The following is a 72,089-nucleotide window of genomic DNA, read 5'->3' as shown; positions in this document are numbered from 1 at the left end:
TAATAATGGGAAGGGTGAGTTTTGTCATTGTACAAGATGGTGTATTCAGATAACGCCAAACATGAAACAACGAAGGGTCTTAAGGGCATGTTTGCCTCCACCCCTAAATCAGGGGGTTCGTGTTCGTGTTTGTGTTTGTCAACACGCGTCACTGCATGACCCACACAAATCTGCCACGTCATCAACATCGAAAGGTCACTCTCTCTCTTTCGCCTCGCGGATCGCGGCATCTTTATTCTTTTTCAGGTATTATTTCTGGTTTTGGATCTATTCAATCCACACCACCACAAAAATAAATTTAAATCCACTTTGCTTTATCCATTTCATGTGGCACACGAATTTCCCTACTCTGCCTAACAAAAATTTTAAGATCAAATATTCTAAATATATCCACCAAAAATTTAATATTTAATATCTCATGTGTTTCTGAAACTGTTTATCCTACACTTTAATCAATTTTATAGTTTATTAATTATTCCTCCAATATCTGACCAGTGTTTCTCCTATAAAGCCACTATTTTTGGATTCAAATCACAATATAATCGACTTTTTAATGTGATAAGCAACTAACATCATAATTTCATCACATATATAAATTACACACGCATTATAACATTTTAATATAAATAACATAATATCAACTTTCGAAATAAGTGTCTCATCAAGAAAATCCTATTAAAATTTTTTTTTTGATTATTTTACGATGATAATCCTTACAAAAATTAATATATAAGAAAATTTACTAATTTTTGTCAGACTTAACTTTCTCTCATATGAAAGATAAGAAAATTATTACAACTCGCATGAAGAGATCAATTTCAAACTCCATCATCTATTATATTGAAAATTATAAAAATTGCAAAATTTTACCTAATGTTGATAACTTGATCTTTGCTCACTAAAAAAGTCATAACTTGAATTTTAGACCTCCTTTTTAGGTGATTCCAAAGTTGTTAAAAAGTTAACATCTAAGGATACAATTCTCATGAAGTCCACAAAGCCTAATTCAATCATCTACTATTCGTTGAGCAAATATTATCTCATTGAGCGAGTTAAACTTTCTAGAACTTCTCATTAGGCAAATCGATTTCTAGCTAAGTGAGTTGGGCTCTTTGGAACTCCTCGTTGAACAATCAATTTCTAGTTGAGTGGATTAAACTCTTTGGAACTCCCATTAAGCAACCAAAACTCATCATTGAGCAAAATTATGAAGATTGTGTTGATGTTCTTTATTTGTGCATGAACGATGAACAACCATACACTTATAACTGAGCGAGAATGCAATGTTCCTCCCTGAAAGTCACCTTCCCTCAACAAAATTTAGCTCCCCACATCATATACACATGAAATCTATGATTCTTCTTTCCCACGCCTCATACAACTCAAAACACCTTAAAAACATCACACGCAACCACTACTAAACTCAAGATTGTCAACCTCTCTTCAACCTTTAAAAGCCCCAAAGCCCCACAATACGAACTTCATGCATTCTCAACATAGATGTCACCAATGGGTCAAACAACATATCAATCAGCACAAATAAATCAATTTACAAACTTCCTTTACCTTAGATTGCTTGAAACAAGAATGGGAAGAAGGAACAACAAAGAATGAAGCTCCAAAGAAGTTTGCCATACCACAACCTCGTCTTTGGATTCTCAGCCTCCTAGCCTCGAATCTTCAATCCAACATCATTACTCAGCTAAGGGAAGAATCTATATTTCTCCCACATAATCAAAAAGAAAAAGAAGAACAAAATTTTTCTGGCTTTAGAGTGTTACCATTTGATTTCATGCGGTTGATTTTGCTTGAATCTCTTTTGAGTTTGCATAGCATATGTTGTTTAGAGATGATCAAGGCAATTCTTATTGTAAATTTGAGCCACTTGACCAAAAAGCCAACCTAACAAAAAAAAAGTGAATCCATTGCACCCTATTTTGAGCCAAACAAGAATTCATTGAAAACCTTGAAGCCCTTAATAAAAACAAAATTCTCTCACACCTTAGGAATAGGAGAGCAGTCAAATTGATCATAAGGGGAGAAAAGTCTTAAGTTTGGGGTATTGTGGGGTGATCATTGTTGCTGAGCATATTGATGAATGTACATGTTATGGTTGTACCACTATGGCCATTAGTCAAGTGTTATTCAAATCAAAAAGTTTTAAAAAAAAATTAAAAAAAAAAAGAAGAAAAAAATTCAAAAGAAAAACAAAACAAAAGAAAAAAAAAATCAAACATCAAAAAGTGATTAAATTGTGTGAATAAGCGTGTTGTATGATCTATATGCTTTGGGTGAAGGTAGTATCTTGGGACTTCTGGGAATAGAGAAAGGAAGAGGAATTATACATGGTGATCATTAAGACTTGCTCTTCTACTCTTATGGTGTCATTTGTTTACCCAGAAAAACCAATTTCTTTTGTTAGCCCAGCCACATTACAACCCATGAAAGACCTTGTGATCTATGCATGATTATGTGACTGTTTGAATTTGATTGAGATGAAAAGCAAAGTTGATTTGTGTGATTCAATTGTGTAAATTTTGAGAGATTCCCTGTAACGACCCGCCCTAGGCCGTCACATCAATAACCAACCAATATAAAATGTTATAAAATAAAGAAAATATAATAACAATGTCATGAAAACATTAAAATAAGACACCCTAGGTGCTGGTCAAGCTCTAAACCTTGCTACTACTCAAAGTAGCTATCAGAAGACTTCTTGCTATCCCAAGCCTCACACCTGATCTGCTCCCCCACAAAGTGAGATCATCACAGTCCAAACCACATGGAAAACATGCAAGGGTTAGCACATATAAAACCAACCATAGTACATGATAAAATATCATTAAACAGATATTTATCCATAATATATATATATCCGCACCAAGGAAATAAACCTTATAAATAGTTATTTCCATGCCAAATATAAATCAAATCTAAAATCCAATGCATACAATCCACACCATTTGTATACATATTCCACATCTAGAAACAAAGTCACACCACTGTATAATTATTCCATGATCTCACACCAACATATACTCACAATGTTGGCCTCAACACCATCCACCAAGTGTTGACACGCACGCTGAAACATATCAGCAACACAGGAATCACACCTGACCTCTCATGGAAAATATACAGCTGGAATTACGTCGTCACGTAACCCTGGTGATCATGGCCACTTCATCCATCGGTATGACTCGGCCTGGCCCCCATACCGGTAGCAAATAGAATACTTAAAGGAGTACTTCAGAATCCACCTAACATCTGAAGTGGTTTATCATATAACCTTTGGAAAAGTTCCACATTGGAATCCTCACCATGGGATTCCCAATTTCATATTTTTCCAAAGATTATATCCTGATCTCACCAAGAGATCTCCCATCCATAACCTTACTCCTCTCAGTCCTATTTACTTTTCCAAACCACATACACATAGCATACTTCATAATTATATATATAAATATAATCATAACCATGCCAAATTAAATATCCAAAACAACCACCAACTTGAATAAATAACAACCATCAATTTAAATAAATAACAACCTTCATACAAACAAAATAGCATATTAAAAGTTATACTACTCCTATCATGCTCATGTATACTAGATTAAGTCTTATAAGTACTACCCATACTAGATTAATTTTATAAATGCCACCCTTACTTGTATAAACCTGAACTGAAACTCGGGCAGAACCTCCACCTCTCTCCTTAAACAGGAACCGAAACTCGGGCAGAATCTCCTCTACTGGATTCTCCTTCCTTTCTCTCCTCTTTCCTCTCTCTTTCTCCCTTTCTCTCTCTAGGAATTTTCTCTCTCAAGGCATACATTTCCAACACCCCAAGGCCCCTATTTATAGCAAATTTTCGCCACCTAACCAGAACGGCCCGTTCCGGAAACGGAACGCCCGTTCTGAACCCTTCAGAACAACGTAAAATTTTCAACTGGAACGGCCCCGGAACGGCCCGTTTCGAAACCCAGCAGAACGGCCCGTTCTCCTTTCGGAACGGCCCGTTCTGCAAGGAGAACGCCCTGTTCTCCAAGCAGAACGGCCCGTTCTGCAAGGGGAACGCCCCGTTCTCCAAGCAGAACGGCCCGTTCTCCTTTGGAGAACGGCCCGTTCCGGCCCTGTACTGCACAAACCCAGTACACACATTTTTCTCTTTTGGAACGGCCCGTTCCGCTTTTGGAACAGCCCGTTCCAAAATCCGAAAATGCCCCAAAAATTTTAATAAAAATTACGAAAATGCCACCGATAATTACCAAAATGCCATCCAATAATAAGATTACAAAAATACCCCTATGCCTTTGAAAATTTACGAAAATGCCATTGATAATGGGTATTACAATTCTCTCCAACAACAAAAATTTTCGTCCTCGAAAATTGACTTACTCTAAAAGAGATATGGGTATTGATCCTTCATCCTTTCCTCCAACTCCCAAGTAGCTTCATTAGTAATCGCATCCCAAATAACTTTCACCAAATTGATAGATTTACCTCGCAACTGTTTAACTTTCTTATCTGCCACTGAAACTGGCTGTTTCTCAAAAGTTAAATTTTCCTTAACTTGTACTGCCTCTGATTCCAAGACATGACTTGGATCGTGAATATATTTCCTCAGTTGTGAAACATGGAACACATCATGTAGATTAGAAAGGAATGGAGGTAATGCAATCTGATATGCCACTGGTCCAATCCTCTTGAGAATTTGATACGGTCCAATAAACTTAGGATTCAACTTCTTAGCTTTGATAGCTCTTCCCACACCTGTGGTAGGAGTTACTTTCAAAAACACATGTTCTCCTTCTGAAAACTCCAAAGGTTTCCTTCTTTTGTCTGCATAAGACTTTTGCCGACTCTGAGCAGCTCTCATTCTTTCCTGAATTTGTTTCACCTTTTCAGTAGTCTGTAAGATGATCTCTGGCCCCACCATCACTGATTCTCCCTCTTTAAACCAACACAAAGGTGTTCGACATTTCCTCCCATACAGAGCCTCAAACGGTGCCATTCCTATACTTGCATGAAAACTGTTATTATAAGTGAACTCGACAAAAGGCAACATCTCTTCCCAATTCCCTAGATGATCCAAAATACAAGCCCTCAACAAGTCCTCCAAAGATTGGATAGTCCTCTCAGACTGCCCATCAGTTTGTGGGTGATAAGCAGAACTGAGCCTCAACTTAGTCCCTGACGCTTGATGCAAACTTTGCCAAAATCGGGATGTAAAACGAGGATCCCTATCAGAGATGATACTGGAGGGCACACCATGTAATCTAACAATCTCCTTAATATACAATTGAGTTAACCTTTCTAAGGACCACTTTATATTCACCGGAAGAAAATGAGCACACTTAGTTAATCTATCCACGATCACCCAAATAGAATTACAATTCTTAGCAGACCTTGATAATCCAACAACAAAATCCATGGTTATACTATCCCATTTCCATTCTGGCACTTCCATCATTTGTAACAAACCTCCTGGTTTTTGATGTTCTACTTTAGCTTTTTGACACACAATGCAAGATGCAACATACTCAGCTATTTCCCTTTTCATCCCATTCCACCAGAACATTTTCTTCAAATCTTGATACATTTTTGTCATACCTGGATGTACACTTAACTTACTTTTATGACCTTCCTCAAGTATCAACTTCTTCAACTCCTCATCTTGTGGAATACAAATTCTACCCTTATACCTCAAGATTCCATCCATATCTTGTTTAAATCCTTCAGCTTTCCCAGAACTCATCAACTCCTTAACCTTGTTCAAACTCGCATCCTGAACTTGTTTTTGTTTCACCATCTCTAAGAAATCACTAGTAATGGTAGTCATACCACAACTAATAAAATCTGAGGCAATCACAACATTAAGATTCATATCCCTGAATTTCTCTACCAACTCCATCTCTTTAACCATCATGTAAGACATATGAAGTGATTTTCTACTCAAAGCATCTGCCACCACATTTGCTTTACCTGGATGGTACATTAACTGAAAATCATAATCTTTCAAAAACTCAATCCACCTCCTTTGCCTCATATTTAACTCTTTCTGATCAAACAAATATTTCAAACTCTTATGATCACTGAACACATCAAACTTTGCTCCATAGAGATAATGTCTCCAAATCTTCAAAGCAAAAACTACCACAGCCAACTCTAGATCATGCGTAGGATAATTTCGTTCATGAGTCTTTAACTGCCTAGATGCATAGGCCACAACCTGTCTATCTTGCATAAGAACACATCCTAAACCTTGATGAGATGCATCACAATAAACCTCAAAAGATTTATTAGGATCTGGCAGAATCAATACTGGAGACGAAGTCAACTTTTCCTTTAACTCTTGAAAACTCCTTTCACACTCCTCCGTCCATATAAAAGGATGATCCTTCCTGGTCAGCTGTGTCAAAGGCATAACTATTTTAGAAAATCCTTCTATAAATCTTCTATAATAGCCAGCCAATCCCACAAAACCTCTAATTTCAGTAACTGATTTTGGACGCTCCCACCTCAAAATCGCTTCCACCTTAGTAGGATCAACTGCAATTCCTTGTGCAGAAATCACATGACCCAAGAACTTAACTTCAGATAACCAAAACTCACATTTTGACAACTTTGCAAATAACTGTTTCTCCTTCAATACCTGCAAAACTATCCTCAGATGTTCTCTATGTTCTTCCATAGATCTAGAATAAATCAAAATGTCATCAATGAACACCACCACAAACTTATCCAGAAAGGGTCTGAAAATCCTGTTCATATAATCCATGAAAATAGCTGGAGCATTCGTCACTCCAAAAGGCATGACAACATACTCATAATGACCATACCGAGTCCTGAAAGCAGTCTTTGGTATGTCCTCTTCCTTTACCCGAATCTGGTGATACCCAGATCTCAAATCAATCTTGGAGAAAACAGAAGCTCCCCTCAATTGGTCCATCAAATCATTTATCCTTGGCAAAGGATACTTATTCTTGATTGTCAATTTATTTAACTGCCTGTAATCCACACATAACCTCACACCACCATCCTTCTTCTTTACCAATAACACTGGTGCTCCCCACGGAGAGACACTTGGTCTGATCATCTGCTTTTCCAAAAGCTCCTCAACCTGCTTTTTCAATTCAAACAACTCCGCTGGTGCCATTCTATAAGGAGAAATGGACACTGGTCCCGCCCCTGGTATAAGATCAATATTAAACTCTAACTCTCGCTTTGGTGGTAATCCCGGAACATCATCCGGAAAAACCTCTGGAAATTCTCTAACAACATCAATACTATTCAACAACTTTTCATTCTCTATACTAATAAAAGATAAGATCATAAACCCAAGAGCTCCATTTTTCAACAACCCATCCACCTGTCTATTAGAAATAAATCTCTCCTGTTCATCAGTAGGAAAGATTAATTTCTTCTCTGAACAATCTATCAAAATCCTATTGGCAGAAAGCCAATCCATCCCTAAAATCACATCCAAATCGGATAGAGGTAAACAAAACAAGTTCACCTTATAATTACGCCCTTCTACCTCCACTGGACATCTCAAACAAACTTCAGAAGTCAAAACAGACCCTGAAGCTGGGGTAGAAACAACTAGATCCACACACAAGGAACTCACAACCAAATTTAACCTTCTCACACATTCATAAGAAATAAAAGAATGTGAAGCACCAGAATCAAATAAAATAGAAATATCATTACCATCAGCTTTGCCCTTTCCTTTTACCAGCTCAGATGTCGTTTCAGCTTCAGCACCTGTTAAAGCAAAGACACGACCTGCTGCAGTAGGCCGATCCACTTTCTGGTTCTCTCTAGCTGGAATATTTTTGACATTGCAATCTTTAGCCATGTGACCCACCTTGCCACATTTAAAACACGTATAGTTCTTTGTAGGACAATCCCTTATCATATGTGGGCCTCCACATCTATAACATCTAACAGCTCCTGTAGTAGTCCCCATTGGTTTCTTATTAGCATTCCCAATTTGAAACTGAGATGGTCTCTTTTGAGGATGTTTCCCCCTACCAAATCCAGATGATCCCTCTGGACCCTTTGCCATTTTATTTCCTCCTTCAAATCTTTCCACTGTTTTTGCCTTTTCAACTAGAATTGGGAACTCCATAATTTCCATAGGGACAATAGTCTTTTTCAGCTCAAATCTTAGACCCTCACTAAACTTCCTGCATCTCCAGGCTTCAGTGATAGCTTGAGAATAATACCTAGCCAAGTGTTCAAACTTGACCACATACTCTTGTACTGACATATTCCCTTGTTGCAGTCTCAAAAATTCAGCTTCTTTAGCATACCTAGCACTATCTGGAAAATATTTCTCCAGAAACACCTTTTTAAAGTTATCCCAATTTACCGCTTCACCTCTAGCCTCCATCATAGCTTGAGCACCCTTCCACCAGAAGCTAGCCTCACCCACCAACATATAAACAGCATAAACTAGCTTCCTCTCCTCGGGACACTGCATCACCATGAAAATTTTCTCCATCTCCTCAATCCATTGATCAGCAACTTCAGGTCCATTAACACCTGTAAATTGAGGAGGATTCCCTTTTCTGAATTCTGACAAGCCCCTATATTCATCAGGTACTTCAGTCCTAGCTGCTTCAGCTGCAGCCCGGTTAGTCTCCATCTGAGCCAACAAGGTATTCTGTTGTCCAATAGCAGCAGCAATTAACTCCATAGCTTGAGCAATTTGCCGCCCATCCATGCTTGAAGAAGAATTAGAATGATTTCCCCTACCAGCCATCCTAAAAAGGTCAAAGAACTTTATGAGTTTACACGAAACTCAATAAGAAATTCCTAATCAAGATTAAGAAACTCATGAGTTACTCATGAAGTTCCTTTCATTTCCACACAACGGAAATGCAACAAGACCATTCCCCACAAACCCTAAAGAGACTCGACCAGCTCTGATACCAAAATTGTAACGACCCGCCCTAGGCCGTCACATCAATAACCAACCAATATAAAATGTTATAAAATAAAGAAAATATAATAACAATGTCATGAAAACATTAAAATAAGACACCCTAGGTGCTGGTCAAGCTCTAAACCTTGCTACTACTCAAAGTAGCTATCAGAAGACTTCTTGCTATCCCAAGCCTCACACCTGATCTGCTCCCCCACAAAGTGAGATCATCACAGTCCAAACCACATGGAAAACATGCAAGGGTTAGCACATATAAAACCAACCATAGTACATGATAAAATATCATTAAACAGATATTTATCCATAATATATATATATCCGCACCAAGGAAATAAACCTTATAAATAGTTATTTCCATGCCAAATATAAATCAAATCTAAAATCCAATGCATACAATCCACACCATTTGTATACATATTCCACATCTAGAAACAAAGTCACACCACTGTATAATTATTCCATGATCTCACACCAACATATACTCACAATGTTGGCCTCAACACCATCCACCAAGTGTTGACACGCACGCTGAAACATATCAGCAACACAGGAATCACACCTGACCTCTCATGGAAAATATACAGCTGGAATTACGTCGTCACGTAACCCTGGTGATCATGGCCACTTCATCCATCGGTATGACTCGGCCTGGCCCCCATACCGGTAGCAAATAGAATACTTAAAGGAGTACTTCAGAATCCACCTAACATCTGAAGTGGTTTATCATATAACCTTTGGAAAAGTTCCACATTGGAATCCTCACCATGGGATTCCCAATTTCATATTTTTCCAAAGATTATATCCTGATCTCACCAAGAGATCTCCCATCCATAACCTTACTCCTCTCAGTCCTATTTACTTTTCCAAACCACATACACATAGCATACTTCATAATTATATATATAAATATAATCATAACCATGCCAAATTAAATATCCAAAACAACCACCAACTTGAATAAATAACAACCATCAATTTAAATAAATAACAACCTTCATACAAACAAAATAGCATATTAAAAGTTATACTACTCCTATCATGCTCATGTATACTAGATTAAGTCTTATAAGTACTACCCATACTAGATTAATTTTATAAATGCCACCCTTACTTGTATAAACCTGAACTGAAACTCGGGCAGAACCTCCACCTCTCTCCTTAAACAGGAACCGAAACTCGGGCAGAATCTCCTCTACTGGATTCTCCTTCCTTTCTCTCCTCTTTCCTCTCTCTTTCTCCCTTTCTCTCTCTAGGAATTTTCTCTCTCAAGGCATACATTTCCAACACCCCAAGGCCCCTATTTATAGCAAATTTTCGCCACCTAACCAGAACGGCCCGTTCCGGAAACGGAACGCCCGTTCTGAACCCTTCAGAACAACGTAAAATTTTCAACTGGAACGGCCCCGGAACGGCCCGTTTCGAAACCCAGCAGAACGGCCCGTTCTCCTTTCGGAACGGCCCGTTCTGCAAGGAGAACGCCCTGTTCTCCAAGCAGAACGGCCCGTTCTGCAAGGGGAACGCCCCGTTCTCCAAGCAGAACGGCCCGTTCTCCTTTGGAGAACGGCCCGTTCCGGCCCTGTACTGCACAAACCCAGTACACACATTTTTCTCTTTTGGAACGGCCCGTTCCGCTTTTGGAACAGCCCGTTCCAAAATCCGAAAATGCCCCAAAAATTTTAATAAAAATTACGAAAATGCCACCGATAATTACCAAAATGCCATCCAATAATAAGATTACAAAAATACCCCTATGCCTTTGAAAATTTACGAAAATGCCATTGATAATGGGTATTACATTCCCACCTAAATACACTTGTGTGATGAGAGAAACACTGATCTTGGTGAGGAAGAGGTTGTTCACTAATTTTCATTAGTATCCTTGCCATGCTTGTTAATCCTTTGGGAACTGTTGCAATGCACTTCTGATATCAAATGGTGTGGGCACCACATTAATTGGTTGATCAAGTGTAAACATTTTTGGTGTTCAACTATTGGAAGACATGTATGGCTGTTTTGTGTGATTACCAATTTTCAAATCGTGTTCAATTAGGAGATTAGGTTGTGTGTTAACTTAGTTGCTTTATTTTTCTTTGCATGAGGACAAGCAAGATCTTAAGTTTGGGGTATTGATAAGTGCTATGATTTCATTAAGTTTATGGCCTAGTTTGAAGCACTTATATCAATTTTCCTTGCTTTAGACCTTGTTTTTAACTCAAAACATATTTAAATTATTAGGTGATCATATTTTGTCTTTGAATCATGTTTTTAGGTAACTTACAAGTATTTGGTTGTTGTTTTGTAGTTTTGGAGAAAGCTAGGAAAGAAGGAAGGAAGTCAAGCACAAAGTGGTGAATTTGAAGTTGACGGAATTTGTGGTTTAAGTCCCCAGGCTAAGCCCCAGATCTAGGCTTAGCCTCAGCTTGGCAGAGAGTCCCTGGAACAAAAATTCAATCCTCACGCTGAGGGTGGAACTGAGGCTGAGCGTGGGAGTCTTAGAACCTCATTTCACTCCAGACCTATTCTCAAGCTTAGCGTGGCTTCTCACGCTTAGCGTGAATTGTGCTGACATGTCATTATTCACATAAGACAAAAGCTTTTATGACCTAAAAGTGGGATTTTCGAGGAGGGAAGCAAGGAGGATCATTCTTGGAGTGTGTGTGGCGGCTGGAGAGCTCTGGAACCTTCAAGATCAAGCTTCTTCCTATCTTCATCATTTTGTAGAGTTCTACATGTCTCTGTGTAGCTAAACTCACCCTTGTTTGGGTTTGATGTAACTAAACCCATTCTCATGTGTAAACTCTAAGCTATCAATCTAAGTTGTTATTCAGTTTTATTGCTCTTTTTCTATGCATAATGCTTGTTATGCCTTGATCACCCTTAACTTGAACTTAAGGTTTTTAAGAGATTGAGAAATGATTTTAAACCTTTGACTTGAAATAGAGCAGCTAATGGTGCTTATTACTAGAGATAGAGTAAATGCCATTGGTCTTTCTTAAGCTCTTATTTTTAAAGCTGGTTTCTTGGTTAAACTATGCAAGAGATTGATAGTTTAAGTTAGAAACTTAGATTCCAACTTGTAAAAGATTAGGGTTGGTTACTTTTGAGAGTGATTGATAAATTTTGAATAATAACTATATTGTGAACTTAGTGATAAGCATGAGAGGAAGATTTAGCGAAGTCAAACCCTAACAATTTATTAATATTGCATTAGAATCAAGTTTTGCACTCTAAGTGTTTACCAAAATACCAAAAAGAATTGTTATTGCTTGTTTACATTATTTACTGCAGCAAATCAAACTCTTATTGCTTTTTGGTAGCTTAGTTAGTATAACAAGTGAAATTGCAAAGTGTTGCGCAAGTCCCTTGGGAGATGATACTCATACTTTCATTGAACTACTTATACGATTTGGTACACTTGTCAAACGACATAACAATGTGCGTTTCAAAGAGTTATGTGCGAGTGAGTGTGTGCTTCATCATAACAAAGTAACATATAACTATACCCCGTTAAATATATATATATATATATATATATATATATATAGAGAGAGAGAGAGAGAGAGAGAGAGAGAGGAGGGATCCATTTACTTCAAGAGTAGATCTACCTGTACTTACTTCGTTCAATAACTCATGTTCTACATCAACTTTCAATTATCCAACCGTTGAATTTAAAGTTCTTAATACATAGATCAAGTCTGCAAATTTTTTAAAAATTTGAAAATCATTTGATACTTCATTTCATCAATTCAAATTAACAGATAATCATAAAATCATTTTATACATTAATTTGAATTAATGAAACGAAGTATCGAATGATTTTCAATTTTTTTTAAAATTTGTAGATTTGATATATACATTAAGAATTTTAAATTCGATGATTGGATCGTTGAAATTTGATGTAGAATATGAGTTATTAATAAGTCTAGGTAGACTTACTCCTAGAATAAATGGATCCCTCCTCATATATATATATATATATATATATATATATATATATGAGTTAATCACCTATACACTGCTAGTATAAAATTTGTTTACACTGGCAACCAATTATATCTCTTAATTGTGTCATGTCACTGTTAAAAATAAATGTGTTTACCGTGACATGACACAATTAAGAGATATAATTGGTTGTCAATGTAAAAATACTTTATACTGACAGTGTATAAGTGATTAATTATATATATATATATATATTAATTCACATGTTAAAACTTGGTGAGACATGTGAAACTTTGGTAGAGATGATTTGAATCCAATATTTCTTGCTTTTACTTTTCGTTTTCATACAGAGCACATGTAGTTATTATTATATGATTAAAATATATATTTAAATATTTAATTACAACTTACATTGCTACTTTATATATATATATATATATATATATATATATATATATATATATATATATATATAAGTGTAACGTATGGTGAAACTGTTAACTAAGATTCGCGAATGTAAATTTAGTTACCACAGAATTATGTAAAATAAAAAATAAAAAATCTTTCATATATATATTTAGTTAAAGGTGTAGCTTATAATACATACATTTGACAAATATATAAAGATAATATCCTATTTATTAACTTTGTTTTGACCTCTATGTTTTATTAGACATATTTATTATTAAAATGAAAATTATTCTCTCTCATTAGATGATAGAGATGCAACTATTGATAAAGATAAATACATATAATAAAACTACATTTATGAATACCAAATAAATCATACAAAAGAATTTCACATAACTTTAATTCAACATTTAAAACATTAAATTAATAAGTTTTTTCATATTTATTTTCATTCATAAATTATTTCAACAAGCCTAACTTTTTCTGAAACTCTATTTGACAACAAACAAATTCAAAAACTCTTTGAATTTTTCAATGTGTTCCATACAATTTTTATTTTCATGTCATTTAAATAATCACTACAATGAAATGAATTTTTAATGATAATAAAAAAATGGCTATAAAATATTTTACTAACATTTTCACATTAGTCATTATATACAATGTCGAAAAAATGTATAAATATTTTTATTAACATTAAATATTTTTTACTATTATTACTAAAAGTTTAAAAATTATGAGTAATTTGATATCATTTTAGAATAGTGAATTATGAGTCTAATTCAATCCTACAAATTTACTTGTAAGGTGAAGATTATTCTTTATTTATATACTCTTTAATTATCTTATTTCTACTCAATATAAAACTTAAGATTTTTTCAATAAAATAAATTAAAATTTATTTTTATTTTTACTAATCATTTTTAATAATTACTCTTCTAAATATATTTTTAATGACTATTATTTATTAGCTATTAATATTTTTATAAAATAATAAAATAAAAATGATTAATTTATTATAATTAAATAATTATCATTAATAATAAATTTTGATATAATATAAATATTTTTTTATAGTAATTATTACTGGTTAACTATTAATATTTTTATCATATAATAAAATAAAAATAATTTAATTTATTATTGTTAAATAATTATCATTAATAATAAATTTTAGTATAATATTTTAATAATAAATTAATCTCGGTATTTTTTCTTTCATAAGCATCTTCTTCTGAAATCATTCTTCATAAAAAAGAAAATATTCATTCTACGAGAAAAATAACTTTTTATTCCACTCTACTTTTTTTAAAGTAAACATATATTAAGACACCAAATATTTTTTCCAAAATAAATATAGAAAGAGAGAGTGGTTTTATCTTTCCAATCATTCGGATAATAAATTGGTTTTGGAAAATTAAAATTATGATTAAGTAGTGCTATATCGTCCATTGTAAGCAAAGGTGCACCAATAAGATAAATTGTCCATGTGCATCTTAGATAATCGTGAATTATCAAAATTATAATTGCGTCCTACTTTCCCAACAATCACATCTTTATACGCCACGTCATTCACATGATTAAGATCTCATTATTTTTTTTATATAATGCCTACTTTGTCAATTTCTTTGTTTTGAATCTTTGGATCCATATACACATAAAAAAAAACTTCGGATATATTGCTGTTATTTATGTAACCCAACATAAAGTTAGTTTTTCATTGTACCTAACATGGTCCCACCCCCGCCCCCCCTCCAATTAGTATCAATATTTTCGAAACTAAATTAAGATAGACATTGCTTTAAGATTTAATAATTTAATCATAATTAAATTGATATTAATAAAATAATAATAATTATTATTATTAATATAAAAAAATATTAAATAAATCTAATATTATAATTTTTAATATTAAATATAAATTTAAATATTATTTATAAATTTTTAACATTTAAAATAATATATTATTTAAATTCTGGATAAAATATAATATAATATTTAAATCTAAATTTTAATAAAATATAATAATAATCGTTAATAATAATAAATTTACATTTAAAATAAAGAGTATAAAATTAATATAATATAAATTTAAGTTATTATATGTGTTTATATATATATATATAAGATATGTTGATGTATGATGTTGAATCTTTATATATTAGTGTAATATAATGTATATAGATGATTAAATGGTTGATAGTTGTAAGTTAAAATGTGTGTTGAGAATGCTTAAGGCATGAAGTTGTATTATACTATAAGGGCGTATTATTTGGAGAAATCCAAGTTGTTATATTCTGATAGGAATATTAGACTTCTTAGTTTAAGTGAAAAAATTCAAGAAATCCTGTTATTATAGATTTTATTCAAATTGATTGTTGCTCTAACTAGATTAAAAAGATCAGATTGTTGGTTTGATAGGATCAAATCACTTAAATTGTTCACCTGTATTGTAGGAGATCTTCGTAATTGAATATGTAACGACACGTGTAGTTATTTTTGTGCATGTGCATTTGATTGTTGTGCCTTTTTAGTCGAGTTGTATGAATTTATTTCTCTATTGCTAAGAGTTGGATTGTTAAGTGCAGTGACTTAAAAAGTTGTTACAAAAATCAAAAGAAAAATAATTTATAGAGACTAAAATAAAAATTTACTCATTTTACAAAGACCAAAAATATTTTACAAAGATAAAAGATAGTGTTTATAGATTTTAAAAGATACAAAGCAAAGAAAGAACCAATCGAAACTAGCTTAATTTACAGAAATTAAAAATATATTTAAGTTTAATAATAAAAATAATTTTTTTTACTTCTTCCAAATAGAAGATTGTTCACTCTAGTAATTATTTTTTATAATAAAAGAATTAAATTGAGACAATTATTCTGAACGATAAAAATCACACTTGACATATTTAAAAAAGGAGGAATCAAAATAAGAAAATTTATTTTTCAGAGGCTAAAGATAAAAAAATTACCCAATTAAAGACAAATAAGTTATTTAACTTTTAATGATTTGATTTGTTATAAAGAAAAAAGTCTTTTGATGATATTGTTAAAAATCCATATCACCTAAAAATAAGATTATAATAATGTATATAAATAGCGAATAACTATTATCTCACAAGACAATTTTGTAAGTTTGAATTAAGATGATATTATAGCATATAAGAATTTATCCTAGCGAGTGTTGTTGGACTTATTAGGTCATTCGCTATTGGGCCATTATCAGACCACTTACAAGTGTTCAGTCTTGCAAACTTCACATTCGAGATGTCCAATCCTCAATGATGTAAGGTGATGATTGCTTTTATATGCTTGGGTACCATCTTAAGAAAGTGTGTTAAGAACCTAATTCAACCTTACATAACTAGTTTATAAGGTGATAATTGCTCCTCACTTTTATATATTATAATTTAGCCATACCACTAGTTGATATGGGTCTTCAACACATGGGGATGACAAGTAAATCTGTACTCGTGGGAAATACTCGAACACATCTCAATTTTAATAGAAAATATCAAATTATTAGACTAGATAAGGATACGAGTATGGGTAATACCCGATTTATTAAATCGAGTACGAGGATGAGGATGAATATACACATACTCGCCCCATATCCATACCCGCTTTAAATTTCTAGAAACTTAATTTATTTATTTTTTTAAAAATTACTTGAAATTTATATAATTCTTACTCTATTTTAAATTCATGTCAAATGAAGACTTGATATTAATATAATTCTGTAATTGTTACTCTATGTTGAATTTTTTTAACATTCTTTTAAAAGTTTGTAGAATTGAATATCTGTGAGTAGTCCAAAAGCAATCTAATAGACTTAACAATAACTATAATATAAACTTTGATATGTTCTTATATCATCTTAAGAAAATGAATTAAAAGTTTAACTCAAATTTATAAAATATTTGATTTATAAAGTGAAAATAATTTTTCACTTATGTATACTAATTTAAATATTATATCACTAATAGATGTGAGATCTCCCACCAATATGATTCACAATAATAATAATGTTTTGGTTGATATAAAAACATATATTTTCAATATATAATGTATATCCATTACTAGAATTTCTTTTATTACATGCGACTTTTAAAGAAAACTTGTTTCTGCAAAATTTTTTGCGAAATTTTATTTGCAGGTAATACCTTCGTGGATAATATATTTTTGCGAATTTTAAAATTCGCAGGAAATTTTCGTGCGAAATTTCTTGGGAAAAAATTTTGCAAGAAAGTTTCCTGCAAAAAAAAAATTGCAATAAAGTTTCCTGCAAAAAAAAATTTCGCACGAAAGTTTCTTGCAAATTTTTTCGCAATAAATTCTGTAGGAATATTTTTTACGAAAAATTAAAAAAATTACTATAAATTGTATCAATAATTTTTCAACTTTCAAATGTTCACAATGAATTCATCCGAAACATTTGTTTTCATGCCTTCAACATGTGATACATAATCTTTTAAATTCTAAGATTGTAGATTATAAGTCTAACACTCAACCATACAAATCAACTTGTAAGCTAAGTGTTGTCCCAACTTATATATTCTTTAATTGTTTTATTTTCAATTGATGTGGAACTTGAAGTTTTTTTAGAATATTAAACTTATATAAATTTAAATATTTTTTTTTGTGAATTAAAATTTGCAGGAAAATCCACCGGAAAAATTACCTACAAAATTTTTATACCATTTAGTAAACATTACTTGCAAATTTATTTTTGTAAGAAAATCTACAAGAAACAAAATAAATTTTTTACAATATTTTTTGCAAATTTTTACCATGAAAAAAATTTCTATGATTATTAAAATTGTAGAAAAATTTGTAAGAAATATTTATAAATTATTTTTCGCAAATAAATTCGCAAAAAATTTCTGCGAATACTTTTTTTAGGAAAATTTGCAAAAAATTTCTACGAATATTTTTTTCAGGAAAATTCGCAGAAAATGAGACTTTTCTAGTAGTGATCATCAAGAATTGTATTAACAACTTAACATTTATTAAATAAAAATTATATCAACTGCAACAACTATAGTGTCAAACAATTTCTTTTTGTTAGAGAGAGAGAATGTGCGAGTCTGCAGTATAAACTATAAAGCTAACAAAGTAACAAGGTTATAATATTTCAGGTAGTCATGTTCCATACCAGAAAATACAAATCATTTTTTATAAAATAAAAACTAGAGTATGTACCTTTCGGTGCAGCACAAACTGGTTAAGTCAAAAGTTAATGCCCGCGTTGTTTGCACTATTATAAGCATATTAAGATAATGCAATACCAGTTTGGGATATCCGTATAGTTCATGCACTTAGCAGTTTGCACTTTATATGTATAAAGGCAAATGATTTGATTAGAGATTATAAGGGATGATCTTACTCAATTACGTGAAGATGATTGGATTTGATGAAGTTTAACCACTTGACAATTAAAAAAATTGCCTAGTTAAAGTTGTATCGAGATTCAAAGCAGCAACAAATTAACTTTTAAGCCTTTAAGCTAATTCAACAATGAAGCATACTTCAAAGTTAAGACAATTCTTTCGTTGTTATTCTTAATAAATATTACGTCTTCATTCAGTATTCTAAAGATGATGTATTTTAATATGAATAAATTTGACCTTGTATCTCCTAAACACTTTTTTTTATTCAACATTCTTCATCAATTCATCCAAACCTTCTTGGTTTAAGGCTTTTCAAGACAAGATTTTTTTTTTTTATTGGTTTATTATCGATCAAGACTGAAATAGTGAGCCAACGAAGTTGCTTCTAACGGAAGTGACTAGTCTCTTGTTAGAAGAGGTATCCACATACCATATCTCAAATTGGATTATATCAAAACAAAAAAAAATGTGAAAAACTAAAAGAAAATAAAAACACTAAGACAGTTGTAGATAAGGGACATTCGTGATTCAACTCCTACACTTCTTGCAGAAGTCAGTTTAAACATCGTAAAAGTTGAATAACACCGATTTATGAAGTTAAATGTCTTTGAAGTTGATTCGAAAATGACACATGAGTTGCACTTCCTTCTTGCTTCATCAAGAATCTCATTCAAAATAAGCACATCACCCAAAATAAGTCTTTCCTTAAAAAATGGATTAGTTAGCCAAGATGATATATATTTCATGACCTTTTTTAGTCTTTCTACAAGTATTTTAGACAAATTTTCATAAACTACAAACCAGGGAGATTGACATGTAATTTGTTGAGGAAATTTCCTTTTGGGAATCAGACAAATTAGAAAATTTTGAATGGGAAGTCTATTCTTTAGTCAAGCACTCTAAATGTGTCATCCACTTTTTTATTCTAAAGAGTGTTTGTAAAATCTTTTTGTAGCATTATATATCCACCCCTTATTGATTAGAAGGAGAGTTCAAAGTTCTATCTAGTAAACAAAATAAAGAGAAGAAACTTGGAAGATCAATTAGGGGATTGATACTTATGGAGTGAGTTTGTGACCACAAATGAGACATTTATGAGTTGATACAAGGGTTATATTGTAAGTTTAAGTCTAAAGAGACTAGTAAAATAATAATTGAATTGTGAGAACCTGTGTAAAGGTGAGAATACTAGTTTTTAGAGGCTTGTGAAAAAATATTGGAGTCTTGTGAGAACCTATAAAGGTGATAAGAAAAATGTTACATTATAAATAAGAAAGATAAAAATATATTATTTCATTTCATTCAAATAAAAAAAATGTTAACAAATATCATTAAATTGTAAAAATAAAATAAATTTTGATAATATTATTATAATTAACAAGATCAAAAAATAATAAGATATAAGAAAGAGAGATAGAGATATGAGAGGGATGGATTGAGGGGGGAGAGAGTAAGAGAGGGAGAGTGAGAATGACATAGAGAGAGAAAAAGAAATAAAAAGAAACCAAGAGAGAAAAAGAGAAAAAGAAAGAGAAATAGGAAGAAAGGAAGTAAGATTTTTTTTTTTATTTTAAAAAAATGATATTATGATCTTTTTATATACATAAATTTTTTTCCTTAATTCGAGAAAATTGAATTCTCACTTCCAAAAATATTTTTGTGGAAAAATAGAATAAAAATGATTCCTAAAACAATTATATTCATGTGATTTTTTTTAAATAACTATCAAAGATGAGAAACTAAAAGAAGTTTGTGACTTTTAATATATATATATATATATGAGAACGAATTTACTTATATTAAAAGTAAGTTTATGTAAATGTATTTCACTCAATAACTCATATTTTACACAAGATTTTAATGATCCAATCATTGGATTAAAAAATTTTAATGCATGGATCAAAGCTGCAAATTTAAAAAAAAAATTAAAATTATTTGATACTTTTTTTCATTAATTCAAATTAATTTATAAAATATTTTTATGATTATTCATTAATTTGAATTAATGAAATAGAGAATTAAATATTTTTATTTTTTAATTTTTTTTACAGTTTTAATTTATGCATTAAAAATTTTTAAGTTTAACAAATAAATTATTAAAATTTGATGTAAAATATAAATTATTGAGTGAAATAAATTTATTCTTAAACAAATATATATATATATATATATATATATATATATATATATATAAAATAAAGTGCTATTAAACTTTTCTTGTAAATTAAAAACCCTAAATATATGTTATATATTGCAGCTATAAACATTTAGCACTCAAAGAAAAGTCAACCAATATATATGAAACATATATTTAAGGTTTTTAATTTATAAGAAAAGTTTAATAACACTTTATCTCTTTGTAGAATAATTGTTAATCTCTTACTATAAGAAAAATATTTAACATACATTATTTCATTATCTCTTCCATCTCATTTTTCTTCCTTTTTTTCCCTCTTTATCTCTCTCTCAACATTTATCATATATATATTTTTTTTCTCTTTATCTCTTTTTTCCCCTCCCATTCACTTTCTGTTTGGAATGTATGAATATTATAATTCTTAATTAAGAAGATACATTCATTTTTTTTATTTATCTCTTTTTTTTTTTCCTTCTTTCTTTTACATTCATATCTTTACTTCAAATCTCATCATTTGTAATATTTTTTTTCTTCTCTTTGTTATTTATTTATTTAATTTCCTTTTCTTTCCATCACTGGTTTATTGAATGGGTGGAAAGAAGAGAGACATAGAGAGTATGCATAAAATTGGTCAAAATGATATATTGTAAAATTGTAGTAGCTAACTAGAAGAAAAGATAGAACTGTATGAAGCTCGTGTATGGTATATATATATATATATACTTATGCATATTTGTTATGGTAGTGAAGAAAAAACAATTAGGGCGAAAAGGAGGCAACAATTTCTACAATGTGGGTGCATTGATGGTGGGGTAGTCATAACACATCATTTATTCCTGACATGTGAAACATATAAGATAATTCCAACTCATAAGCCAGGTCATTCCCCTACTCTCTTAATTTGTAAGCCATCATATGCATTCTAGTTTGTGGTACTCTATTCCTTGCTTATATCCCAAGTTAAATGATTGATTCTACATGTGGATCGATCGAGCTGATCAATATGTAAAATGGTACTAGTACAACAAAATTAATGGATGTCAAAGATGCAGACAGATGGAAAACATTAACTCTTAAAAATTAAGAAGGTTCCCTTGGTAGGGCTAGAATTAAGAAGAATGGTTTTGGTGGGGAATGCATGATCATTGTATTTATATATCATCAATATTAAGTATAGCTTGATTGGATTGGGTCCATATATCTAAATGCAAAACTCGTCTTATATACATGAAAAGCGCAGGAGATGGGAAAATTGTCCTAAGTTAATTCAGTTTCTCTCAACTCTTAAGTAAAATAATTAATAATATATATAGATATTACCATTATATATATATATATATATATATATATATATATATATATATATATATATATATATCGAAATACAGTTGGTTAATTAATTTTCACAATAAGACACCTGGATTAAAATGTCTAATGTTAAAATGTGTGTAAGAAAAAATGATGTTGGAAAATATTAATTTGGTCCACTGAAATATGATGGTAATTGAAAGGCCATCTGAAAAGGGTCATACTAATTGAGTGGTGCAAATGTATACATCGTTTTCTCCAACTGTCAGACAAGTATGTATTTGATAATAAGATAAGTATGATTTAACTTTGCTCAACATTGGCATGGGACTCAAGCATTGAACCCTCGCTCTTGCTCTTTCGGCGGAAAAAGCACAATTTAAAAATGACATTGAAGTTGATAGATATGGTGTATATGCATGGTGACTATACCACTGGCGCCAGAACACAATTCCCACTGATGTGCATGTTTTTGTTCATATATGTGGCTCAAATTAAACACTTCTTTTACTATTTATATCAAATTAATATTTTTGCACTCTTACAATTTGAGTTTTTTTACTTTAATTGAATTTTAGAATACTTATTAATTCATGAAGCAAGAGTTTCTCACTTTACCATATAATAATTAGTTATGGTAAGATATCTTACACGTGCTTTTTTGAGTGTAAAATTTACATGGTAAAACATTTATAGATGATTCAATAACTAATGACTCAATAGTCCCAATAAAAAAGTTATTAGGGTTAAATATAATATTAATGTTAGTTTTGGTCAATTTTTATTACTATATCAACTTGTTGGTCAATGAGAAGGTGAATTTATACCACTAAGTTAATTTAGAGATTGATTTACATCTATAATATTGAAATTTGACATGGATGATCAATATTGTGTCCATCATTGTTCTCACATAAAAAACATATTTCATAAAAAACATATTTCATTGTAAATATTAGATTTAAAATTTTATCATAAAAATCATTTCATGAGATGAAAATAACTTTATCATAAGAATTATTTCATGAGATGAAAGTTGTCTTCCTTTTAAACATTGTTTTGACCTTATTAATAATTAATATATGATGTTAAATACTCTTAACAAATACATTTTTAATAGAAAAATATTATTTGTTCATTGTAAATACTATATTAACATTTATTATTTTTTAGTTTTTTTATTCAGTCTTGGATTAAAAAATATAATTGCAAAATTACTTGTATCAATAGCTTTTCATAACATGCTAATTATATATAATGGTTTTTGATGGAATGATATTTAAAAAGTACATAAATTATTTATATAAAAAAACCCATATATATCATGATCAATTAAAAGTACGATTTAGAAGTCCATGGGTTTCTTTTTCTTTGGCCAATCAAAATCGGTGATAGATATCCATACAAAGAACAATGTCATGGCTCATGGACTCTCCCTCTGATGCCAATTCATGTAAAATACGGCAATTCATGTGAGATTTGATCATCAATCCTAATAATAAAGCCCATTTTTGCGTCTACATTTTTCTTTGTCATTTTATTTCTATAATTATTTCTAAATTATTTTTCTTTTTATTATTTCTTTTATTTAATTCTCTCTCCCTATATTTTATTCTCCAAATCTCTTGCACTATCCGACTAACCACTTAATCCATTATCTACAATTTTTTACAAAAAATTTCATAGGCACGGCCTCTTTTCCTCAAGTTTATAGTAACATCAAAATTTGTGGCAGTTAAGCGGTTGTTCACATGCTTCACATTACACACAGTTCTGGAAGACATTTTATATATTGCAAAACTGAAAATTCTAAATAAAATATATGTTGAATCCATATTAAATATGAATATGGTAACGTGGACTACAAGTTTATGTACATTTTACTAATTAATCCATACCTAGATCAAATACTAAATTAACCTAGAAATATATTTCTATATCATTTTCTTAAATCTCTGTCTATTAATTGTCTATATAGTATGGCACAGAACTGTCGAAGATAATTATTACTCGAAGCAAGTATATTAAAGCAAATGTCTCGATCAGAGTATTTATGTTCATCTGACAAGCAGCTACCATATTGTATTCACTTCTAACAATAGTTTTAATATTTTTGTATTATCCGTTGATCAAAATATAAATATCATAAATTCATAATTATGTTACTGTGTAAAAGCTTGTGTCTGAATGAATATGGTGATGGTGGTTCTAGGCTCTTAGGGTAGTGAATGGAGCATTATGAAAAAGGCCCAATTCATTGAAGGCCCATTGTCAAGGGCCTGGGGAGAATTTCAGTGCATAAATTTTGAGCAAAATCATCGGATTGGAAAAAAGGAGGCACCACTCTTGGGGCAACCTCAAACACATTTACTTTTGATTATTATTCTATTTTAATTTGGTTTATAAATTATAATTACAATATAAAATTGGTCATTTAGGTGCTCGTTTGGTTATTTTTATTTATTAAATCGGGTACACTCATACTTTGAGGTGATAATATGATTTATTTATTTATAATAAATCGCATGTACTTATTATTATTTATCTGATGTATTTAGATCGGTGATACATATGAACTCCTAAAATCTTCTTAATACAATATGTTTGGTTGATGAAATAGTGAAAGAATTAATACAATATGTTTGCTTATTATTAACATGAGAAAGTGTAATAACTTTATAATTAGTTATGAATAAAAGTTTATGCCTACTTACTCTCATGTTTTATCCCATCCAAGGGCATTCAATTCCTATAATTTCTTTATAATTGTCAAATAACACTTGTACTCCTCACATCTTCCATATAATAAAAGAAGGTTTGGATGATCCACGGGAAAAAAATTTCCCGCTCAAACCAAATCCAGTTTTTTTATTTTTTATTTATTTATTTATTTTTTTAAATTAAGATTCTAACAACCAAAAAGAAATTATTAATTAAAAAATATCATAAATAAATTTTATAAAACAAGGTTTGGATGACCACGTGTCACTTGGCTGAAAAAAAATTTCCCACCCAAACCAAATCTATTTTTTTTTCATTTTTTAAAGATTCTAATAAAAAATTATTATTAATTAATAAAAAATAATATCATAAAATTTTATCTTATTGTTGGTTTTATTTATTCCAAAAATGTTTAAAGACAATAATAATAATATTTAAAATAAAAAAAAATTTCAAACGTGTGGTTCAGCAGCAGGTCACGCTAGCTTAAGCAAGGTCAGGGGTTCGAATCCTGTCTTGTGTATGCAGCTGCATTAAATTTTGGGGCCAACTATCACATCCTTTAAGGTGTCTCCGACGTAGCGAGGAGATTAGTCACTGCTATCGGCGGTAAATACTCTAAGGACGAACAAAAAGAAAATAAAAGAATAATAATAATAATATTTATTTTAATTATAAATGTTATTATATATTTTTATTAATATTATAAATACCTTTACAATATTCTTTTATTTCAATTAAGATAGGACAGGAAATGAATTATTTTGTCACTCTCACTTCAAATAGCTTTTTGTTAATTCACAATAAGTAATCAAAATATTGTTTATAAAATTATAAATATTATAAATGTAATGAATTTTTTGTATAATATAGTTGTAAAATAATTAAATATATTTATCATTTCACATTTTAAAATGACTAAATATTTAAATATAAGATAAGTTAATTTTTAAAGTTTTAAAATAATTTTTTCGTGCTATAAAAAAACTCACATTTTTATAAATATTTTAAGTAAAATAAGAAATATATATAAGATTATATCGAACTTGAATATTTGTAGTCTTTCTATATATTTTTTAAAAAAGTCAAATAATTAACATATTATCTCAATAATAAAAAATTAAGAGAGCGTTTGTTTCACGTTATGAACTTCTATTCTCGGAAATAATATTCCCTGGAATATAATGATGGGAATGACATTTCTAAGTATATTAAAATAATGTGTTTGGTTAGATATATGAATGTTTTAATGAAAATGGATACGAAAGAAGTTAAAATGAATAAAAATAAAATCTTTAATTCGCACATCATAAGAATCAACTTAACCACCTCCTTGAGAATAAAATCAATATGGGAATATGGGAGTTATTTAATTCTCAAGAATGATTTATATCCTTGAATAAAATTTATAACCTTGTAACAAACATGGAAAAACACATTTCCTATTCATATATTTCCAAAAATATTCATAAGATAATTTGAAATAAACACCTCCTAAATAAAATATATTGTTAACAAACGTAAAAACGAGAGAGACCTGTGCAAATGCACGAGTATGGTTCTAGTTTCGATAAAAACAAGAAGATAAAAAATGTATTCCATTCGGTCAGTAAGGGGTTGGTCCGCTTTTTTTATTTAAAAAATCAAAAAAAAAATATCTTGAATATAAGCATAGACTATAGTGATATTAAATGTGTTATTAAATTTTATTCAAAATCAATATTAAAGTTATGTGTGAGAGTCGGTTAGATGGATTTATACTTATATATAGTAACACTTTTTCCATATTATGTAATATTTATTGTAATGAATATCGATAACAATTTACTTTAAAGAGTGTTTGCTAGAAAAAGTTTTCTCATACCTAGTAATATGATTCTATGAAATTACCAATCATGAGAATCATGATTCTTATTAATAATTAAAATTTGTTTAATTACTTACAAAAGTTCCTAGGAATCTTTATCTAGGATTCCTGAGAATTAAAATTTTTCATATTTTACAACAGTATATCCCTGAATATATAAATATTTTTTACAAAAATATTGTTTATTAAAATAAACTGATTAAATATATTAACTTACTCAAATCCTGTCACAAATATAACATTAAAATATTTTAAAAATTTGAAAACTTATAGTTAATATTATTTAAATACATAATTTAACAAAAGAAATAAATAAAGAAAAATTACACAATAATTAAGAGGGATAAAAATATATTATTTTATTTCATTCAAATAAAAAAGGTGTTAACAAATGCCATCAAACTATAAAAATAAAATAAACTTTAATAACATTATTAAAATTGACAAGGTAATGAGATACAAGAGAGATATGGACATAGAAGGGAAAGAGTGAGAGATAAATGAAAAGATAGGGGGAGAAAGAAAAATAGTAGGAGAGAGAGAGAAGGAGAGAGAGAAATAGAAATAGAAGGAGAGTGAGAGAGAGAGAGAGAAAGAAAGAGTAAGGGAGGGAGGGGGAGAGAGGGGGAGTGAGAGTGAAAGAGAAAGAGATACAGAGGGAGAGAGAGGAAGAGAAGTAGAGTGCAAGTGAGAGAGAGGTTTTCTATTTTAAAAAAAGATATTGTAATTTTTTAATATATATAAATTTTTTTTCTCTAACTTTGAAAAATTGAATTCTCACTCCCATGAAAATGTTTTTGTGAAAAATAAAAATAAAAATGATTTAAAAAAATTATATTTCTGATTTTTTTTAAATAATTAAATTAAGATTTCCCATTTAAAATTCTCAAGAAAGTAAAAACTTTCTACCTACCAAACTCCTTCTAAAAAATATCAAACTAATATACATTTAAAAACTAATATACTTTTATAAAATAATACTTGTTGCTTATTAGTGTTTTCCCAACTGAGAACTTGGGCCGGACCCGAATAGTCCAAGTGATGAAGAAATTATGACAACACAACTCAATTGACTATCTTAATTAAGGATCGAAAAACAAAAAATGATTATATTAGCATGTGATTTTAGTTATTAGAAATTATTTTGACATATTTAAGTTTTAAGATTTAGAATTATCATATTTTACGAATAAATTTGCTTTATATTTTATTTTATTTCTTAATTTAGCTTAGTTTTTCATGTTTTTTTTAACACTTATATATTAATAATATTTTTTTATTACAACTTAATAAACAATATTTTACTTAGTAAAAAATTTCAAAACAAAAAGGTAATTATAATGTGATAGAAAAAGTTGTAAAATTTAATTTTTATGAATTATCTTACGTTGTCAACTAATAAAAAATTATTATCACATATGATTTTGTTATATGTAATGATGTTATCTGAATTTATATATATGTAAAAAATAGTGTTATTTAAGAGGAAAATGTAAAATTATATTTCGTGATTACTGATGGAGACACTTCAACTACTGCTGCATTGGAAACCTCGAAGTCCTCAAGAAGAAAGAAACTATGGTTGCATTAAAAATGAGAGGTTTAAAGTTGCATGTTGGGTCCCCATTCTTTTCTTCAACTTGCTCACTAGCCTTCTCTTTTTCTTTGATTCCTTTTGCCTATTCTCTTCCTCTTTGTCTCACTGTGGGGACAGTTCACCTCCATATTTACATTGTTTGTGTAAAGTAGTGTGGAAATCGATCACCCTATTAACACTAATAAATTCATAATTGTTTTCATTTTTTTTTAAAATATGATTGGAAGACGGTGTTAAACTTTTTACTCTATCAATATATAACCAATAAATCTTTCAGAAAACATATAAGATGTTAGTTACTTTTTATTTTTTATTTTATTTTTCCTTGTATTTGTTTGAAATCGAAGGGAGTATGATGTCTAATCAATTTATCACCCTTACAGGACTGTTTGGTACCGCAAAAGTTTGTTAGAAGCAGTGTTTTAAAACCCGGACCGACGTGGCCGGTCGGACCGGTTGGACCGGGAACCGGTGGTATAGCCGATTTGAATCTGAAGTTGGATCGGTTATGCAGTCGACCCGTTTCAAACTGGATTGAACCGGTCATTTTTCGGTTCAACCGGTGAACCGGTTGGTCAAACCGGTTCAACCACTTTTTTTTTTTAAGGGACCATAAATCACAAAAATAATAATGAAAATTAAATCTCTTAATGAAAAAGCAAGGAGTCTAATTAAATATAACAATGACTACTTGTTCTAATATATTTTATTTGCAATATATACAACTTAAATAAATTTTATAGTATATTATTAATTTTAAATTATATATTTAATAATGCAATATCTATGTAAATATTACATATATTATTTTCTGATATTAATTGCAAATATATTATATATGTACATATTATTTATATTTTTAATTTGTATTAATATACCGTTTAACATATAATTTTTTATGTATTTTTTTACAAAAATAAAAATAAAAATAATTTTAAATAAGATAGAAAAATTGAAATTTAAAATATGATATGAATTTATTAAAATTTATAAGTATAAAATATATTTAATATGAATACTTTAATAAAAATAAATAAAAATCGAGTCATGCGGTTCAACTAGTGACCCACCGGTTCAACCTTTGACCCACTGACCCAGTACCTTAATCGGTTCGATAACCGGTACGATTTTTAAAACTATGGTTAGAAGAGCATAGAAGAGCGCAGAATTGAGATGTTTACTGTAGAAAGTTATTTGGGGTAGCAAAAATATGCAGAAAAGAAAGGAAGAGTAGGTGACATAAGATCACTTTTTTCTTCCACTCAAAATACGAAGGGAAATGTGAAGAAGAGCAAACATAATTGATTAAAAATAAAGTTAAAAATAATAATAAAATATTTAATATGTGAAAAATTATCAATTTAGTTTTTTCTTTAATTCAACATAAATTAATTAAAAAATTAATCTTCCCTTTTACTTTCCTTTTATCAAACAATTTTAATTTTTTACTTAGTTCTTTTTTTTTTCTTCTATCAAACATAACAACAAAGTTAATCTTTAGTCAAAATTAATAATGTAGTAGTAATATTTATAGCGATGTAAGTGGTAAGTATAATAATGATAGGAGTGGTTATTAAGTGAATCATTTAATTTAATTTATCTATTTCATTATAAAAGTTGAAATTGATTATTTATGTTCTCATTTAAGATGATGATTTTCATGCATATATCCATTATGTATATTTATATAAAAGTGGCAATTAAGTCACTAGTAATTCTTAATAGTTATTTTACTACATCATTAATTCTTAATATATTAAATTTCAAGTATTCATTTGTTAAATTATAAGATTTTATTGACTAAATCAAGTCTTCAAATTTTTATGAAGTTTTAAAATTATTTATACTTTATTAAATAAATTCAAATTAACATATATTCCATTTGTCTCATAATAAGTTTTGTATTTGAAGAAAAATTAAGTTTCAAAATAAGTGTCATGTTAACATTCTAATGTAGTATTAATCACATATTTTCCATTTATACTTTCATAATATTTTTTAGAAAGTACTTTTATGTTTATCATTTTTAGCAAAGAAGATTGATAATAAGGTTAATTTTATAAAATTATAATTTTCTTTCATCTATTTATTAATTTTTGTTGGTTTGTTTAAAATAACAAAAAATGACACTTTTTATAGGATGAAAAGCGTAATATATATATTAATTAAGTAATTGTTAGTTATAAGATGATCTAATTATAAATATTCAAATTATCTAAAATTTGATATACTCAAAAATCTTATAATTCAAAAGTTGAATCATTGTAATTTAATATACACATAAAATTATTAAGTGTAGTATTTGTATAAAAGTTACTCTCAAGTAACTTGATCCCCTTCTCACACATTTTTAATGTAGCATTAGGTTAACCTTACTCCTATCAAGGATATATAACACACATAAGGATGTCAAAATTGGGATAACTTAATAGGTATAAGGTGCCTCATGCAAAATTATATGGTTGCAATATGGTGGTGAGTTCATCAAGAGAATATAACTAATTACCCAACTATTTTTTTATTGGTGTTGACTTTAGTCAACACTTATCTCCATGTTATCGTGAGAGGTATATTTATAATTGAATCTTAGTCCTAGTTCATGCTCGTGAGAGCTATCATTAGGAATCTTAACCTAGTTTGTAAATCAAACATCTCAACTAATTAAAGGATATTACTCAAAAGATCTTTAACTAATGAAGACAATTATGTAAATATAAACTCATATCCATTCTCATGTACTACTTATTGTGCATCGGGAGTTACCATATACACATATGTATAAGGGATCCTTTACCTAGATCCACCAACCAACTTGATCATACTCACTAAGTCGATCACTTAATTAATCATTGGCTCTAATAACACTTTGTTGTGCAAACAAGAGATTTTTATCACACATATGTCTCCACAATGATATAAGATATTATTTGTTTTAGACCTAATCCTTCACAATTTTATTTTTAGATATCACCTAAAAAGTCTCTAATCAATGAAGATAATTAGGTGTATATAAACTCGTGTCTTTGAATGATATTAGACTTTATTTGCATCCCAACATAACTATTATAAATATATTTTTTAGTAAAACATCACTTTAGCCTATAATTTCGTGAGGTGATGTTATAGTTGTCCATGATACCAGAAAATGATAAATTAGTTCTCAACTTTTTATTTTTATCACACAAATTAGTTCCAGGGGAGATAAATGACATAATTTTCTATTGATTTTTCAGATGAAATGACATTAAAAAAAGCAATAAAGGAATAAATGAAATTAAACGAATCCATTGACAACCCTTTCCACTTCTCGCAACTTGTAGTCATTCTTTTTCTTGTTTTTCACCTTTTGCAATTGATCATTGATGTTCCCTTTTTGGTTAAGAAGAAGAGAGGTAGTTACGAGAACTTGAACACTTAATATTTAGGAAGGCAAAAACGACGAGCTAGAAACAAAAATAAGTAGACAAATATGGGATGAATAAGCTGAATACCGTATCAAACTAAGAACATTTTATCCAAAATTCCAAATAATTAATAACTCAATGTTATTTTCACTGAAATTTTCACTACTTGTCAAAGAACTTGCATTGAAATATAAGCATTCCCACTCTCAGAAACATGAAGATCACTACACTCATTGCCTTGGCTTTGCAACTTGCTTGGAATACCACCATATCCACTGAAATTGTTGACACTCGTCATATCAATGTCAACTTACCTTTCACATTTTATGGATTATTTACCCATGCCAATTTTTAGCAAGGCACTTGCAAAATACAAACACAACCACTGCAACCAAAAAACACAGCAATAAGATGACGTTAATGTTCCCCGTTCACTTTTCAGTTAAGATGAAGGAGGAACATCAACTACGAAAAGTGAAAAAAAAAAAAAAAAGCTAGATGATTTATGAGAAGTGAAGAGAGTCTCAAGTTGTTTGTCCTATGAAGCAACTCAATCCTCGGTTTCTTGTCATTGGAGGACTCTGACGTGGCAACATGAGTTGTTCGAAGAAGAGAGAGTTGTTTCCTCAAGTAACTGTTCCTTACCAGATTTCAAGCAGATTTTATTAAACATATTTGGAAACGTTTCAGAAATAATAATGATAAAAAATAATTTCGTATAATGTTTATGTATTTACTATTATTTTATTTTATTTTTAATATCTACTTATTGTGTATTTTTTCTCGTAATTTATTTTCTTTTATTGTAGTGTAATTATCCTTTTTGATAAAAATTTAAATTTAGTTCATAAATAATTAGAAAAAATTTTAAAAGTTGAATATTAAATTTTTTTATCATTAAAGTAAATTTGTATTTGAATTACTTAATATTAACGTGACATAATTTTTAATGTATGAAATAATTCAAATAAATTGCTTTCATCCGATGTGCATTTATGTAAATTTTTAATATTGGATTTTCTTCTTACTGTCATTTCATCCCAAAATTCTATCATTTAAGTTCTTATTGAGTTGTCATGAGTGTTTGACAAGTCATGGTAATGAATAGTAGTACAGAACGTACCGATTCATTAATTAATCGGTGGTGTTAACATTTCACTAAGCTCATAGACTAATTTGTGTGACAGAAATAAAAATTGGAAAAAATTTATCATTTTTATTATCTCAAGGATTATTATGACAACGTTTAAAAAGTCGAGAATTAAAGTGGTATTTTACTCTTTTTTCTTTTCTTTCTTAATATGCTAACTTTTAGTTTTAATTCTTTTATAATTTAAATTTTGGTTTATGTTGATTATGTTGTTAAAAAAAGTATAGTATAAGTATATATTATAATACATCTATTATATGTTGATGAATTTATGAAAATAAAAAATTGGGAAAAATAAATTAACAATCAATAGAGTGTTAATTTTTTAACCACATTTTAATTTGAATAAAAAAGAAAATGAGATACTAATTTTAACTTGTTTATGAAAACAACATAAAAAATATAGAAAATTTCTATACAACCATTTTTTTTTTAATTTTTTGGGCCCTTTCTAACCTAGGGCCTTAGCCATCACACCTCCAGACATAATTTATTAGGATTGGTTCTCTCATAGTATCAAGGATATTGATTAAAAAAATTAAAAATAAACTTTCTATTAGAATATCTATAAGCTATTTTTTAATGCATCTCTAATTGTATAATTTTTAATAAAACTTTATTATTAATTTTAATCACTATTTAAAAAAAATTATCAAGACCTAAACTATGTTTGATTTATGTTCATGTTTTTATATCATGTCAGATAAAAAGTTAGACTTTTACACAGAAATTAATTTCATTTACATGTAGTTTGTAGTGTGTAATACTCTGACACCTAGGCATCCATCAATCCCTATGCAAAAAGAATACAGTATAAATACATAGCAGTAGAGAAAAAATGGAAACCATTCTAACATAAGAATATATACTTTAGATACAGCTAGAGTTGGCTTATGCCCAAAGTTTCTTGTTGATTCAAAATTCCAAAACCATGAGATCAAGCAATTCCCTCTTTTGTGAACTTTATCAAAAGGGAGACTCTATAAGACTGAACCGCAGCATGTCAGAACCAGCAAAAATTTGTCTTATAACAAGTTTCTCTAATTAGTCTCTTTCCTACCTAAATCAACAAAATGAATTCATACGGTACCACAGTTTTTGCACACTTGTTTGGCCTCCTTGCCCTCATACTCTTGCTTGTTTGGTTGCTGCATTACCGTGAGGGGATTGAATATGATTCTGAAAATCCATTCCGTGTTTTTAATGTAACACCACTTCCTATGTCTTTGTCTTTGCTACACACAATATCATTTTCTACTTCATCTTAGTCTTTTTCCCACCTTGTAGGTTCACCCTTTTTTGATGTTCTTCGGCTTCATTTTCCTTGTTGGCCAAGGTATCTTACTCTCACATCGCCTGCTTTCTGTCGTAGAGTTAATTATGTCTACTTGCTAATTACTTACTGCATAGAATTCATCGAAAGTATGCAATTGTCATTCCAATTTAAGTAGCATATATATTTGTTTTCCTTCACGTATTAATTGTGTACAACTTTAGTTTGTGTGATGCATTGCAGATTGCACACACAAATACCGTATCATTTTCTAGAGTGATTAATTAGGTTGGTGTGAAATTTGAGCAGCAATACTAGCATACCAAACGGTGCCTGGACGACATGAAACACTCAAGATCCTTCACATGACACTTCATTTGATTGCTATAATTCTTGGGATTGTTGGTATTTGCGCCGCTTTCAAGTTCCATGACATGGTCAACTTCGAAGACGTTTACAGCCTCCATTCATGGATTGGCATTGGCACCTTTTGCTTGTTTGGCTTGCAGGTATATCTTACACTTTTCCCTAATCAAGAGAGAAAAATGCATCTCTATATATGAAAATAAAACTTCACATAATCTTATAAGTATTTACGGAAAAATTTAACTAAACACATGGTGATCCCTTCTATATATGATGTTAGGAATAATGTATGTGTAAAGTATTTAAGTAAAGATTTAATGATTAATCTTTGTTAAAATATCTAAATAAATTTCTTTGGTATAAGGTCTCTCTCTTTTATTACATTTTATCATTTACAATATTTTAACTTTACATGATTAAAGTATGATGAGGAGCAAATATATAATATATAAGTGGGGTAAAAAGTTGAATAATTGGTATGGTTGTAGTGGCTTTTTGGACTGGCGTTCATGCTTCAAGGAACAGGACAATCGAGGGCTGCGATGGCCCCATGGCACGTGGCTGGTGGTAGGGCACTATTTTTCATGGCAATTTGTGCTGCACTAACAGGGTTGATGGAGAGGTATACTATGTTGAAACTACTGCCACACCAAAGAGAGTCTCATCTGATCAACTTCACGGGTCTTGCAATTCTCTTGTTTGGAGTTTTTGTCGATATGGCAATTGGTTTTGGACGTTTTGCGTGAAATGCATTATTACTCCACACCATCTTCTTCATTCAAATTCGATTCATCCATCATTTCTTTCATTTTTCTTTTTTGGATTTTGTAATTCTGTTTTTCAATTACTGGAAATGGCTTGTGTGCTTTCATTTTTTAATATCTTTTGGACTCTTATCAGACTTAAGTTGACAAATTGAGGTGGTTTGTTTTCATACTTGATTCTGTTTGTTCCTATGTATTGGTTCGGACAGCGGTTATGAATGCATGGTTAGCGCTGAACTTAAAAACATTTTCGACGAATCCAACTCACACGGGTCCTACTTGTTTTTTTTCTTCTTAAATCATGTTATCAGAACATAATAACTTATTATCACTAATTTTATCGATTACAAATTTCTCTTAAAAAATTTGATTAATCACTTTTAGTAAAATTTTCTATCTCAATCATGTTTTTTTTTAATACATAATATTCAAATTTAAAACTTTATTTAAGCATATGAAATTTAGTATCACTCAGATTTGACTTATTGGTATCCGATTCTATTGAATAAAATATTATTTTAGTAATTTTATTTATTTTATTTTTTAGTCGGTTTAAAATATATATTTTTAACTTTTATACTTATATTTTTCAATTCTTTTTACTCCTTATACTTGTAGTCTTTTTTAATTTTTTGTCTCTATTGTTAATTTTTTTAATAACATTATCTCTTTTATATTGACGTGACAAAGATATTAATTAATTTAACTTTGTGTGTCTTATGTCAAATTTATTTTCCAAAATTTTTCTAAATTAAATCTCTCGATATTTTATGTCTCTTTTATGTTTTCACTTGTGATGCTTATTATTAAGACATTTTTTTTATTCTCACAAAATTGAAGACTTCTAACATGTCAATACAACACAAATAGTATTATAAAAGAATTCAATGATAAGCACTAAAAGATTAAAAATAATAAGTATATAAATTAAAAAAAAATATTTTAAATTATAAAAACTAAAAAGATTAAAAATATATATAAGTATAAAAATTAAAATGAATTATTTTAAATCATAATAATTAAAGAATAAATTAAACAAAACTTTAACAAATAAAGGAGTATTTTAACCCTTTCTATTTAGTGTATCCTTCAACATAATAATTATAATTTAAATATTTTTAGTCTTTATAATTTTTTTAAAATAACCTGTATAATATTGAATTTGTTTACATCGAACCCTTTTACCAGTAACTGTTGAGTTTCTTAAAGAGTTAGACACTAAATTATAAAGTATGATATATTTATAAAGGCTAAAATAAAGGCAAATACATTTATAAAAATTAAACTAAATATGGTTTAAAACAAAGTGACGCGTACCACACACAATAAGTTGAAGTAACACAGTTAACGGAAACTGACTGAGATTAACGGTTTTTTTTTTTTAATATTGCATAAACTAGTTAAAAAAACTACTAAGACAAAAATAAAAAAGTAAGTATATTACGAGAATTAAAAATATATTAAATATAATTATTATTATTTTTATCAACCTCTTGAGAAAGTTTCAAAAAGATAATTATTCTTTTAAAAAGTAATATTATATCAAAACATATGGTTATTTTATATATGTATATATATAATATGTTGCCGGGGAGGTAATTTCACTACTTCCATGGCAGAACCATTTTAGGCCTTTTTTTTTTTTTGAGTGTGTCTCTTGAACAGTTCATCTATCTTAATCAACATGGTTACTCATGAGTACATGATCAATAATCAATCTAATAAAAACATCATTTTTCCTTTAGTAAGTGTGATAGAATTGGTTTGCATTCCAATAATCTCCTTAGGGAACCAATGAGATATTGAAAACTGCAGTTAGACACTCACTCAGAAGATTGTTATACAACTTCAAAGTTCAAACCACAATCAATTTTACTCTACTGCAACTATTTGACTTCCAAAAGATTTCTTTGATAGGAGATTTGCCCATCAAATAAGATTTTAATAATAGGAAGAATTGAATCAACGGCTATGAAAAGAATGAGAGTTAAGATTGACTCTTGATAAAATTATATTTAACTTTATATATTTATGATACTGAAGTTAAATATCTTACTTAAGAGGTTATATATAATTTATGAACTGGAAAAATTATTCGAAAGTGGATTAAGTTTTTAAGATTTTATATAATATAGAAATTAATTGATACTTAATTGTATCAATTTATTTTAACGAACAATATTTTTTTAAAATATAAGCAAAAAATATGTAAATAAAAAACTCTTCCAATTTTTATTTACTGTGAAGCTGAATGGTAGAAGTTGGGCCACATTTCTATTCTCCAGCAATCAACAACTAACAAGATTGGGCTCCGCCCAGTTGGGATATGGATCATGATATATACACTTTTTTTTTTTTTTTTTATAAGTACACCCTTTTAAAAAAAATTTAAATTCTTAAAATATTTTTTATTTTTATTATTTTTAATTTTTCCTCTAACATTTAATTTAACATTTTTTTTATACTTCTTTCCCTTGTTTTAACATGCATCTCCTTAATTTTTCTTCACCTCACCTATTTTGATAGACAATTTTAATTCTTTTAGTTTTACATTATTCTTTTTCCCTTCCTCTTTTAGTTTTTTCATTGATTTTGCTATCTGCATAGTACTCTAGAATAGTAAAAATATTTTTTTCATAACACTAAACTTAATGTTAAGGTTTTTGGAAAGGTGAAAGGAAAGGAAGTGTTGAAAGAAAAAATGTGTGTCTAGTTTGATAGAAACTGTTGAGGAAGCTACACGTACCTATAATGTTGTTGCCTACTAGTTCTATGATTTGTGTGCATGTGAAAAAGTGAAAGAAGTGTGAAAACAAGAGAGTAATATAAAAATCGAGAGAACTAAAGCTATCTACTGAAATAGGTGATGAATTAAAGGAAGACAAGATAATATTTATGAAAACTGGAAAAAAGAAAGAAGAAAGTGTGTGAAAAGAAAAATAGTAAATTGAAAGTTAGAGATGTGAAATTAAAAATTTAAAGAATAAAAAACATTATGAATATTTTAAGATTTTTTTTAAAAAAATATAAAGAAGGTGTCCTTGTAAAAAGAAGGAGGTGTATATATCCTTTGGATATTCTTTCCTCAATCCAGACCTGATTTTTTGCTTTTGAACGTTGGGCCTATCATTTCTGTCATACTAAGAACAAGAGTGGGCCCAAAACTAAAGAATCCTTATTAGTTATTATAAACTGTTGGTGTAATCAAATTTAACAGTTGAATATATTTTTTAAGAATACAATGTATTAATTTCCTACATTAAAAATTAATCAACATCATTTCGTGTTGTATTAAAAATAATTTGATATTTTTCTAAATCATTTTGAAACGCAACAACCTACGACATCAACATGTAGTTTTTACTATCTTCAAGTTGCATCTACTATAATTTGGCCTAGTATTTATAAGGAAGTGTATCTTAAGTTGCATTATTTTTCCTCTCTGCCTGGTTCTCTTTTTGTCTGTACATGAATCGATTTCCAAAATATAATCGTGTTACCCATAATTGGGAGGAACATTATTTGGAAAGGGATTGAGGTCTCATAGTCTCATTCACTCTACTCATTAGCATATAGTTGCAATATAAAATAATATACAAAACCATACTCATTTCTCTCTCTCATCCTTAACTAATTAATAACCACTAGTGTGGTCCCTTTCATTGTTTACTTATGTCCTTTCTCTCACTTTATTATTTTACATCAAAACGCACTTTGCTTTGAGTCTCAACTTACCCACTTTTCCCTATTCTACCCACTCCACAGTTGAAAGAATTTTGACTTGTTCACTAAATGACCTTACATTATTTAGATACAACTTCACATATAATCTGCTTCCTCATTTCTCGACGCACATAATAATATCCTTCATTTTCTTTTGGTACAGATTCTATTTGTGCTTCAAATCACCATCAAAATGCTAGCCGCCACCACATTGGTTGTAATAATTCGTATCCACAATTCCGCTAGTAGATATACAGGACTAAAATTTCATTTAATAAGGAGAATATAACAAAGTATCAAATACTTTGTCTCTAAATTTTAAATTATATTATACTTACTTTAGAAATTACACTATACTTTTCTCTTAAATTTTAATGATGGAATCAAGTTATTGATGTAGATTTAGTGATGTCAATTGGTTGCGCCCATCAAATTATAGTTTGGGCTGGGTAGATTTTTTTAAGAATGTTAAAAAAATAAAAATATATATAAAATAGATGATTCATAAGTTAATCTCCTTAATAAATAAAAGAGTTAAATATATCTTTATTTTTAAAAATTTGAGATAAGTTTGCCTTTTGATTTCTTATTTTAAATTTAATCTTCTAGTATATGATATAAAGTACAATTAAAGTCAAATATCATTTGAAAAGGAGAAGAATCATGAATTTATAAAGTATACACATGTTCTATTGGTATGAAGTCTTTTAGAAGATTATCAAAAGTAAAACTATGAGAATTTTGGCAAAAAATGAACAATATCATACTAATGTGAACATGTGTGTGGGGTGTCTCTTTGGTGCACCTTAACAAGTGACATTAAGGAAGTGTGAATCCTAGTGATGGCAAACACTAGGAGAAGTGATAGGTGTTCTTCTCCTCGGATTCACCAAAGCTTGGACCTCTTCAATGGAGCTCAAAATCCGAATGTAAGACACTTGAAGGAAGGAAGATTTTCGGATCTAAGGGTTCCTAGACTATGGATGGAAGCATCCAAGCTTAAGGAACAAAGGAAAGCTCACTTCAAAAGGTCGGAAACCTAGCTAGGGTTCCTAAAAAGTGATGGCTCTCTCTTGGTGACTTTTGGAAGAAACTTGGCAGAATATTTGCTCTCAAATTTCATATATCAAAAGTGAATAAAATGAGTGAAGGAGGAAGCTTAAATGGATCCGGAATTAGGGACACTTGGCGCCAATGTGGAGGCTTCACATGTGGCGCCAAATTTTGAATTCAAATTTTGAATTTGAATTCAAAACTTAACTCACATGTGCAAGTCCGGTTCACATTGATGCTAAGTGTATTTAGGGTTGAATTTGAGTCACACATGTTCAGCCAAGGTGGCACCATCCATGTGACTCAAAATGCAACTTAAATGCATGCTAAATTAAACCTAGTTTTGAATTTTGAATTCAAAACTTAACTCACATGTACAAGTACGGTTCACATTGATGCTAGGTGTATTTAGGTTTGATTTAGTGTGCATTTAGGGTTGAATTTGAGTCACACATGTTCAGCCAAGGTGGCACCATCCATGTGACTCAAAATGCATGCTAAATTAAACCTAGTTTTGCCTAATTCAATTAAACTAATAATCCTCCTTAAATCCTAATCTAATGACCTAAATACAATGGTCAATCAAATACGATGAATAGGAAAAATTACAAGAATGAAAATGAGCCCAATATTGGGTACCAAAAGCCCAAAGGCCCACAAAGCCCAAAAACAGGCCCAATAAGCCTATGGCCAAAAAATGCTAATCTATGTGGTCCAAAATACAAGACCAAAATATGTGAAACCTATACTAATAGAATATGTACAAAATATAAGAAAATGGATTTATCATGATAGGCCCATGAGAAGTTTCAAATTGGGCCTTCCAAGCCCATAGGGCCCATTGGGCCTTGATTGGCCCAATCCTCCATGTCTAGCCCACTCCTCTTGGATCTTTGAGTGTGTCACCTCTTGCATTCCAAAGTATGATTCCATCATACCCTTCCTCTTGAAAAGGATTTGTCCTCAAATCTACAGGATGAATGGAAGAAAAATTAACACCTACATGTAAAACATGCAAGGAATAAGAAGTGATATGGTAAAAGAATAAATCATGGATCCTAAGAGGAGTCCTTCTATCTAATCGAACAAAGAAAGATAAAATATCAAAATTAGACTCTCTAAAAATAGAAATAGGCTCCTCTTCTAAGCACAACCTAGAAGTAAAACCTAAAAATGTAAGAACACTATGACTAAGACAATGAAAAGAATGATTTTTAAACACTACAATATCTTGCCTAAAGTACCCTAAATGGTAACCTAGGCTTTTCCTAAAATATAAAGAAAACACTACTAGAAAACGTCCTAAACAATTTTGGATTTCATTGTTTGTTAGATATTCATGATCATATAAACTATTTTTGTCTTGTAGGGAAGGAATCAAATTAAGTTTAATGGAATATTGACTTCCCCTAAGATCAAACATAGAATATAGAACACTATAATTGGTATCCAACAAACAATATAACCCAAAAATTGAGTGCTTTAAATCCACAGAAATACTTTCTTCCTTGTGCACCACCAAGGAAGTAGTATAAGGAGTAAAACTAGAAATAGTCCCCTCCTTCTTCACTATATCTCGAAGTTGAGAATTCTTTGCTTGAAATTGATTTTGTTCCCTATTCACAACTTTGAGATCAGTGGCAACATTAGAATAAGAGTCAAGACTTTTATAAACAAAGAGAGTTCTTTTCAAGGATTGTTTAGTAATAAAATAACTCTCTTTGGTCACCAAGGCCTTAGTGGAATTCCCATCATCCACACTCTTTCCTAATTTATGTTCTTTTCTTTCTTTATTTCTTTTTCTTTTCATTTGTTTTTGATCCTCAAACACTTGGGATGATGTTAAAGGATTAAAAACAATTTCCTTATTTTTATGAGTGAAGGATATTTTGTTAGTGAGGCCATCATGTATAGTTTGTTTATCAAATTGCCATGGCCTACCAAGCAAAATATGACAAGCTTCCATAGGGATCACATCACATAAAACTTTATCTTTATAGTCCCCTATAGAAAACTTGACCTTCACTTGTTGATTTACCTCCAATTCCTCACCTTCATTGAGCCAATGAAGTTTATAAGGATGAGGATGAGGAATGGTGGTAAGGGCTAACTTGTTAACCAACCTTGTACAACAACAATTAGAACAAGATCCACTATCAACAATGAGAGAACAAGATCTTTTAGAAACTAAACATCTTGTGTGAAAGATGTTCTCTCTTTGTGATAGTGAAGTGGGACAAGGTTGGCTTCCAAGAAGCCTTTTGATCATAAGAAGATCACCATCAACAGGATATAACTTTTCAATTTTATGATCTTCCTCACGAGTCTCACTATCACTTGAAGTGGTAGAACTAGATTCATCAAGACTACTATAAATGTCTTGTCCTCTCAAAATCATAACCTTTTTAGTTGGACATTGAGAAGCTATATGGCCTCTCCCAAGGCATTTAAAGCATTTGATGTCACTAGTTTTACTACTAGAAGTGACAACACTTTTATTTTTATCTTTTTCTTTTTCTGTTTCTTTTTCTTGACCCTTACTAGAGTTCTTAGAAGAGTCATATTGACCCTCCCTCTTGTCTTCCTTCTTGATATAAGAGCTAGTTTGAGTTTTACCTTTGAAAGAATTTTTTCTCAAATTTTGTTGTTCCACCCTTATACAAAGTTGGACCAAATCAACAAGGTCCCTATAAGGGAGTAACTCAACTCTATCTCTTATATCAAAATTTAGACCACTTAAAAACCTAGCAATGGTCAATCTTTCTTCTTCCCTTATTCCAGCCCTCATGAGATACAACTCCATTTTTTGTCTATACTCCTCCATACTCATGTTTTTTTGTTGGAGTTTTTGGAGCTTATCCATAAGCTCGCTACTATAATAAGAAGGTATGTGCCTTCTTCTCATAGCACTCTTCAACTCATTCCAATAAGTAATAGGAGGGTCATTGTGAAGTCTTCTCTCTCTCTCCAAGGATGTCCACCAATACATAGCTTGTCCTTGGAAAGCTAGGGTGGCCAAGGGAACTTTCCTTTCCTCACCTACTTGATGACAAGTGATGATTTGCTCCATTTTTATCTCCCAATCTAAGTAGGCATCCACATCCTCTTTACCATGAAAGTAAGGGAGATCAACCCTTGATTCCCTCACTTTGGGTTCCTTAATGACTCTTCTAGGATGGGGTTGGTAATATGCATCAAGATTTAAACTATCCTCATTTTGGCTAGGAGAGTCATTGGAACTCTTGGTTGAACTCTTTGAAGAATTTTTTTGACTTTTGCTTTTATGGATTTTTTAAAAAAGTTTTTCTTCTCGTTGCTTAATCTTGTTTATCTCTTCCTCTAAAGCAATAAGTTGTACTTCTCTTTTAATCTTTTCTTTTTCTTTTTGAAGTACCTCTTCATGCTTCCAAAGTTTTAGTGCTTCAACCTCCTTGACAATTCTTCTAAAACTTTTAGGAGTTTCAAAGTCACTACTACTTTGAGAAATATGACTCATGATTAAGCAATAAGAATTTAATATGCTATGCAAAAGATATAAAATGTTTTTGTAATTTTCTAGGAACAAAAATAGCACTTGGAAGTCTAAGTGTACAAGTTGCACTATCAAGGGAGGTGAGCTACTAAGAGTCACTTAATAACCAAGCCTTTTCAAGTGGAAATCACTAAACTCCTTTGTGGTATCTTTGATTCCCCAAAACTTTTCACAAAAATTTTTGTATGCTTTTCACAATTTGTTTGTTTTTGAAACTAAACTAAGCGTGAACAATTAAAAGCTACACTATACTAGACGTTTCAAGGAAGAAAATAAACACAATTAGAGACAAGAAACTTAAAGGAAGCAAGATAAGCAACTAGTCGGATAACCCTAAGTGGAAGCTTGAAACATATGAAATTTCCAAGCCACTTCCACTAGTACTCCACGTGAGTAGGCTACCAAAGAGTTAGATATACCTGGCCAGCTTCTTAATACTCCCTCCAAGCTTTACAAATTGGTTTAAAAATACAAGAGAATTGACAAAATTTAAACTAAACTAGAAAGCAAATAATGGCGGCTTTTGTGACCCAATTAGTGACGAATTTGTTTTTCAACTTTTCTAATACTTGTTCAAGTGTTTTAATCCGCCACTAACCCTTGAAATAAGATACTCCTGGACCTGCACAATGAACACAACAAAAGTGGTTAATGGAGGCTACTCACAAGGTGAAAGGAATGGTCACTCAAGTGAAGGAAGTTTAGGAAAAGTTTGGTCACTAAATTAGGTCAAATTTGTAGTCTAAATGTCCAACACTTTTCCTACTCTTTGTTGAGTCAATGCTTGATCCTTGAGCAAGGATTTGAGGCCACTTCCAGCACAGAAAGTTTAATGAAAGAAAACAAGACAAGCAATAAAAGCACAATTTGAAAAGCTTATACCAAAAGTGAAGAGTAATAGGTGTATATGACAAGACTCAAAGAAGTTCAACAAGTAAAACTGAAAATTAAGACTCCAAAGAAGGCTAGCACTCAGTTAGGAAGGTTCCTAGATAGGTACTAGAGTAGATTAACAACACACAAAAAATTTGAAAGCAATTGGATAAGTACAAACCAAATAGTAGTCAAAACAAGATTAAGGAATCAAGTGAATTTTGTAGTTGAACACCTCTTGGCTTTTTCTCTTTAAATTGCTTTTTCTATATTTTTTTTTATTCTTTCTTTTTCTGAATTCAAGTTAAGATTCCAGAGAAGGTATTTGCCTTTTGGTTTCAAATTTTTCAAGATTCCAAGCTATAGAAACCGAGACTACAAGCTAGTCAAAATTCAAGTGAAAAATGATGAAACTAGAGCACTAGTTTTTAGGTTTTTGTATTGGATTCTTTTTGTACTCTTTTCTTTTGAACTTTTGAACAATAGGCTCTGTATTTTCCTCTGTTTTCAGCCTCTTTACTCCTTTTTTTTTTAAATTTGAATCCACAAGAATTAGTGCACTAGAAGTAGGATTGAACACTTGAGATTTTGAGTAACACAATTTTTTTTTTGAGAATTTTTAATAGAAAATGATTTGAAAACTTAAGTACACAATGGAAACCTAACTCTAAAGAAATTTGCTAGAACTAATAGAAAATTATGAACTCAATAAGGCAAAATAAAAAGCACATATAGGTAGGCAAAGATGAAAGCAAACCGAGACCAAAATCATGAACAATGTACTAAAAAAAATTAGGTCAACATGCTATTCAAGGAATTTTGTAACATATAATGACTAAACACAAACTCTAAGACAAAACATAGATTCAAAACCAAAATCTAATGCAATGCATGAAGTCCAATCACGGACACATACAAGAATGGAGAGACTCAAAGAGAAACAAAAATAAGCACAAGCTAATAGGTCCTAAACAAGTTGATTGTGGAAGAAATCAAGAACAATCAAACAATGGATCTATGGAACAAATTTGATTCAAAACAATTAGATCCGAATAGAAACTCAAAGAAGACATACAAGAGTACACAAACAACAAAACAATCGGACAAAACACAAGAGAACTTATCTCCAAGAAGAACCTTGCTCTTGATACCAAAAATTATGGCAAACACTAGGAGAAGTGATAGGTGTTCTTCTCCTCGGATTCACCAAAGCTTGGACCTCTTCAATGGAGCTCAAAATCCGAATGTAAGACACTTGAAGGAAGGAAGATTTTCGTATCTAAGGGTTCCTAGACTATGGATGGAAGCATCCAAGCTTAAGGAACAAAGGAAAGCTCACTTCAAAAGGTCGGAAACCTAGCTAGGGTTCCTAAAAAGTGATGGCTCTCTCTTGGTGACTTTTGGAAGAAACTTGGCAGAATATTTGCTCTCAAATTTCATATATCAAAAGTGAATACAATGAGTGAAGGAGGAAGCTTAAATGGACCCGGAATTAGGGACACTTGGCGCCAATGTGGAGGCTTCACATGTAGCGCCAAATTTTGAATTCAAATTTTGAATTTGAATTCAAAACTTAACTCACATGTGCAAGTCCGGTTCACATTGATGCTAGGTGTATTTAGGTTTGATTTAGTGTGAATTTAGGGTTGAATTTGAGTCACACATGTTCAGCCAAGGTAGCACCATCCATGTGACTCAAAATGCAACTTAAATGCATGCTGAATTAAACCTAGTTTTGAATTTTGAATTCAAAACTTAACTCACATGTACAAGTCCGATTCACATTGATGCTAGGTGTATTTAGGTTTGATTTAGTGTGCATTTAGGGTTGAATTTGAGTCACACATGTTCAGCCAAGGTGGCACCATCCATGTGACTCAAAATGCAACTTAAATGCATGCTAAATTAAACCTAGTTTTGCCTAATTCAATTAAACTAATAATCCTCCTTAAATCCTAATCTAATGACCTAAATACAATGGTCAATCAAATACAATGAATAGAAAAAATTACAAGAATGAAAATGAGCCCAATATTGGGTACCAAAAGCCCAAAGGCCCACAAAGCCCAAAAACAGGCCCAATAAGCCTATGGCCAAAAAATGATAATCTATGTGGTCCAAAATACAAGACCAAAATATGTGAAACCTATACTAATAGAATATGTACAAAATATAAGAAAATGGATTTATCAAGATAGGCCCATGAGAAGTTTCAAATTGGGCCTTCCAAGCCCATAGGGCCCATTGGGCCTTGATTGGCCCAATCCTCCATGTCTAGCCCACTCCTCTTGGATCTTTGAGTGTGTCACCTCTTGCATTCCAAAGTATGATTCCATCACCTAGTGTACAAAGTGGCTTGATGCACCTTAACACAATTTTTTTTTTAAAAAAAATGTCATACCAATGTGAGAGATTATCAAAAGTAAAACCATGATAACTTTGGTCCAAAGTGTATAATATCATACCAATATGGACATGTATGTGGGGTGTCTCCTTGGTGCACCTTATGACACTAGGAAAGTGTGAATCTTAGTATACAAAATGGACAATATCATACCAATGTGAACATGTGTGTGGTGTACTTCCCTTGGTGCACCCTAACACATGTAAATTTTTTTAAGAAAAATGTCATACTAACGTGAGAGATTACCAAAAGTAAAATCATGAGAACTTTGGTCAAAAGTGAACAATATCATCCAAATGTGGACATCTTTGTGGGGTGTCTTCTTGGTGCAGCTTAACAAGTGGCACTAGGGAAGTGTGAATCTTGGTGTACAAAATGGATAATATCATACCAATGTGGACATGTGTGTGGGGTATCCCCTCTCAGTGCACCCTAGCACATGTAATTTTTTTTTAAAAAAAGATATCATACCAATGTGGACATGTGAGTGAGAGGTGTCTCCTTGGTGCATCCTAACAAGTGACTAGAAAAGTGTGAATCCTAATATACAAAATGCACAAATTATACAAATGTGAATATGTGTGTGGAGTACCCCCTTAATGCACCCTAACACATGTAATTTTTTTTTAAAAAATGTTCTTGTCCTTCATGTCCACATGCAACATACTAAAACTTCATATTGAATAAATTGTACAACATCAACATCAGTTGAGTACTGGGGTTTAATGTAAGACAAATATAATAATAGAAGAGTTTTGTATCACATTTCAATAATAGATGTGTTTTGTTGTGTAATAGATTCACTAATAACAATAACATTTAATTGGACTCAAAGATTGAATTAGTTTTTTTTTTTCTTTCAAGTTACATGAATTAAAAAAAATAATTTTAAATTTAAAGAACTAAAAAATAATTATCTCATATTTAAAGGACTTAAAATGTGTTTAAATTTTAGTAATTTAAATAATTAACATATCATCACAATCAACAAAATATTGTCTTACTAAATTATCTTGACACATTCTTTTTAAAAATTATAATTCCAAGTTAAATAAACGTAAAGTAAGACAATAAAATAACAGGAAATCAATAGTACTTCATAAAATAATATGTCAAATAAAACAATAAGTAAATAATTGATCAAAATCTAAAAAAGATAATAATAACAAAACTTAAGCTATTTCTTGATCCATTGAGTTTGCGAGTTATGTCATGATTGAATCCAACCTATTTTCGTGAGTTAATTCAAGCAATTTAAACATCCCTGACCACACAACCAGCTCATTGATAATTAATAAATTTATAAGAATAAAACGAACAGAATCCAATTTCGGATGGCAAACACTGATATGAATGAAACTAAGAAGGTATTCAGATTCCCTTTCATTATCACCTTGATGAACTAGTTCCAATGCTGGGAGTGGCAAAACATTGCATAATCATAAAACAATAGCAAATTATGGTGTAAGAAGCCGCAATCAACGGTGACCAAATAAACGAATCCCCCAAGTAATATTCAACCTAAGTGCTTTTGAGCACTGTCCCCTTTATGCTCCATCCACCAAGAGTAACACAACTAATAATGTCAAGTTTTCTCTCTCCTCTTAGTGGAGAATCTCTCTATAATAACATTAAACTTTTCTCTTTAGGCCCCAATCACATGTATCTTATTTAAGTATGTCACTATTCACATCAAAATTCTTTCTCGAAATATTTAACCCAATAATATATCCTAGAGTTCAAACTCTAAAGTGTTAATTAAACCGAAATAACTCTTTATGCATTTGCTACTATATTTAACAAAGCTTTTTCTTAATTCTTAAAATTAATAAAATAGAAATTATTATTAAAACTGATATGATTTTTTATTAATAAAAAATTTACAATGTCAAGAACAAAATTTGAAGATAAGACCCATATTACTTTGAATTCCACTACTAATATGATCTAAACATTCAAATAGAAACTAATGCTTTGTTTGAGGAAGAAAATTGAAGAGAATGAAAAAATATGTAAAAATTAATTTGATATGAAATAAGTAGGAAATAATATAAAATTTGCAATTGCTTGCTAGAGTAAAATTACGTGAGAAATAAAAAGAAATTAGCATTTTAAAATTGTATTTTATATAATTAAATTTTAATATAAAAATATATTATTTAGACAATTATATTTTTCTTCTTTACTAATTAACTTCTTAAATAATAGTGTAGGAATAATTTTGTCCAAACATTTTTTTTGTGAAAAATTTCACACAAATTCATCCATAGGAGAATAGAATTAAATCCACATCAACTCCAATATAATTTTCTTACAAACCCTCTTAAATCGTTTTCTTCAAACACGTTTTTTAATTCCTTGATAATCCCTCATTTTCTTCTCAATTTTCTAGTAAATCACCTCCCCTTAACATGTCACAAGTATATATAAAGGAGAATTGGACAACTTAATTTCTTAAAAGAAAAATGTTAAAATAAAGGAAGATGCAAATTTGCATGCACAATGATATGTGATTACGAAAAAAATTTACAAGTTGTATAGTACCACAAGTCACAATATGAACAGTAACAGGAAGTGCAAAGCTTTCACACACAAATTGTGCCCTCTCCATTTATGGAGGAAAAAGGAACAAAGATGAAACACCAAAAAGTTGAATTTATCAATTAAAAACCATCCATTCTGGGAACAACCAGAATACCAAAACAGCATATCAATAAATTACACCCATTGTAGCAGTATTCTGAGTAAGGAAAGAAAACATAGAGAAAAAACAACAAAAAAGTAAAAAAAAATTAAACCCATTGCTGCTTTGTTGCCTCCATTCTCCGCAACAAACCATCAATCTCATCTTGCATTCTCTTTTTCATTTTATAGTAATCAAAATAGGAATTTTCCAAGACTTTGAGTTCATCCAATTTCTTCCTCTGTGTTTCCTCGGTCTCATGCAAGCAGAGTTTGCCGAGCTTTTCGGCGTACTCTTCCTCCATCTGTGCAGTCTTCGTCCTGATCATCCTCTGGAACCCTTCTGCCTCTCTTCTTGCTTCATCAGCCTTGGTTTGGAACATTCTGGCTTCTGCCTCCTTAATCCTCACAATACTCTCCAAACTTTCAAGTCCACCTTTCCTTAACAGAGTCCCCAAATGGAAATCAGCCTCATTTTTCAGTTCACTTAAGATGGAAGCTTTGATATCTTTCTGAAGTATATCACTTGACATGGTATCAGGATGTGGCCTAGAATAGCCCATGTCATAAGCATATTTTGGTAATAGAGAATTAGGTTTTGAAAGAGATGGTGTATCCTTTGTAAGATTAGCTTGAGAGACTGCCAAATCCTTTGAAGAAGGAATACCAGAAGCAGGAAAGTCTGACATGCTATCCGCAACTATTTATCAGAAAAATTATCTCTCAAACAGTTAGATATCATTGTCAGTAATTTAATTAAATCAGACAAGCCTTCATCGCAAAAAGAATAGCAATAAATAACTAAGCAAAAGCAGGAATAGGGCTTCTACACAAAAGGACATTTGATAAAAATAAAAAAAAATCACATATAGTTTGAATTATTTCATGATTCATATTCAACAAAGCCAAAGAGATAATAGCAACCATACCATCCGTGCAACTTAGGTTTATACAGTATACATATCTTTCCAGTTGTAAATATCTTAACAAGGGAGGAAAGACGATGCAAATAGTTGTAAACCAAGTTTGTAAGACCCCTACCATTTTAGGCATGAATGCTCAATGTAAAACTCCAAATCATTTCTCAACTTGCCTTGAATTTCCTGCCTCAAACAAAAAAATTGTTGCCGGAAAACTGTGGTTGTCTATCCTCATTGTTATTTTATATTTTGGCCATGGACAGCCAAACACAAAGGAGCATAATAATTTTTTGGTCAAGTGAAAATGGAGCTCAGAGTTCCACGACTAATTTGTTAAAAAAAAAAGGCATAATTTTTTGAGCTTCTCATTTATCAATCTGTGCCATACTGTATCTCTTATCCATCAGAAGCACAATATATTTTATCAACAGTAATGCTTTCCCTCCACCACAGCATACATTCAATCCTCCCTTATTCATGATCCTACCAAATCACATAAGAAGGCCACCAGTTTTTACTCACTTCCAATAAATAATGGTACTAAACAAACCCTTGGTATCATGTGAAAATGCTACCATGCAACTATATCACTAGAATATGAAGTATTAAGAGCTGAAAGATTAGCATATCGAGTGTTTTTATTACTCAATCCATTGAAGAAATTGGATTGATCCTGTGCTCCTTCGAGACCAAGCAAATCATGATGTACTCAATTACTCATAGTACACCCTTAGCACTTAAATACCGTATCTATGATTGCATCCTTAGCACTTAAATGCCGTATCTATGAAGCAAATAAACTTTTCTAAAATTAACACATAATTTTAATATGAATTGAAAAGACCACAATCAAGACACTTACAGTTGAAAAATTGCATGATGTAATTGCAGGCATCCACAGGAGATATCATTTTAGTTTGAAGCTTTAATAGCATGTCATCAGTTTTAACATGCAACTCCTTCCCTTTGCGATCTTCACTAGCCCTAAAGATCCTCCATACACAGTCAAGCTCTTTCATCAAGGTTTCGATACCCCAATCCTTTGCACAACACAGGAACACATCTTTAACGAAACCAAACATTTCCGAAGCATGTCCACAGCCAATACAATGAAACTGCATCTCTGAGGTCCCTGAAGGTCCCTTCAAGCTAGGCCCAGGCTTGATAAGATTCTTCTGAAGGCCACAGGTAGCATGGCACCAATGGGAACAAACATCACATCCAATCCAACTACAAGTGTTACTTGCACAATCAAAGTTCAAACACACAGGACACATGCAAGAACTGCAAAAGCCCTTATTCCCTGAGCAAATCTTGCAGTCACAATCATCAACAGGAAGCAAATGCTTGCAGGTTACGTTCCTACATCTCTTATACAAGAAAATCTCTACCATCTCAGGCAAGTGAACTTTGCTAGATAGGAAGCTAGCAAGCCCCATTTTGACAGCCAATAAAACCTCTAATTGTACTTTATGGCACTTTAAAAGACTCTCCTTTGTAAGGTCAGATCTTCTCTCAAGCCGGTTTTGGAGGCTTACCAATTCCTCTTTCTTCTCAGGCCTCTCAATGAGATTCTTCAAGTATTCCTTAGTTGATGCTATGACATCATCAGTAAGCTCCTGAATTGTCAATGCCATAAAAGAGACAGACTCTGAAACAATTTCCATAACAATTCTCTCTGGTCTGGAGAGCTTCTTCACCTTCCCATCATCCAAACTTTCCAAGATTCTCAGATTCTCAGAATTCCTTCCCCTTGAGTCCCCTGACTGAGCCTCAAACCTAGGCCTGGCAGGCAACTCTGAAGGGAAAAATGAATGATTATCTGAACTAGTAGTTTTATTATATTGACTATTACCTTGCATAAAGGAGCTAATACCAGCACCATGACTGGACAAAGTAACCCCATCTCCAATTGGCTTGAACCTGCTATGCACAGACCCATTAGTACCCTCTCCACAGTTCCAAATTTGGTCATCTTTGCTCACTGAATACTCAAAATTGTCGGTTGAATTGCGGGTAAGTGAGCAGCTTGGGTTGTGTGAGTAGGGGTGGGAATAAGAGTAAGACAAAGAAGCTGCTGTGTAGTCATTGGAATATGAGTTGTGAGTAGTGGATGGCCTGCAAGGTTTAGTCCTAACAGGTTGATCACCATTTTGCAAAGCGTTTGAAGCTGTGAGGGAAAGTGACACATCAGGCAAAGCAAGAGAGAGATTGAGTGTCTCCAGTTTTGGCTTCTTCTCCCTATTACTCTCCCTCTCACCAACATCCTCAAGGGATCTCTTTGAAGAATCCTCCCTTGGCTCACTCAAGCTAAGGAAATCTCTTTCCACCCATTTCCCATCCGGATTCGAATTGTCACAGACCACAACCTCTTTCCCTTTGTGGCTCATTTTCTCCGAGGAATTCAGAAAGCTTTTACCAGAATTCTCTCTCTCAGCAAGACTCAATTTTGGGTTGTCACAGAGGTAGCTGAGAGTCAACTCTTGCAACCCTGAGGTGCCAACAACAACCTTGGTGGGTTTTGAGCGAAGAACCCCATCGCCACCAACACCCACCTCTGAATCTCTCAGAAATTCAACACCTTTCTCATCTGGGTACTCCTTTCCAGGCTCAAAACTTCGCCTTGAAAGCTTGCTCCTGGAATTCTCGCCATCAGAGTCGGCAACACGATCTTTAGTTCCAATCATGGCCGGAGGAAGGAGAGAAAGAGAGAGAAGGTTGAGAGGGGCAATTCAGAAAATAAAGGAAGAATCAAAGGGTTTATGTTCTATTTTCTGGACATTGGTTTGGGTTTTTTTCTATGCTATGCAAGTAACGGCCGGAATTTCATTTTTCTAAGTGTTCACACTGTGGAGGTAATAGAAAAACGGCGATGCTTTTCCGCGCATGTGAAATTACAGTCTTAACCCTCCGAAATGGTGAGAATTACTATGCAAGTGGACCTATTTGTTTTGACTGCAACTTTACTTTACTTTTCATGAATGCATCAAACAGCTCAGCTCAAGCCTCACACCTCTTCTTTTATCTTAACACATTTTTATAATTATTTTTTTATTACAAGTTATCTAGTAAGTAGTACTATCAGAATTTCAAAATGAAACTGTGCTGTCAAAGGAAAGCAAATGAAACAGTCGAACAGATATTACAATTTAACTCATTCAGTTTTTTAACACATTCTTATAATAATTTTTTATTATTATCACTTTATACTACTGTCTGTTTTTTCAAATGAAACATTCCAACAGATGTAATAATTTATTAAAAATACATCATCACAAGTTTATTCAATAAGAAGTAAAATATACAATTTCTCTCACATAGTTATTTCAGTTTATTTATTGATTTTTTTTAAAATATTAGGATGTATTAATTCTATTTATGATGTATAAATTTTACCTAAAGAGTGTACTGTATTTAGGAAATATTATTTTTTCTACTTTCAGCTATTTTTTCAGAGAAAAAAACTATTTGCAAAATAAACTAGTATATCCTTGGGGAGAGAAAAATTACTACAAACACATTCTCTTACATACTTTTTTTAACACATTTTTTTTAATTAGTTAAAATTTATTTTAAAAAGTATTAAAAAAATAGGTGAATCTCACATCCTATTTGATGTCTATTTAATGACCCTCTATCTCTCATGATTTTATGATTTTTAATAAATTTTATGAAGTTGAAAAATTGAAGCTTGTGATTATCTTTCAATAGTCTTTTTTAAGTAAATTTATTACATAAAAATTATTTTTTTTTGTATTTAAACAAAATTAAACATCTTAAAATTAGTTTTCAACAAATTTATCCATTTTTTTATTATAATCACTTATATATAACAATAATTAATTATTGAAATAATATAATTTTTTCTGCTTTCTCAAACATACTCTTATGCTTATCATTAAATTGTTATGGGAGGACCAACAAGTTGTTTAAGTGGGGTTGAACTTGATTTTCTTAAATAAGATTTTGAATTTGAATTTTATAAATGAAAAAAAAATGTAATTAGGATGGAAGATCCCATTAAAAATAGCTAACTAAGCACCCCAATAAAGATTAGTTATCGACAAATTTGATTAATATTTTATACCAATAATATTGTTAAAAAAATGACAAAATTGTCACATGAAATATGAAAATATTAATATTTTTAAAATTGAACCAGTCATAGAATCGATTTAAACACATATTCAAGATTTATTGGTTGAATAATATTTAAATAAATACTAATAAATTAATAATATGAAAATAATATTAAATAAATATAATATAGTTATTTTATAATACTAAAATTAAAATAAAATATTTTCTTAGCATTCAATATATATGTAAATGTCCAAATTAAATATAATATAATATTTAAGTTTAAGTTTTAATAATTTATAATAATGTCAAAAAAAAATTATATCTATAATAAAAAATGTCAAATTCATATAATATAAATTATAAAAACTGAGTATATAAAAATTACAATTTAATATAAATGATTAATTGTATTTTTAAAAAAAGTATTAAAAATAATTGATAAAATAATTTATTCTAATTTATAATTTTATTAAATGTGTATTATTTCATTAAAATATTTAAATTAAAATTTTAAAATAAAAATAGCTTTTTTAACAACACCGGTTGAAACTAGTTTTTATGTCACTTTTGGATCAGATTTAAATAAGTTTATACCGGTTCTAAACTAATTTGATTTTTGCTAGTTACCAGATCAATTACTAAATTAGTACTTGATCTAATCTGTCAATTCGATTGAATTTTTAAAATAATGAAAAAATGTTGCTTGATACCTAAATTTATACCCTAATATCAATAATAATGATGAATGGTAATTGAAACAGTTCAAGAGGTGAAAGATAAAAAAATATTTATTTTCTAATAAATTCTCTCACATTATTCAAAAATAAGAATCATGTATGTTTAAAATCTTTAATATGAATAAAAAATAAATATTTTATGAAAATTATAAAATATCTTATAAAAAAACTATCATTTTTCTTCTATATTATGTATTTCATAATAAGAAACATAGGGAGTATAAGTTATAATATCTATCTTGTATAAGTCTTTTTTTAGACTAATTTCAACTATAATGATATTAATTAATTATTTTTAAAGAGAATAATTTTAAAAAAATTTCTCAACCTCTTATATATATATATATTTTTTTCGTCCCTGGAGTATCCATCAGCAGTGACTAATCTCCTCGCTACGTTGGAGGCACCTCTTATATATTTTAACTTATCTTTTTTATTTTTATTTTATATTGAATTTAATTTTTAAAAATATTAATATTCAAAACCTTGTATTATAATATAAATTATTTATTACATATATAAATATAATCATATGTTTAAAAAATTATTTATTTATTATGAATTTTAATTATAATATAATTTATATATTTAAAAGTATTTATTATATCTTAAGTTCTATAAAGTTATAAATATTTATTCTTTATATTGAATACTATTTTTAATTAATCATTAAAAAGCATATTAAAAAATGTGTTAGAAAGTATTGTTAATATTTAGTTTACATCAAATTAAATTACCTAGTGATGGAGAGTTTGAATAATATATATAAGATTTTAAGTTTGAACCTTAGTGTAATCATTATAATTTTAATGAATAAAAAAAGTTTACATCACATTATTATTCATTTATTTCTCCCATGATGTTCATTACACTAAATTGTTTTTTTAATCTTAAATACGTTTCTTTTATCTAAAAAATTAATATATATTAAACTTTATTCAATTTTAATGAATATAAAATCATTAATAATGGTGAGTAGTTATATATGAATTTTTCAAGAGTTATTATTATTATTATTATTATATTATCATCATTATTATTTTTACCATAATCATGCAAGTATTCTAATGGTTGGATGATGCCTAGGGATGTAAAAAAAAAAATTGTACTCTGTAGATAAAATTTGCAACTCATAGAAAATAAATATTGTAAATGGGTACTCACAGAAAGTATGAGTATTTTTTTTATACCTGCTTATTAACAAGGAAGGTATGGGTATCACAATATCTGTATTCGTAAATATATGTACCCGCTATTATTCAATTTATTTAAATTTGTATGAATTCAATTTTATTTGAACTTGTATATATTTGATTTTATTTGGACTTTGTCTAGACTTATAATAGTTAAGTATTGTACTTTATTATCTTTTTATTTTGATTTATGTGCAATTAAAATATTTTATTTTAACAATTATTGTTTGAATTTTAAACTTATATAATTGAAAGTTTAAAATTCAATTTTTAAATCTACTTATTATTATTAGTATAATTGTGAAGAATATTTGAATTTTAATTTTATAATCTTCAAACTTTTTTTATGTAGATTTTATTTAATTTTTAATTATAGTCTTCAAACTTTTTTCATGAAAATTTTTATAACTTTTAAAAGAAAAAAAAACTGTTACAAATAACTAAAATATATGATTAAAATGTTTTTTTTTAATATTTTAAGATATGTTTTTAATAAATACTCACGAGTACCGAGTACTTGCTCAACAAATTTTCACACAGATATAAGGACAAGTATGAGTGGATTTATCCGACAAGAAGGGTAGCAGGGAGCTATTATATTCATACCCGTCCTGCCTCATTGACATATCTCTAATGACATCCTTGTTGTTCTAATGTCTACGATGAAAACACCTACAAAGACACCCTAACATTTAACTTAAAATTAGAGAGTTTATGTTAAGAATTATGTTGTTTTAGAATTATACTTGATGCCTCCTCTCTCTCTTTCTCTCTCTCTCTCTCTCTCTCTCTATATATATATATATATATATATATTGTAATTTAAGGAGATGATTCTATGCGGTAGTTATGAGGTATCCTCATGATTGTGTACAAGATTTATTGCATGTAGATATCGTTTCATATCGTTTATTGTGTTTCGGGCTTCTTGGGAGTGTGGTACTAATGTTGTCATCCGATTATTTAGCCTTGAGTTTGTCACAGGTTTGTGGTGAGTATTTTTTTCGAGCTCAACTCGATATGATCAAGCTAAATGGCTTAACTAGACTTGGTATGTATGAGTTGAGTAGTACAATTATTATTATTATTAATGGAATCGAGACATTTCATACCCCTATATTTGTATTTAATAAAAATATTTAAAAATTATAAATGTTTGTTACATTAATTGATATTGTGTTTGATTCTCAAATCTTAAAATTTTAAATTCAAATTGTAAGAGTAGTTAATTTTTAATATTATTTTTAATTATTTAAAAATTAAATAATAAAATCATTTAAGAATAACCAAATCAGGTTATCACATTATTATTATTATTATTATTATTATTATTATTATTATTATTTACAATTTCCTAAGTCACAAGCAACTAAACTTTTAATTATTAATGGGAGAATCATTTTAGCAATTTTAAAATTTCAAATTTTAGTAAATGATAATTTGTTTCAAATATTTATTTTGTTCAAACAATGTTTATTTCATTTTCTAATATCTTATACTCAATAATACAAAAAAGATTAAAGTTACTTGTAATAGTGGACATCAGTTGGGTATAGTTTTGTTTAGGATCAAAAAGCTCAAATCGTTGAAAATCAACGTTGAAGAATGTGACCTACCGTGGTTCATTAGACTTTCGAATTTTGCTGAATTTGATTTGAGTCGAGTTTGATGAGATAAGAGGATTATTTCAGGTTTAATTCTAAGTTCAATTTGTCATCTCCTTAAATTTGAAGCAGAAGATTTTCACAGTGAAATGAATTACCGTATATATGAAAATGCTAACAAGAGCCTTTTTGGTGGGAACGGTTTCTTTCGAATATAAAAATGTTGATAAATTATGTTAAATTAGTATTTTATTAACGAGTTTAATTTTTAAATTAGTTTTATATATATATATATATATATATATATATATATATATATATAGATATACTTTATATTTATTTTTAAGATTGATTGCTTTATATTTATAATAAATGAAATTAAATTTATTGAAAAAATTATAAATGAGATTTTTATATCATATAATACTCTAAATATTTATGTATAAATTATTGATAAAACATTATTTTATGGGTTTGGTGTGATGAATTTGGGTCGATCTTTTTTGGCTCTTTAGTTAAATTATTTGAATATTTTGACTTGTTTCTATCTACATTTGTGCAAGGTTGAAAAATTTAGAAACAATTAGAATTTACTGATGTTTCAAATAAAACAAATTGATCATGAAAGAAGGATGATCATCCACAATGTCAACATAGTCGTGCATGCGTAAGTTAATGCTAATGTACTGAAAAGGAAGAAGTACGATCATTAAGCACGAATGTGTTAAAAATTCATGCCTCCACAATACAAGACGTATGATGATGATGCTACATCATACACAACCATATTAAAAGTTTCAAATCTTGCTTTACGAAGCATGGTCGTGCAACTTAGTCTATGCATGACTGTGTTGAATTTTAGATTAGAAAAGCATGCCCCTTGCAAGACAATGCTATAAGAGACATATATATGACCAACTTAAATTAATTAGCACGTCCTGTGTTGAGTTTAGGGCTACTTACGTTATAAATAGTGAAGGGGTGAAAGTAACGGGACATTTTCTGGATAAATTTTTTTTACACACTATGTAACTTTGGCTTCTGTAATAAAGATAGAACTCTATAACTTTGGAGGGTTACTAATTAGACACTTTGCAATGAGAAAGTGAAGAGCTACTCTGTACTTTTAAGTTTTTGTAATTGTTGATGGATTTTTCTAAAGTGTATCTTGTTTTCTTAATATATATGACTTGATCTCGTCTCATACAATTTTATATTTGGTCATTTTATACACGTATGATTCAACCTTATTCTAATATAATATCAATTAAGGACCTAAATGAGAGTCAACACTCAACTTTAATAGTCAATTTATCAAACAGATTTTTCAACAAATGGACTCATAGAACACGGCAATATCATATCCACACAATGAAATATTTATATTTTATAACAACACTTCTTCTTTAACCCTAAGTTAATCAACACAACTTAATATATATCTTGCCTTTAAGCATTCTCAACATAGTTACTTTCAACACTACACAATATATAACTTCACTATAGTTCAACTTTCATTAATCATCAACTTACAACTTTAAGCAACTTAAATATCAACAAACATCATGTGAGTAACTCAATTTACAAATCACTTGTTCAATACTCAGCCAAATAATCAACCATTTTTCACTCATCAACTCACGCCCAACATTATTCTTCTCGCGCTCGACGTCATTGAGGTAGAAAGCCTCTAACTTACATCATGCTTGATGTGAATGAGGTAGAGAACCCCTATGTTAATCACGCCTGATGTGACTAAACTCACACTCAACCTCATTCAGGCAGAGAACCTCTACTTGACTCACATTCGACATCATAACATTAGTGCTTGTCGCAACCCGAAAATTTCCGATCTTGCGACCTATGGTTTAAACATCCTTTTAAAGATCTCATCAATTAAAGAATGCCCGGACACCAGACTAATCCTTAATCAATGATTTTGAAAATAGGTTCTATGGAGTCGCCACCAATGTTTTACTCAAAACATTGGAAAAAGAAAAGATTTTTAAAAGATCCAATAATGGCCATGATAACCAGAATTGGGTTCGGGGGTCGGTTACGTGTAAGGAAGGTATTAAGCACCTTTACAACGCCCTAAATCGGTACCCTATGATGAAGTTAATGCGATAAGAAATAATAAATTAAATATTATATCCCCTTTTATTGATGATTATTTACATGATTTAAAATTTAAATTAACAATTGACTCTAAAATATCTACATGATTGCTCTTATTATAAACAATATTTATCAAATGTAAGAAATAAAATAGAGAGAAGAAAATTGATTTGAATACCTCTTGAACGAGCTCTATTAATCTTCAAAGATGGAGGTTTGGGTGCTTTTTGACAACCCTTCACACTACAATGCCTCACAAAAATCTCAAGAAATACAAAAAGAGAGGGGAAGAGAGAAAAAAAGAGAAATTTCGAGCTATAGGAAGTCTGGATGAAATTTCGGAGTGCGAAAAAATGAGCCCCAGCTGTCTATTTATAGACTTCAGGAAGGGGGTCCAGAACGGCCCGTTCCAAAATCGGAACGGCCGTTCTGGATATGGCCGTTGTGGGTTAATTTGGACCCTGGAACGGCCCGTTCCGGGGAACCAAAACGGCCCATTCTAATTTCAGAACGACCCGTTCTGGGGCCAAATTAAGCCCACATGATTTGGTCTGGAACGGCCTTGGAACGACCCGTTGTCGCAACCCGAAAATTTCTGATCTCGCGACGTATGGTTTAGACATCCTTTTAAAGATCTCATCAATTAAGGAATGCCCGGACACCAGACTAATCCTTAATCAATGGTTTTGAAAATAGGTTCTATGGAGTCGCCACCAATGTTTTACTCAAAACATTGGGAAAAGAAAAGATTTTTAAAAGATCCAATAATGTGGCCTTGATAACCAGAATTGGGTTCGGGGGTCGATTACGTGTAAGGAAGGTATTAAGCACCCTTACAACGCCCTAAATCGGTACCCTATGATGAAGTTAATGCGATAAGAAATAATAAATTAAATATTATATCCCCTTTTATTGATGATTATTTACATGATTTAAAATTTAAATTAACAATTGACTCTAAAATATCTACATGATTGCTCTTATTATAAACAATATTTATCAAATGTAAGAAATAAAATAGAGAGAAGAAAATTGATTTGAATACCTCTTGAACGAGCTCTATTAATCTTCAAAGATGGAGGTTTGGGTGCTTTTTGGCAACCCTTCACACTACAATGCCTCACAAAAATCTCAAGAAATACAAAAAGAGAGGGGAAGAGAGAAAAAGAGAGAAATTTCGAGCTATAGGAAGTCTGGATGAAATTTCGGAGTGCGGAAAAAATGAGCCCCAGCTGTCTATTTATAGACTTCAGGAAGGGGGTCCAGAACGGCCCGTTCCAAAATCAGAACGGTTGTTCTGGATATGGCCGTTGTGGGTTAATTTGGACCCTGGAACGGCCCGTTCCGGGGAACCAAAATGGCCCATTCTAATTTCAGAACGGCCCGTTCTGGGGCCAAATTAAGCCCACATGATTTGGTCTGGAACGGCCTTGGAACGGCCCGTTGTCGCAACCCGAAAATTTCTGATCTCGCGACATATGGTTTAGACATCCCTTTAAAGATCTCATCAATTAAGAAATGCCCGGACACCAGACTAATCCTTAATCAATGGTTTTGAAAATAGGTTCTATGGAGTCGCCACCAATGTTTTACTCAAAATATTGGGAAAAGAAAAGATTTTTAAAAGATCCAATAATGTGGCCTTGATAACCAGAATTGGGTTCGGGGGTCGATTACGTGTAAGGAAGGTATTAAGCACCCTTACAAAGCCCTAAATCGGTACCCTATGATGAAGTTAATGCGATAAGAAATAATAAATTAAAAATTATATCCCCTTTTATTGATGATTATTTACATGATTTAAAATTTAAATTAACAATTAACTCTAAAATATCTACATGATTGCTCTTATTATAAACAATATTTATCAAATATAAGAAATAAAATAGAGAGAAGAAAATTGATTTGAATACCTCTTGAACGAGCTCTATTAATCTTCAAAGATGGAGATTTGGGTGCTTTTTGGCAACCCTTCACACTACAATGCCTCACAAAAATCTCAATAAATACAAAAAGAGAGGGGAAGAGAGAAAAAGAGAGAAATTTCGAGCTATAGGAGGTCTGGACGAAATTTCGGAGTTCGAAAAAAATGAGCCACAGCTGTCTATTTATAGACTTCAGGAAGGGGGTCCAGAACGGCCCGTTCCAAAATCGGAACGACCGTTCTGGATATGGCCGTTGTGGGTTAATTTGGACCCTGGAACGGCCCGTTCCGATTTTGGAACGACCCGTTCCAATTTGGGTTTTTTGGCCTCTTTAAAAGACTTGGAACGACCTGTTCCAAATCTAGAACAGCCCGTTCTGGACCTTGGAACGGCCTGTTCCGATTTTGGAACGGTCCGTTCCGGGCCAATAAAAAACTCAACTTGTGCTTTTGGGCCCTTTAAGGTCCTGTCTTCTTGTTGGCATGCTTCGGGAGCTCCTTCCCTTCATAACAGAGGTCCATGTCCTTGTTTGTATGCCCCCGGACGAAATTGGGTGTCTACAGCTACCCCTCTTTACTTGTCCTTTGGAATAGTAATGTGTTGCTTTTCCAAAGGCAAGGAAAGACGTAGACATTTCGTTCGGGTCTTCTCTTCGTCTCTCTGATGCTTCTGCATTGTTTCCCTTGTGATAATGTGTTCCTTTATTTGTTGCTTGTTGAAGAAGGTGTATATTATGAGCTCAGCCTCTCCAGGCTGGACTGATATTCTAAGGCTTCAGCCGACCTCCTCTAAGGTCAGGTAACCCACTTTGTTGTTGAAGTAGTTTTGTAGCTCAGCCTCTCCAAGCTGGACTGATATTCTAAGGCTTCAGCCAGCCTCCTCTAAGGTCAGGTAACCCACTTTGTTGTTGAAGTAGTTTTGTAGCTCAGCCTCTCCAAGCTGGACTGATATTCTAAGGCTTCAGCCGGCCTCCTCTAAGGTCAGGTAACCCACTTTTTTGTTGAAGTAGTTTCGTAGCTCAGCCTCTCCAAGCTGGACTGATATTTAAGGCTTCAGCCGGCCTCCTCTAAGGTCAGGTAACCCACTTTGTTCTTGTACTAGTTTTTAGGGATCTAGCAACCCTTTCACTAAGGTCAGGTAACCCACTTTGTACTAGTTTTGGGGATCTAGTAACCCTTTCGCTAAGGTCAGGTAACCCACTTTTTTGTTGAAGTAGTTTCGTAGCTCAGCCTCTCCAAGCTGGACTGATATTTAAGGCTTCAGCCGGTCTCCTCTAAGGTCAGGTAACCCACTTTGTTCTTGTACTAGTTTTAGGGATCTAGCGACCTATGGTTTAGACATCCTTTTAAAAGTCTCATTAATTAAGGAATGCCCGGATACCAGACTAATCCTTAATTAATGGTTTTGAAAATAGGTTCATGGAGTCGCCACCAATATTTTACTCAAAATATTGGAAAAAGAAAAGGTTTTTAAAGATCCAATAATGGCCTTGATAACCAGAATTGGGTTCGGGGGTCGGTTACGCGTAAGGAAGGTATTAAGCACCCTTACAACGCCCTAAATCGGTACCCTATGATGAAGTTAACGTGATAAAAAATAATAAATTAAATATTAGATCCCCTTTGTTAATAACGATTTACATGTTTGAAATTTAAATTATACGAATGACCGTAAAATATCTACATGATTGCTTTTATTATAATAATGTTTATCAGAAATAAGAAACAAAGATAAAAATAAAGGAGAGAGAAGAAGATTGACTGAAATACCTCGTATCAAGCTTTGTTAATGGTGATTCTAGGTGCTTTGTGGCGACCTTTTCACACTACAATACCTCACAAACTCTCAAGAAATACAAGAGAGAGAAAGAGAGAGAAAAAGAGAGAAGAAGAGAGAAATTTCGAGCTCTAGACGAAATTTTTTGGAGTCCCCTCAGAAATGTGCCCAAACTCTCTGTTTATAGGCTTCAGGCAGGGGGTCCAGAACGACCCGTTCCAAAATCAGAACGGCCGTTCTGGATATGGCCGTTATGTGTTAATCTGGGCCCTGGAATGGCCCGTTCTGAAACCAGAATGGCCCGTTCCAGGGAACCAGAACGACCCGTTCTGGTTTCAGAACGGCCCGTTCTGGAGGTACACATTAAGCTCATTTGACTGGTCTAGAAGGGCCTTGGAACGGCCCGTTCGATTTTAGGAACGGCCCGTTCCATTTTAGGAACGGCCCGTTCCAATTAAGCATTTGGCCCTTTTGTGAGGAGTTTGGAACGACCTGTTCCAATCTTGGAACGGCCCGTTCCAATTTCGGAACAGCCCGTTCCAAATTAGGGTTACTAGCCTTTTTGGGGGCCTCAGAACGACCCGTTCTGGTCCTCGGAATGGCCCGTTCCGGGCCAAAAAATATTTAATTTGTGCCCCCTGAAGTCCTGTCTTCTTGTCGGCATGCTTCGGGAGCTCCTTCCCTTCGTAACAGAGGTCTATGTCCTTGTTGTATGCCCCCGGACGAAATTGGGTGTCTACAGCTGTCCCTCTTTACTTGTCATTTGGAATAGTAATGTGTTGCTTTTCCAAAGGCAAGGAAAGACGTAGACATTTCGTCCGGGTCTTCTCTTCGTCTCTTTGGTGCTTCTGCATTGTTTCCCTTGTGATAGTGAGGTGAAAATTCAGATCTTCACTCTTGTTTTGACAATAGATACCTTCACGTTGTTTCCTTCGGGTAGAAGGTGTTCCCTATATCCTTGTCCCATGGAGCAACTGAGTGTTGGATTGTATGCTCTATTAGGTGTCAAGGATGGTGAACCGAAACATCTAGGCTTCAAGACCCATGTGAATGCCCCATGTCGCTTCCTGTGTCCTGAATCTTCTCCTTTGCTTCAGCAGTGTAGATGCCCCCACACCATTTCTTTCGGGTAGATGGTGTTTGCCCGTATCCTTGTCCCTAAGAGCAACTGAGTGTTGGTTTATATGCTCCGTCGGGTGATAAGGATGGTAAACCGAAACATCTAGGCTTCTAGTCTTGATGTGGATGCTTCCTACTGCTTCTGCTTGTCTCATGGTAGTGTGTTTCTTTATTTGTGGCTTGTTAAAGAGGGAGTATATTATGAGCTCAGCCTTTCCAGGCTGGACTGATATTTAGGGCTTCAATCGGCCCACTACTAGTTTTGGGGTCTAGCAACCCTTACCGATCTTGTACTAGTTTTAAGGATCTAGCAACCCTTACTGATCTTGTACTAGTTTTAGGGATCTAGCAACCCTTACTGATCTTGTACTAGTTTTGAGGATCTAGCAACCTTTTCTGATCTTGTACTAGTTTTGGGGATCTAGCAACCCTTACTGATCTTGTACTAGTTTTGAGGATCTAGCAACCTTTTCTGATCTTGTACTAGTTTTGGGGATCTAGCAACCCTTACTGATCTTGTACTAGTTTTAGGGATCTAGCAACCCTTACCGATCTTGTACTAGTTTTGGGGATCTAGCAACCCTTACTGATCTTGTACTAGTTTTGAGGATCTAGCAACCTTTACTGATCTTGTACTAGTTTTAGGGATCTAGCAACCCTTACTGATCTTGTACTAGTTTTAGGGATCTAGTAACCCTTACTGATCTTGTACTAGTTTTGGGGATCTAGCAACCCTTACTGATCTTGTACTAGTTTTAGGGATCTAGCAACCCTTACTGATCTTGTACTAGTTTTGGGGATCTAGCAACCCTTACTGATCTTGTACTAGTTTCAACGCCCTAAATCGGTACCCTATGATGAAGTTAATGCGATAAGAAATAATAAATTAAATATTATATCCCCTTTTATTGATGATTATTTACATGATTTAAAATTTAAATTAACAATTGACTCTAAAATATCTACATGATTGCTCTTATTATAAACAATATTTATCAAATGTAAGAAATAAAATAGAGAGAAGAAAATTGATTTGAATACCTCTTAAACGAGCTCTATTAATCTTCAAAGATGGAGGTTTGGGTGCTTTTTGGCAACCCTTCACACTACAATGCCTCACAAAAATCTCAAGAAATACAAAAAGAGAGGGGAAGAGAGAAAAAGAGAGAAATTTCGAGCTATAGGAAGTCTGGACAAAATTTCGGAGTGCGGAAAAATGAGCCCCAGCTGTTTATTTATAGACTTCAGGAAGGGGGTCCAGAACGACCCGTTCCAAAATCGGAACGGCCGTTCTGGATATGGCCGTTGTGGGTTAATTTGGACCCTGGAACGACCCGTTCTGAAACCGGAACGGCCCGTTCCGGGGAACCAAAACGGCCCATTCTGATTTCAGAACGGCCCGTTCTGGGGCCAAATTAAGCCCACATGATTTGGTCTGGAACGGCCTTGGAACGGCCCGTTCCAGATTTAGGAACGGCCCGTTCCAGCCCCGTTCCAGTTAACCTTTTAACCCTTTTCGGATGAGTTTGGAACGGTCCGTTCCGATTTTGGAACGGCCCGTTCCAATTTGGGTTTTTTGGCCCCTTTAAAAGACTTGGAATGGCCCGTTCCAAATCTAGAACAACCCGTTCTGGACCTTGGAACGGCCCGTTCCGATTTTGGAACGGTCCGTTCCGGGCCAATAAAAAACTCAACTTGTGCTTTTGGGCCCTTTAAGGTCCTGTCTTCTTGTTGGCATGCTTCGGGAGCTCCTTCCCTTCATAACAGAGGTCCATGTCCTTGTTTGTATGCCCCCGGACGAAATTGGGTGTCTACAGTGCTTGATGTCATCCAAGAAGAGAGTTATTGCCTTGATCACACCTAACGCTACTCAACTAGGGCATGATGTTAACAAGTTAGAGAGTTCTCTTCTAACACACCCGACACTACCAATCTCATGTCCGACGTTAGTGAGACAGAGAGTCTCTAACTTGCATCACCTCCAATGCCATGAAGTTGCGCTCGACGCGATGGTGAATTTTACACTTGACAGATTCACATTTTAACTCAACCCACTTTACTCTCAAAAGACTATCAACATGCAACTAATAAAAACATATATACACTTCACAAGCACTTTAATTGCAAACAGAAAAATAACATAAACCAATATTTGACTAGAAATCATCAAGTTTCACCTCAACATGTTCAAGAACAACAAAAACCTACAACATAGAAGTTCTCTCAAATAATCATCAACACAACCCTAATTTTTAATGATTTCAATTAATATACAACTCAAACAATTCATCATGAGATCAAATATAGCTTCCCTTACCCGAAAATCAATCAAAAAAGAGGAAGAAAAAAGAAGACCAAGACTTTCTAAGGAACTCTACACCACTCTCTTAAGGTCTCTAATTCTCAACCTTTCAAGTCTTGAATCTCTACATAACTCCTACAACTGAGCTTTGGGAAAGATCTAAGCATTCTCTAGAAGACTAAGAAGAAGAATGGAGAATTCTAACTCCATAACTCCTCCCTCTAACTTCTCTACAAGTTTTCTAAAAACATGAACTTATGAAATCCATCTCTTAAAAAAGATCTTTTATAGCTTATCCTAACTATTTAATCTTGACCTCAACTCAAATCAACTCCTAAACAACAAAAATTCATTAAAATTCCTAAATTCTTAGAGTTTCATAATAAACAATTAGTCACAACATCAATTTAATTAATAAAATCATCAATTATTAACAAAACGCATAATGTTTGAATATTGTTAGTCTCAATTGAATAAAAATAATAATAGTATATTTTTTAAAAATTAAATTAATTTTTTAATAATAGTCAAATCAAATCAATTAAACAAAAATAAAAGAAAAAATAATTTAACCCGGTATGATTGATAGACTTATAAAAAAAGTGTTATAAAAACTAAAAAGTAATAGAAACTCTCTTTAATGAAATGTATGAATTAAGAATGACAAAAAAAATTCATATCTATAAATAATATTATAAATTTTAAATAGATAACTAAATAGTTACTTGCTTGATAAAGGGACAAAGACTGATATTCAGGTACTGTCGTACGTATTGGTATTTACACTTTAAAAATATTAAAAATAATTTTAATATATAAAATAATTTAATTTAATGTATTTTTATATTAAACATATGTGTCATAATTATTTATTTTAAGTATAAATATACATTACAAAATTATTTTCAATATAAATAAATATTTTTAAATTATATTTTTTTATTATTTTATTTAAAATTTAACATTTTAATAAATTCTCATACATACTTGTAAATAGTCACATATATAAAAATTTATAGAGAGCCGCGCTGAACAAAATAGATGACCTCACTCCGTTACATTGACAACCCTAGTATGGATAACTACTCAAAAAAGAGAAGAAAAAAAAACTATTTTTATTTAATGCACGAGATTATTGTAGATGGCATGGTCACAACTCAGAACTCAGAACTCAGAACTCAGAAATGAAGGGAAAGTGGAACGTTGCTTCCTTTCGGTTTCAGTTTCAAAGTCAAATAATAAGACAATTAATTCTTCATAAATACTATGTGACATGACCACTCATTTAAGATACTACAAACAAAAAGTCAATCTTCTCAAACTCAAAATCTTTCTCTCTTTATTTCTTTCACTGAACCTTAAACCCTAAACACTTTTCTTCCAATTTTTGTACCGTATACAGAGGTCAATTTCGAAAGAGGATTTTTTTTATATAATTATTTTCAGCATAAAGAGGCTACTTAAACTTTTCTCTTCCAATTTCTACATTCAATAGCAAGATTATGTATACTCTATATAATTTTTTAATTAAAATGAATTTAAATATGTGTTACGTATTAATAATAAATGTTTTATTTTAAACAAAAATAAAATTAATTACTCATTGTCGGTCATAGGATTTGGTAAGATTCAAATTTATAATGATATGGTGAAGATTTAAAACGCACACAAGAAAAAGTGCAATTAAATCAAATTAAACTAATTAATTAGGAATTAAATATTGTCAGTAGCAAGTCAAGTTGTTTTAAAGGATTATATTTAGTTTATTTGATGGTGGGGTTACATTGAAAATATATTCCTTATATTAGTAAGAAAAAAATTAATTTTATATATATATTATGAAAATTAGTTATTTATATTAAATTTGATTAATTTTATAATATATATTTTAAAATTATTCTTATTATAAATGTAGTAACATAAATGAAAAATCATGTATTAAAGGAGAAATATTTTTTAAGAGTATCAATATATAAGATAAAAGTAGTTGAAATTTGTTTATATTTAGTACTTTTTTGCTTATAATAGGAAATATAGAAATTAAATGAGAGATATTTTTAGGATAATATTATTAAATGAGGTAAAAATAGTTGAAATTTGCTTAAATTTAAGAATAAAAAGTGTATGTACTTTTTTTTGTTTATAATAGATAATAAATAGAGTATATAATTAAACCTTTTTAATTAATTAGGAAAAAGAAATGAAAATTTAAAAATGAATTAATAGGTTTTGTGAACATTTTTATTTCCCTCAAACTCAAATGCATGTTCGTTAAAGATCTTGTGATACTAATCTTGTGATACTAATCTTTGTCATCAAATTAAACTAAGATATTTTTATTAGTTGTTTCAAATGAATTATATACAATGTTCATTAAGCATTTTGTTAGACGATTTTTAACTAGCGACTGATCTATTCGATGACTTTGGCACCAAACATTCTCCCAAATAAATATTGTACTTTCAAGTCGAGTGAATTCAATAAAAGACGCTTATTGACATTCTAACCTTCTTTCTCTTTTCAGGGCCTACTATTGTTGGATTTTTGTGGCATAATTAATTTGAGTTTCATTCAAAACTTTACTTGCACAAATACCAAATGAAAAATCTTTTCCTTCTTTTGCCCCAATACTGCTCCTACAACATAATTACTAGTGTCACATATAAGCTTAAAATCATATTGCCAGTTAGGAGTATTGATCATAGGTGTAGAAATGAGCTTTTGTTTAAATGTCTCAAAAGCAAATAAGCAAGCTACATGAATTGAGTTAAGGTATCTTCCAATTTGGTTGTTCTATTAGAGGATCCTACATCTTATTTCTAGCCATAGCCTTGATTGTTGTTGCTATTCCTCCATCCTTGCATATAATTGTTAGAAAAATTATTAAAATTACCTCTCCTTTGTTGATTGCCTATGTAGTTTACTTCCCTCTCCTGATAATTGTTAGGTCTTGAACAAAAACCATTAGGATGGTCTCCACCACATAAATCACATTTAAGAACTTGTTGTTGCTAAGGAGTTGAGCTAATAGATTGAAGTTGTTGAGGAAGTTTTACCATATGGTTTGTTAGAGCTTTAATTTGTTGGGAGAGTAACTTGTATTGTGCTAAGATTGCATCATTTGTGTTTAGATCAAGAACACCCATCATTGGATGACCATGTATACTATGCTATATGCCTAATGATCATAAGAGGCAAGGGATTCAATAATTTTAGTGGCCTCATCAAGATTAACTATCATCATGGTACCTTTTGCAACTGCATCAATGAGCATCTTGAAATTTGGCTTTATTCCATTACAAAAGAAGTTCAGTTGAGTAATATCCTCAAAGCTATGATTTTAAACATTTCCTCATAAGAGATTTAAATTGCTTCCAGGCTTCATAAAAGGCTTCATCCATTCCTTGGCAGAAGGTAGCAATCTCTGATTTAACATTTATATATTTTGAGGATAGGTAGAATATATTCACAAACCTGTTTTCCACATCACTCCAACCGGTAGGACCTTGATTAGGATGGGACTATGACTATGACCAAGTCTTGACCTTACCTGTCAAAGAGAAAGGAAATAAACTACTTTCTCATCACTTTCGAGATTCCCATAGTACCACACAGGTCATAGAAGTTTGATAGATGTGCATATGGATCCACATGGTCCATCCCTGAAAATTGATGTGCACTAACTAAGTTGAGGATGACAGGTTTCATTTCCATTGCTTTTGAGGTAGTCGGAGCTACTATACTAGAGAAATGTCTAGGGCCTTGTTGTTGAGTAATCCCCTAAGGTTCTTTGATTTCCTTGATTGGCATGGTTTCCTAGTATTTTGATATGTCTAAATAGTCTCACATTGCTTAGAAATCAAGGCTAAGGGTGGTTTATAAACATCCTCCCTCCTTAACCCACTAAGGTGTCTTTTCAAGGACAAGATTATGACGGTCCAATAAGCGTCAAAGCGAAAAATACCTTGGATGCAATGAACCTAATGATGATAGTAGACATACGGTTAGAACATTGGCACTAGAAGGAGGACCTAGGCCACTCTTGTCCCTTAGCCTCGACTAGAGGGCTTGTTCCGATATGCTTAAAAAGTCCCACATCACTTATGAATTGAGGCTAAGGATAGTTTATAAATATCCTCCCTCCTTAACTCACCAAGACACCATTTCAAGAACAAAATCGTGACAGTCTAACGAGTGTCAAAACGGACAATATCTCAGATGTGGTAACCCTTATGATGACAACAAACTTACGGTTGGAACACCTAGATTTCCATGTTGCTTCCTTTGTTTCTCCAATTCTTTTCTTCTTGTATTGTTGTTGTTTCTCCTAACTGTTTTCTTTATTTTAGGATCAAAGAGTAACTGCTCAGCCGAAGTTTTACCTTGCATACAAGATAAAACTAAACAAAGATTAACATAGAAAGAAATAAGAATACTAAATCTAATGACTAGAAAATATACAACTTAAAATACAAACAAGCTTTAAATAAGGATAAACTAAAATTACTAAATATCTTCACACAAGTCCCTGACAATGGTGCCAAGAGACTTGTTGGATTTTTGTGGTAAACAGATCAAGTCTACCATAATATAAGTTTGAAGTACTGGTTGTTAATCCACAAGGACTTGAAAAATATTTTGTAATTTCAAATGTTATAATTAAAACTTGTAAAAGAAATATTTATAGTTGAGTATGAACATAGTTTTGCATTTAAATATTGAATTAATAAGTAAACTAATAATAAGAAGCAAGTGTAAAT

General features: G+C 31.1%; 2 protein-coding genes across 2 annotated transcripts; one reads left to right on the top strand and one right to left on the bottom strand.

The window, feature by feature from the left end:
* The first annotated feature begins 33,884 nt into the window (after positions 1-33,884).
* LOC109805301 (Cytochrome b561/ferric reductase transmembrane protein family) lies at positions 33,885-35,459 on the top strand. Its single transcript, XM_020367334.3, has 4 exons — positions 33,885-34,087; positions 34,170-34,218; positions 34,465-34,664; positions 35,010-35,459. The coding sequence occupies exons 1-4, from the start codon at positions 33,956-33,958 to the stop codon at positions 35,265-35,267; spliced, it is 639 nt and encodes a 212-aa protein (XP_020222923.1). The 5' UTR covers positions 33,885-33,955; the 3' UTR covers positions 35,268-35,459.
* A 14,046-nt stretch (positions 35,460-49,505) lies between these two features.
* TTA1 (class I heat shock protein, putative (DUF1423)) lies at positions 49,506-53,407 on the bottom strand. The gene is made up of 2 exons (XM_083068868.1): positions 51,335-53,407; positions 49,506-50,252 (listed from the first exon to the last, which is right to left on the bottom strand). Exons 1-2 carry the CDS (start codon positions 53,157-53,159, stop codon positions 49,663-49,665), a joined length of 2,415 nt encoding a protein of 804 aa, XP_082924994.1. The 5' UTR covers positions 53,160-53,407; the 3' UTR covers positions 49,506-49,662.
* Positions 53,408-72,089: the final 18,682 nt, after the last annotated feature.

Source organism: Cajanus cajan, chromosome 2 (assembly GCF_000230855.2).
Source record: "Cajanus cajan strain Asha chromosome 2, NIPB_CcT2T_4, whole genome shotgun sequence".
Taxonomy (NCBI): domain Eukaryota; kingdom Viridiplantae; phylum Streptophyta; class Magnoliopsida; order Fabales; family Fabaceae; genus Cajanus; species Cajanus cajan.
The sequence above is the reverse complement of the archived record's forward strand: the minus strand, read 5'-3'. Positions and strand labels throughout refer to the sequence as shown.

Bases quoted from the DNA above. Each gene is read 5' to 3' on its own strand.
- LOC109805301 (XM_020367334.3), top strand. From the start codon at position 33,956: ATGAATTCATACGGTACCACAGTTTTTGCACACTTGTTTGGCCTCCTT. The intron at 34,219-34,464 runs GTATCTTACTCT...AAATTTGAGCAG, and splicing joins CATTTTCCTTGTTGGCCAAG to CAATACTAGCATACCAAACG. The intron at 34,665-35,009 runs GTATATCTTACA...GTATGGTTGTAG, and splicing joins TTTGCTTGTTTGGCTTGCAG to TGGCTTTTTGGACTGGCGTT.
- TTA1 (XM_083068868.1), bottom strand. From the start codon at position 53,159: ATGATTGGAACTAAAGATCGTGTTGCCGACTCTGATGGCGAGAATTCC. The intron at 50,253-51,334 runs GTAAGTGTCTTG...TCTGATAAATAG, and splicing joins CATCATGCAATTTTTCAACT to TTGCGGATAGCATGTCAGAC.